The 63,406-nt window shown below is 44.2% G+C and overlaps 1 long non-coding RNA gene and 1 pseudogene across 2 annotated transcripts; one reads left to right on the top strand and one right to left on the bottom strand.

The window, feature by feature from the left end:
• Positions 1-31,885: 31,885 nt before the first annotated feature.
• On the bottom strand, positions 31,886-40,096 carry LOC116514764. Of its 2 annotated transcripts, none has more exons than XR_004256165.1 (4): positions 40,052-40,096; positions 34,018-34,188; positions 33,262-33,431; positions 31,886-32,410 (listed from the first exon to the last, which is right to left on the bottom strand). It is a non-coding gene; the product is annotated as an uncharacterized LOC116514764 (long non-coding RNA). The 2 variants fall into 2 exon arrangements; XR_004256164.1 differs by lacking the exon at positions 40,052-40,096 and adding an exon at positions 38,817-39,561.
• A 248-nt stretch (positions 40,097-40,344) lies between these two features.
• Positions 40,345-51,812, top strand: LOC116502905 (annotated as a pseudogene).
• The last annotated feature ends 11,594 nt before the right edge of the window (positions 51,813-63,406 follow it).

The raw sequence follows: 63,406 nt of genomic DNA, 5'->3' as shown, positions 1-63,406 counted from the left end.
AAGTAGAGGTAGTCCTCAACTTCCAGCCACAAATGAGCCCAACATTTCTTTTGCTAAGTGAGACAAAAAGAACGGTTGCAGGAACTAGGCATGGCTAGTTTAATGAAAAGAAGGACTAGGGGAGGACATGATCGTAGTGTTTCAATATCTCAGGGGTTGCCACAAAGAAGAGGGAGTCAAACTATTCTCCAAGGCACCTGAGGGCAGAACAAGAAGCCTCCAGAAGTTGTGAATGCCCCAACACTGGAATTCTTTAAGAAGAGGTTGGACACCATCTGTCTGAAATGGTATAGGGTTTCCTCCCTAGGCAGAGGGTTGGACTAGAAGACCTCCAAGGCCCCTTCTAACTCTTGTTATTCCATTTCTCTGCTAATTAACTAGTAGAATGGCTTTCCTTCAGAAGTTGTGTGTGCTCCATCACTGGAGGCTTTTAAGAAGACTGGGCAGCCATTTGTTTCAACTGATATAGGGTCTCCTGCTTGAGCAGGGGACTGGACTAGAAGACCTCCAAGGCCCCTTCCAACTCTATTCTTCCGTTAAACACCAAGTTTCTTCATCAGACTGAATTTATGTTCCAAAGCTCAGAATTCATATTATTAAGAAAAGCCACATTGGAATAGCATGAAATCTGGGACAAAATGATACCGATGGTTAGAAAGGAGGGAAAAAGTTTGGGACAGAAAAACACGGATAAGTTAAGAACTGGAAAATATGGGATTAATATTGTACGATAGGTAGGAATTGGATATCTATATGTACTGGTAGTAACTATATAATGAAAGGGATTAATGGGTAGGTAATTTGACTGATTACACATACCTATGTATCGGATATAACTTGTTATTGTTGTAAGATCAAAAAACTCTATGGAAATGACTATGCCAGAAATGTTGCACTATGTCCAACGTTTTTAATGTCCACCTAATAAAAACCTTTTTTTTAAAAAAAAGAGAAAAGCCACATTTTTCCTCCCTATAATTTGTTCCCTCTGGGATAGGAGTCTCAAAAACTTACCAGTTCTGTCTTGGAGAACCATTGAAAGGGATTGAAGAGGTAACTCAAGCTTCTTTGTAGCCATCCGAAAGTCACCTGCAACACTGTGAATGTTTTCAGGATCTTCCAGATAATAAAGAAGACTAAGATCAGTGGGGAATTTTTGATGAGAAGTAGAAAATACTTCTCAAGAGCCAAAAACCCAAGACATGGAGCTGACAGCTCCATCTTGGGAGAAAACCCGAATAGCTCAGGCTGGTTTCAAACATGAACAGGGCTTTAATATGATGTCTTCTGAGCGCATCATAAAGGCCTCCTGCAGCACCCTGCCAAACCCATCTCACAAAAGTCTCTCATGACCCTCTTCCTGGACATTGCCAGGCCTTTTCTACCATTTGTACATAGAACATGGCATCATCCCCTTGCTAGAATTCACGGTGCTCCATGCAGGTCTTTAGGTTTTTATCATCTGGAGTTTAGAACCATAGAATATCAGTCAATCAGAATAGAGCTGGAAGGGAGCTTGGAGGTCTTCTAGTCCAGCCCCATGCTCAAGCAGGAGACCCTATACCAGTGGTGGCAAACCACCTTCTTATGGTGTGCCAAAATTGCGCCCACGTGTGCCCAATCTCCCCGCCCAACTGCGCATTTGCACGCGACCTCCTCCCACACATGCGCAAACCCTCCCCAGGCTCTGGATGCTTTCCTGAAGCCTGGGGAGGGCGAAAAAGTGCCTCCCTGGCCCTCTGGAAATGTGAAAAATCAGCTGGCTGGCGTGTCCCTGCGTGCCGGACCTAACAGTTGGCATGCCACCCAATATGGCTCAGCGTGCCACCTATGGCGCATGTGCCATAGGTTTGCCATCACAGCCCTATACCATTTCAGACAAGTGGCTGAGCAGTCTCTTCTTGAAAGCCTCCAGTGATGGAGCCCCCACAACCTCCGGTGGCAAGGCATTCCACTGGTTAATTGTCCTCGCTGTCTGGAAATTTCTCCTTAGTTCTAGTTGCATCTCTCCTTGATTAGTTTCCATCCGTTGCTTCTTTTCCTGCCTTCAGGTGCTTTAGAGAATAATTTGAACCCTTCCTCTTTGTGGCAACCCCTCAAATACTCAAATCATGTCCCCCTGGGTCCTTCTTTTTTCTAGACTAGCCATACTCCAATCCTGCAACAATTCTTCATGTTTTTGTCTCCAGGCCTTTGATCATCTTAGTTGCTCTTCTCTGCACTGTTTACAAAGTCTCAACATATTTTCTGTAATGCGGTGATTAAAAATGGATGCAGTATTCCAGGTGTGGCCTTACTCAGGCCTTACAAAGCAATACTAATACTTCATATGATTTTGATTCTATGCCTCTGTTACAAGGGAGTGAAGTCAAGTTGAATGGAATATGGAATGGAATAAAGAATACAATGGACTGGAATAACTAGACTAGACTAATTAGAATATTGGAATTGAATAGCATAGCATAGAATAGAATAGAATAGAATAGAATAGCATAGAAAATATGAAATGGAATTGAATGGAATAGAATAGAAAGGAATAGGAATAGAAAATGGAATAGGGATAGAATAGAATAGAATAGATGAAACGGGACAGGACAGGAAATATGGAATGGAATAGAATAGAAAATTTTGTATATTATTTTCTATGATAAATTATAAACCAATTTTTTAAACTTTCTGATTCCTTCCATTGACAGAAACATATATTTTTTGCAGTTTGCGGACATGCTGGAAAACCAAAGGCTTTCCCCATTGTTCCGTGTAGCAAGAGAGCTTCTTCCTTTTACCTTTACAGAAAATACAATTGCAACAGCTTTTAGACTGCAAAAAAAATAAAAAAATATTGATGAAAGCCATCACCGCACTATAAGCAATCCCAAACAAAAGCTTTAAATCCAGCTGAACCATGGGGTAAAAATTGAGTCCAGTTAAACCACGTTTAATGGTTAAGGAGGAACCAAACCTTGTTTATTTTTTATAAGCCAGTCTTCTAAAGACACGTGATGGAGGCTGGGCGAATCCTGCCCACAGCAGCTCTGGCCAATAGGAAAAAATAGGTGGCCCTCCCTCTTTGCGCAGGTGCACATCTTCCCCCCTCCATGCGTTGTGGTGCATGCACGGAACTTCTTACGCGCTGAGGTAACCTGGAGGGTGCCATTTTGGTTGCCGCGCGGTGGCATCGGTGGCGATCGGTGAGTGGGGGAAGGTGTGGGCTGGGGTTGATGGGAGTGGGTGTCCGAAGCCTAGGGAGACCGGTTGTGGGGCGAAGAGTACCAGGGGCCGCATTCACATCTTTCTGGGCCAGCTCGGGTGGGTCCCTCAGAGGCTTTGAGGGGAATCTGTGGTTTGGCGCGCGGCGGTGAGGCATGTTTCTACTCATTTATTAATTTTTATCTCGCTCTTTATGAGATTTTTATCATGCCTTTTGTATATTTGGGATAACTCGAGGTAGCACATTCGCCTAATCTTAATTTCCCAGCAACAACAACCCTGTGAGGTGGGCAGCCCGGCCTGAGAACCCCCCCCCCCAAAAGGGGCTCCCCGATGAAGACCATTTATACAATATAGTGCAAAAATTGGGGATACAATTCAAACAAACCAAAGCATCTGCAATATTATTTCATGACAATCCTGGACTAAATAATTCGTGAGTTATTTCGCCGCAATAATTCGCCAATATATTCATGAATGCGAACGAATTCTTTCATTGCAATCCAGATAATATGCAAAGTGGCAATCTGAGTAATATTATTTCACTGCAGTAATATGAGTGAGTTGTTTGTGTACAATCCAAGTAACAAGCACAAAAGGTAACAATCTAATTAAGCATAACTCACTAATATCGACCATCCTCGCCTTAGGACCAAAACTGAGCCCAAAATTTATGTTGCTAAGTCCCAAAAGTGCCCTTTTTTTTTTTTTGCAAGAGGCAACTGGACTTTCTGGGGTTTTTACTTTGAAGGCTGTTAAGTGGGTTTTGCCCCACTTTATGACCTTTCTTGTCACAGTTGTTAAGTGAATCTCTACCATTATGTTAAGCTAGTCTTGTGACTGTTAAGTGAATCCGGCTTCCCCATTGACTTGGCTTGTCAGACGGTCGCAAAAGGGAATCGCATGACCCCTGGACACTGCAACCGTCATAAGTACATGCCAGTTGCCAAGCGTCACGGGAATTTCGGCCGCGGGGATACTGCAATGGTTGTAAAAGTGTGAAAATGGTTATAAATTTCCCCCCCTCCCATGTTATAATTCTGAATTGTCACTAAATGAATGGTTGTAAGTCAAAGACGATCCGCATTCCCAGTAAAACTGGCTTTCTAACTAAGCTGCCCTGCAGAAGATCTCAGGATGACACAAAGGCAAACACAAAAGTGACACTTGTGGCATCCACTAAAGCAGTACTTCTCAACCTTGGCGACTTTAAGTTCTTTGGACTTCAACTTCCAGAAGTCTACAAGACTTAAAAGTCACCAAGGTTGAGAAACACTGCACTAAAGGCTCTTTCGGCCCCTCCCCCATCATATGACAACCATCTGGGGTCGCTTTGGGTGGTATATAAATATATGCCAGTTGCCAAGAATCTGAATTTTGATCACGTGACCATGGGTGAGAAGGCTGCATTGTGAATTATAGTCCTTTTCCCCCCAGTGCCATTGCAACTTCAAATGGTCACTGAATGATGGTGGTTGTATAAGGTGATCAGATTTTCAGATTGGTAAAGAGGGACACCTTTGACCTGGGGGGGGGGGGGCGATTAAAAATTTTATACAGTGCAACAAAAATTTTCATATAATGCAAAAATAGTATTGTAATTTTTTTTTATTTCAACATAACTACAATTTACAAATATAAATTGTAACTGTTGCCAAACATCAAAATTTTGATCGCGTGACCATGAGGATGCTGCAACGGTCGCTAAGTGTGAAAATGGTCGCTAAGTGTGAAAAATGGTCATCAGTCACTTTTTTCAATGCCATTGTAACTTTGGTCACTATATCACCTTTCTTGCCACAGTTCTTAAGTGAATAACTGCAGCTGATAAGTTAGTAACATAAGTGAATCTGGTTTCCCCATTTGACTTTGTCAAAAGGTGATTATATGACCCCAGGACACTGAAACCATCATAAATACGAATCTGTTGCCAAACATCAAAATTTTGATCGCGTGACCATGAGGATGCTGCAATAGTCGCTAAGTGTGAAAATGGTCACTAAGTGTGAAAAATGGTCGTCAGTCACTTTTTTCAATGCCATTGTAACTTTGGTCACTAAGCCTATTATACCACCTTTCTTGCCACAGTTCTTAAGTGAATAACTGTAGCTGGTATTTTGTATTTTGGATAGAATCTTTTTTTAAATAGCCTAAGACAATTTTAAAAAAGAATCCACACAGAATAAATTGAAATAAAACATTTCAAACTATTCTTTCTATGCACAATATATTTCAAAGTATTGTGCATAGAATTTTTAAAAATGGTTTCACTTCAATTTATTTTGGATAGACTCTTTTTTAAAATAGTCTAAGACAATTTTAAAAAAGAATCCACACAGAATAAATTGAAGTAAAACATTTCAAACTATTCTTTCTATGCACAATATATTTCAAAGTATTGTGCATAGAATTTTTTAAAAATTTTAAAAAAACATCTGCATGCTTCCCTTCTTATCACTCTCTATAACCAAGCAGTAAGACCTTATAATGCCAAGCCAAAACAATCAGTGAAGAAAAAAAATGTTCCATTTCCAATACACAAACCCTCCAGCCTCTGAGTAGCAGTGTTATTGTTGCAAATTTCCTTATTTATCTTTTTGTATCTTTTTTGTATTTCAAGTTAGAAAAAAGAGTCCAGTTTTTAAATGGGTTAGAAAAACACCTACAGTGATGAAAGAGGAAAATTTTAGACCATAGGTTACAGAAAATAATAAAATAAAAAATAGAAGAAAACTTAATCCATCTGTTTCAAAAGGCTTGCATAAATTCCATCCATGAAGATAGCATTTAAAAAGTAAGATAACTACTGTCCAAAACCATTCCAAATTTAATTCCGCCGCTTGATTCTTCTGTTCTCCAATTTAAATTAATTTTAACTTTTTTATAGGTAGTCTCTTTTTAAAATAGTAAAAGTTCCTCACCAGCTGGAAACACCTTCTCTTTCTGTGTCCTTCCGTTTGTCAGCCTTGGCTGGATTTTTTATTGCCGGCTTGAAGAACTTCTCTTGCATCGATCAGGGACTTTGCGATGTCCCTGAGGTCAGCAAGATGTATTCTTCCTGTTCACTGTCTCTGCGGGACAGTTTAGATCCTATTGGACCACCCAGCCGCAAAAGTATAGGCCGCGGTCTCGCAGCATTGAGACCGCATGTCCGTATTGTCATGACATTGGCGCCTCCTCTCCAGAGTTACATTGTTAACATAAGCTCCACATCATTTCTATGCAAATTGCAACTTTGCATGCATCCTCACAAGGTCATGATGATGTGACACTGTTTGTCATTTAAAAGAACAAGATCCTGTGAACCCTGCTATTTGAATTCTATTGAACCAGCACCATAATTTACACAATTCCAGTATCTTTCATAAAGTTCCAAGTAAGTTTGTCACTTTGTAGCAAGAGCAAATTAAAAGGTACTCAAGTCCAGTAGATGATGGTCTTCTCAGTTTAAAATAGATACTTGTTGCTGAGTATGGAGATGAGACATAAAGAAATGGCAAGGTAAAAAGGTCTGACAAAAAGCAGGAATTAATATTTCTGTGCCATGGACTCTATTGAGAATCTAGTGAAAACTACATACCATTTCTCAGAAAAATGAATTTAAATGCCAAAAATAGCATAAATGCAATGTATTATAATGTTTCTTTATAAACCCATGTGATAATTTCAGGTAGTGAGGTTTGTTAAAGTTAACAAGTATTTTTGGCATCTAGTGGCCCTGCATTACTTTATTTCCTACAACTGGTATTGAATGAAAAGCTAGATCTAAGTTTCAATAGTGAAAATATAATTCTATTTTTTCCCATCCTGAAGGCCTTCCCTCACAAAAGCTGCAAGCTGGCGTAAGCTACCCTGCCGCTGCTGCCGCTACCAACCTCACTGCCACCCCCGCCGCACGCCAGCTCACCCCCTGCTGCCGCCGCTCCTGCCACACGCCAGCTTAGCGCTGCTGCTGCCGCCGCCACTAGCTCAACACCCCCTGATGCCTCAGCATGCCAGCTCGTGCCCCCGCCACCCATCTCCGTTTGGCCGCGTGCTGGCATAAGCTAGCCTCCCGCCGCCGCCCACCTCCTCCTTTCACCTCCTCTTTTCGGCCACGCAGCATATGCCAGCTTGTGGCTTTTGTGAGGCAAGGCCTGAAGACTTTCCCTTGAGAAAGCCATGAGCTGGCATAAGGGGGCAGTGTTGCTGCCATTTCTGTGTGCTAAAGCTTCTGTTCCCTTCTTCACACAGGATCCCCCATGCAGCGGGATCGGAGAGGGGGAAGGGTCATTGACGGCCATTAGCATTGATGGGAAAGTGCCACACAGAAACAGCAACACGCAGGAATTCCGCCCCCTTCTCCCTCTCCGTTCCCATTGCTGGGCGATCCCATGTGAAGAAGTGGGCTAGCAGAGAGGGGAGTTCGAGGTTGCTGCTTCTAGGACTTGGGAAGCATCTGGGTCTGGATCACCCAGCTTCTCTTCCTCTCTCAGCCAGCTTTCCTAGTCTAGCTTGACGCAGGCTTCCTTCCTAGGCCCCCATTCGTTTTCCCCACAACAGCTAATAAAGCTAGGCAAAAAGGAACCCCTCACTGGCACCCAGCTTCACCGACAGCGGGCTTGGAAAGGACAATCTGAGCTACACTGCCACATGCACCAAGCTAGACTGGGCAGGGAGAACCTGAACTAGCACAGAGGCGACCTTGGAGGAGGAAAGCCAGGCAAAGGAGTGAGCGAGCATGCCAGGCATGGCAAACTTTCTAAGCCTCCCTAAGGGAAGTTGGATCTTTCTTTCTTCCCATTCCCCATCCCACCCCACACACCAGAGACCTCTGGATTCACTCCTCAACCCTGCCTGTCTCATACAGCCACCATCCATATGAGTGATGTAGAGTTGGCCATGCCTACTCAGTCACATGATCATCCCCCAGCCATGCCCACCAGGTCATTAGGAGGAATCAGCTGTTAAATTATTTGAATCCCAACACTGGTAGTAAAATCCTATTATTCAGGTTAAATTGCCTTGTTGGCACTTTGCAATAAATAAGTGGGTTTTGGGTTGCAGTTTGGGCACTCGGTCCCTAAAAGGTTCACTATCACTGACCTATTCTATACCAGTGCATTTGTTTTTCTACTTCCACTAAGAAGAGATTCTATGCAATTGTAGTTTTTACTATTTTTATGATGTTTTGGAGTGGAGGGGAGAGCAGGGAGTGATAGTTTGCCTATCCTACAGACTTCATCTAGATCAAGGGTGTCAAACTCAAGGCCAGTGGACTGGTGGGGTGCTTAAATGTGGCCACTGGGGCCTGCCTGGAAATAATAAAGGACCGGCCTACAGTGCCTCTGCTGATCAAAATGGGGTGTGCATGCACCACCACTCCGTGCTCCATTTTCAGCCTGAGCGGCCTCCTGCAACACTCTGCCAGAAAAAATGGGGCAGGGGACTGTGCATACCCCAATGCCCCGTTTTTGGCCTGGATAGCCTGCAACACACTGCCAGACAAAATGGGGAATGGGGGATCGTGCAACCTCCGTGCACCCGGTCTTTCCCATCTCCCCAGCCGGCCAGCAGAGAACTACAATATTGATCCAGCCCTCAAAGAAATCGAGTTGTCAGGCCGGCAGCCGGTTCCTTTTGCAATCTTTGGCCTGCCACACTAATATTCTATTCTACTATGATATTTCATTAGTGGGGAATCTGGAGGGGGAATAGTAAGGAGTAGAATGTGATGTTGTCAGAATAAAATTCCTTTCTAGAATCCAAGGTCATCCTTTGTCTCTACACCTCTGCACCCAACCAGAACTGGATGGGTGGAACTGCTAGCATGGCAGTGGAAGATTGAACCATGTGATGGATTTGTGGGGGCAGAATCTTGAACTTTCATCTGGGTGGGGAAAACCCGGAAGCTTTCAGATTTGGGTTTTCCCAGGTGTGCCAACACGACTCTCTTAATAAATGGGAACTTTGAGCAATACTTTGCCTTGGATTCTGATTTAATTTTGGATGTTATTTGGAACCCTGACATCAGTTTGACACACCTGTTCTAGATTCTACCAACTACAGCCACCCATTGCCAGCCAGCGCTGCCATTGTCTTACAGCTTACTGTTTATCTACATTAAGAATAATTTGCAATATTTTCTATTTGTTTGCTTTTTTCTTTTAAAAGTTATATCAGTACATACATTTATGTAACTTAGAAATCTGCATCTTATTTTTGAACACAATTAATATACAGCCCAAGATCAATTGTGTGTGCCTTCGACGCAAAAGTATTGATTTAAACTGTTAAACCAATAATGAGCCTGCTAAATGAATCCAATGTCATGCTTTAATTTCCTATCCAAATACATAAATATAAAAATGTTTATTGTTGACAAATATGATACTCACACTGATACTTCCTCTTCCTGAGAAATCGTGTGTGCACAGCTGTTCAAACAAAGAACATTTTAAAATGCCTCATAGTGAATAAAAAGATTAAACACTTCACAGATATTTGTTTTATGATGCACTGGCTATAGGCGTACATAAATCTGCTGAAAGACAATGATACAGACAATGTTTCTTTAGTGTACAGACTCACTGTCCCTGAAAGAATCTCATCCTAGTACTAACAAGGCCTAATCCTTATTGGTTTATTTATTTAAAATATTCTGCCCATCTTCTAATCAATTCTGGGTGGCTCCCAATCAAAAGTTAAAAAAACATTAAAAATAACAGAGACATGGCACCAAGTCAACCTTGCTTAGTCTTGATCTTAAGAATATGATAATTCTGCCACAGAGCTGATCTTTGGGTTTTGACTAGTTTGGAAGTGCATTTTCAACCAGGGAATTTTCTAGGATGAGTCTTCATAAATGTGTCCTTTGAAGGAAGACACATTTAGAAATACTGATTCTATCAAACATCTGTCAGGCATTTGACTATTTTTTCCAAGGCCCCAGTGTCTTCTCTAACAAATGCTAATCTGCACCCTGTTTGACTGCTTGTTCCTCTAATGTTAATGGTTGATTCTAAAAAGCAGAACCACTTCGATACCTTCATTGCTCATTCTCAGTTTCATTGTTCTAACTGTTGTCACTAGTGCAGTCTCCTTTATATTTAATTTTAGTTCCATTTGTTCATTTTGCTCCTTCACTTTTATTACTACAGTTTGAAAATCCTTTACATTTTGGCTATTAGGATATTTTAGCTATCCATCATTAGAAAATGTAAAATTGTTCCCACAAGGTTTTTATAACATTTCAATTTAGGTTTTTTTTTTTTAATATTGTGAGACAGAGAAAAACTGTACATGAATCAGACTGAAGCAATCCTACTTGATTAGACAGATTTAAGCAATCATACATAATTTGGCCTCAATTTTATTTAGAGTAATGCTTTGCTCCATATAAATTTCAAAACGCATCCTGAGAAAGTAGCAAAGTAGGTGAAAGTGTGCTTGTCCAGAAAAGAAAAGAAACATTGGGGGAGGAGAGGCCTTGCTTGGATATGATAGAGAGTGTTGAATATTAATAAAACTCCTAAAGGGCCAACAACAGCCTATGCTGCGCCCTGATTGGCTGGGACTCAGCATAGCCTGTTGCTAGCCAGCCAACCCGTTCTGATTGGCCGAGGTACTGCGTTAGCAGTTGCTGGACAGTACCCGGCCTCCTATTGGTTCCCCGCTATACAAAGTGCATATAAATACCTTGGCACGGATTCTGCCTCTTTGAATAGCTGTCATCTGTTCTGTTCTTCAATAAACCTTTGCTGTTTTGGAAGTCCTGGCTCTCGCGTCTTCTGTCCGCCTTCAGTCTTCAAAAGAGAGCAACCTTGCTAGTGTTCTTCCAGATTACGAGTGTTTTGGTCATACAGCAGCCATTTTGTACACATAACCATAACAAACACTCTAAATTTGAAACATATCCATTAGCCTAAAAAGCCCTTTGTGGCATTTTTCAGGTTTATTTAACAACCTTGTTAAATAAACATGGTTGTTAAATATATTTATATCTGTAGTGTACAGTGATTATATATGTATTTGAGCCCAAATGCTGTAAATAAATAATAGGGTGAAATATATTGAGCTATCCAAATATTTTGCTGTTTAGCAGTATGACTCCCTGGATGATTTCATTGCAAAGACAACAAATTCAAATGCATGCATGTAGGAACATTCCCAGGGACGCAAACCGAGGATTAAACTAAAGTCAATGCAAGACAGCAAGGAGAGGGGAGGCTTAGCATTACCAAATTGTTACTGCATCTGCAGTAACAATAACAATGGTGAAGGACTGGATAGAGCTAAAGAATAAAAGAATTCTGATCTTGGAAGGCCATGATCTGCAGGCAGGCTGGCATACTTTCTTATGGGATGACAAAAATAAAACGCACAAATACTTTCAAAATCATTTAATTAGAAGAGCCTTACTGCAACAATGGTTCAAAATAAAAAAAATCCACTATGTGAAAATCCCAAATTGGCTATCACCAACAGAAAGGACCCAAATTTTACAGATTGGAACAAAATCCTAAGATACAGAGACTTAATTGACAGACAGGGAAACTTAAAAACAATTGAAGAATTGGCAGATCAGAATATGAAAGTTGATTGGCTAATTTAAATACAATAACGATACTAAAATATATGGCATTGAAACAGAACCACACGAATTGGATAAAATTATTCAAAGTCTGGATAGAAAGATGTTAGGGAAAATATACAAATTCCTCCTGAAATATCAAATGGAAGAGGAAATTGTGAAAGAACAAATGATAAAATGGGCGCAGAACTTTGGCTATAACATTGAACTAGACAAATGGGAAAAATTTTGGGGAATAAATTTAAGAATGACGCTATCAATTCCATACAAGGAAAACCAGTACAAAATGCTTTATAGATGGCATCTGGCACCATCAAAGTTGGCTAAAATTTCAACAAACACCTCCCCAAAATGCTGGAAATGTGATTCGATACATGGAACATATTATCATTTATGGTGGACCTCTGAAAAGTAAAAAAAAATTCTGGAAAAGGATCAAAAATTGGCTGGAGGCAATAACAAGGGTTAAATTAGATTGGAAATCTGAAGTTTTTCTATTAGGAATTATGTCGGTGAAATACAAAAAAGAAATACAATATCTAATACTACATATACTTACAGCAGCAAGGATCGCTTTTGCCCAGAAGTGGAAAAACAAACTAACCCCAAATGAAGATGAAATAATAAGAAAAATTATGGACTGTGCCGAAATGGATAAATTAACGAAGGAAATACAGGGAAAGGAAGAATCAGAATTCTACCAGATATGGGATAATTGGTATAGATGGATGGAGCAAAGAAATAAAAAGCAATGAAAGAATAGTTATGAGTAAAACAAGAGGGTCATGATTGGTGAAATCAAATCAGGATGATAGTTGGCATATAGACTGTAGAATGATAAAGAAAAAAGGAAATGATATGAAACAAAAATGGGCTTGTGGAAATACCATCCCCAAGAAAACATAAACTGGGATTTGAAAGAGACACCTATAACAATAGAAAAAGAAAGGAAGGGAAGAAGGAAGGAAAGGAGGGGAGGAAGGAAGTAGAGAATGGAGGGACGAAGGAATGGAAAGGAGTGGAGGGTGGAAGGGAGAGAAAGAGAAGGAGAGATAGTAGGAGAGGAAGAAGAAGTGTGGAGGAGAGGTAGGGGAAGAAGAAAGAGGTAAGGAGAGGTGGGTGGAAGGGAGAGAAAGAGAAGGAGAGGGTAGGAAGGAGAAGAAAAAGGGTAGGAGTAGGGGAGAGGTAAGGGAAGGAAGAAGGGGAAGGAGAGGAGGAAGGAAGGAAGTAGAGAAGGAAGGGAGGAAGAAAAGAAAGAGAAAATAAGGTGGTGTCATAGCAGGTGCGAAGGATCGTAAACAAAGCATTCCAAATTATACCTTATAACCTTTTAAATAGAATAATAATAATATAAGAATGGCAAAGAAAAAGAATAACTATGTGAATGTATACCTATAACTATATGTAAGAGAATAAATGACAGTAAAAATATAAAGCACAATATAGGTAAATAATATTTGGTCATAAGTATAAATAAATAAAGAATTGTACATAAAAATGGATAACGAATAAGGAGATTATGAATGCAAGATAGAAATGTATAGAAGGGAAAACACTAACTGCAAAGAAACCGATTCGGAACTGCTGTACGATGAAACTTATTGTTCCTATGTTGTTTTTAAGTCATGTGTTTGTTTCTGTTGATGTGCTTATGTGTTTAAAATAAAAATTTATAAATAAAAACAAAAACAAATGCATGCATGTAATACACTAGGCATAATATTCAACATGCTGTAGATATGTAGAACTAAAAGAAGAAATGAAGAAATTGTGAAAGGCATCAACTTCAGTGATCCAATCATTATTAGATAAATTTATGGAAGGAATTCTATCTTCCAACTACCATAGAATACATATAGTTACACTCTGAAGTAGTTATCCCAAATTTAAGTCCTCTAGATACAGTATGTTGGACTTCTATCATTCCTAGACATGTTTTTGGTTTTGTTTGATAGAAATATGAAAACTAAATCTAAATTATGTAGAGGACACTAAGCTGAGCTAAATACTAAAGCAAGTGATGGCAAATTCAGATATTCTTCATAAAAAATGATTTTCTAAATCCATCTGAAGCAGGATTTATTTCTGGTTTTAATATTGAAATACTCTGTCACTCAAGTCAGACATGGGGGAACACAATCCTATTGATTCTCCTGGATCTTTCAGTGGCTTTTAATATCAGAACATTTTTCAGGAAGGTCTCGATTAAGTAGGTGAACACATTTGCCATATGTGAATAGCTTTCTCCCTACTGAGGGACTTTCACTTTTATTTATCCCCCATCTAGTTTTAAATGCTACAGGATGCTATTGTGTGAGATCGTTCCGACTGTTAAAATAGTCATCATTATGCCAACAGCAAATAACATTATCTTGCCTCCTCATCACATTCATCAAAGTGCTTAATCAGTGCCTGACTGCAATAATAGACAGGATCAGAGCCAAGACTGAGACTTAGTCAATGTTAGAATGTTGGTAGTGAATATGCTATGGGAAACAGTTGTTTAACCTGTTCTGGAAGGTGATGCAGTGCCTGAAGACTGCGGGATGGCTTCCAGATTCATCTCTGACAATAAATAAATGAATGACTGTGTGAAATATCCTTTAATAACTAAAGTGTGCCCATACTTGGATATAGATAAGTTTAGTATGAAATCTAAAGTATAGCAACTTCTTATTTAAAGTATAGTATTGCATTGGCTTATATGTTGGGCTGCCTTTATGTGGTTTATAAACTACAGACAGTACAAAAAAAAATCAGTTCCAGACTTAAATGCAGTAATGTAAAATAGAAGTTACCAGCGCATGGACTATGCAGTCACGTTTTTTGTCTATTAACTATTTCAGTGAAGCTATCCAAAACCATTTCGAGTGACCAAAGTTACGAAATAAAGAATATCCCTAAGATGCATGCCTTCTTCTTCCGTGGAAGTGCAACATCCTCCACAGCATTCTACATATCACATTCCCAGACCAAGGAGCTTCTAGTCCATAAAACCTTCAGTTAGATTTTTATATTATATTATGTTGAAATACCTGTACTTCTGATCTTTTCTTGGCTATTAAAACAGTATTCATTCCATTTTTTTATCATTCAACCTACTTGATGATGGATGTTTAGTAACATATTTGATTCCTATGCTAAAGGTAAACATAAAGTCTCTTTTGAAATAAACTCAAATCCTGTTGATTTCATGATTTCAAGTAGTTTTCTTGGAAAGAATGAGAAAATGTCAAGGAAGTAAGAAAAGATAATTTCAAAGGCATGCTCATCATAAATACATATTTTAAATTCTCATTACTTTGCTCCATAGCATAAGTCATTTTATCCATTTTAAATCTTTCAGAAAACTGTAAATGGAAAAACCATTATTATTATTAATTGTTCTCATGATTTGATTTTAAATTTCTTGTGATAGTTTTCCAATAAATCAATAATTTTTTATCTGACAGTTCTCTTCTGTGATATGCTTCTTGAGCTGAGATCCATAAAGATATTTTCAGGCATAGACTGGACCCTTTTAATAAAATTATTTCCAAGGTTTATATGTTTCAGGAATCTAAAAAAAAATCCATTAAGGTTGCATAGTCACTTAGGGCATGTGGTAAATCTCTTAGGCTTCCGGCCACTTGACATATAATCAGCCACAAGAAATTAAATTCCTGCAGTCTTTTCATGAAGAGCAACTCTTCCAGATCACAAGATCACTTATTTCTCCTTCCTCTGGGAAAAAACGTTAGTCAGAACCATCTCCTGGCTGGCAATTTCAGCCCTGTGTTGCCTCCACTACAGAGTTGTTCTCAGAGATGTCTAACTGGTCAAAACATTTCACCCAGAAGTAGCAATAGCAATAGCAATAGCAGTAGACTTATATACCGCTTCATAGGGCTTTCAGCCCTCTCTAAGCGGTTTACAGAGAGTCAGCATATTGCCCCCAACAATCTGGGTCCTCATTTTACCCACCTCGGAAGGATGGAAGGCTGAGTCAACCCTGAGCCGGTGAGATTTGAACCGCTGAACTGCTGATCTAGCAGTAGCCTGCAGTGCTGCATTTAACCACTGCGCCACCTTGGCGTAGCTACACAGAGAACAGAGTAGACTGCAGAAATCTTTCTACAGGTAGGACCCATTTAGCAATCACATTTGGAAGTGGAACTCAGTTATTAAGTGAAGCAGTTGCTAAGTGATATCACAACTGTCTTACAATCTTATTTAAGCTTTCCTTTGCTTTACAGATCTGAAAAGGTCATAAATGCAAGAATTGGTCACAAAGCTACTTCTTCACCACAGTTGTAACTGTGAATGGTCAGTAAATGAGGAATATCTGTAGATGCTACATCTCATGACTGGCTGGAGATGAATAGAATCACTCTAGACCCTACCAATATTTGACAGATCTGAGAAGTCATTCAGTGAAACTGGATATTTTGGGGGACTAACAGCAGGGGGAAATATTCAGCCATGCCAGAGTTGTTCCATTTGTTGACAGTAACTTTCAGTATAAGCGTAATATAACTGAAGTAATATTGCCCCTAAATTAAATCATTGATAAATGGTTTCTGATATATTATTCATAGTCACACATGCTGGGATACCCTTCAAACAAGACTTCCCAGAAAATTTTGTTTTACTGCATTTTGCCAATTGAGGACCTGTGTACAGGTGACACAGGGAGAGAGAGATAAATACAGAGCATACTCTAAGCACAGCAGTCCTACTCTATTTATTGCAACATTATAATTACAAAACTGTAACGGGAACTAGGTGGGAAGTGACAAACACTCAAATTAACAGATTAGAAAAATGAATAACATATAACAAGAAATTGAAAAACTATAGATACAATTTACCCTACAATTATTCTGTAACATTAAATTGCTTTGTCCTTCTCTTTTTCATTGGCTGGACATTGTCTATGGAGATTCTCAGTTATCCAGATAATGGTTGTCCCAAAGGTCCTTTTTCAAAAGGCAACTGGACTTTATTTTTCCTTCAAGATATCTTCAAGGGAAAACAAAGTCCAGTTGCCTTTTGAAAAAAGCACCTTTGGGATTGTTGGACATTGGGGGGGGGGAACCATGGTATTATATAGGTTTGCCTTTGACAGTATATAAGGAGAGGAAATGAAACATGCACATTTCCCAATTATGGGGGACCACAATTCATTTCTTTGGTTTATTTATTTATGGGGCTTAGAGACCACAGTAATGAACTGAATAGCATACAAACCCTTGCTGGAGGATAGAAATTGAACGAAAACTTACACACAGAGAGAGACACACAGAGTTACTTTTATAAATTAAATTGTTACAATGCTTTTAAGTACTGTAAATAATTTGGGCTTATTTCTACTATACCTACCATAGTCTTATCTTAATAAAGTACTACACAGACAGGGAGCTTTTAACACTTTATAATCTGATTTGCTCCCTATCTTCTTTACATGTTACATATCACTCAGAAGTAGGTTGCTGCGTGCTTTGCAATAAGTGCAACAAGTGTATACGATACTTCAGACAGCCCAACCAAGCCGAAGAAATAGATGAACTTTTTGTTAGTCAGTTCACTAATGTATGTAGGAAATACACCACAGTAGTAATAGGGGACTTTAACTACCCTGACATCAGTAGCAAGTAGGCTGCTATGGTAGCCAAAACCTTAGTAAAGACTCGGGGCGCGGAAGAAAGGCCAAAAGGCAACCCTTTGTATTGATAATGACAAGAATTATAACAAAAAACATAGAAATTAACGGTGCTCCCTCACGATGGGTACGTGCAAGTATGCCTCCGTCAGGTCAACTGAGATAAGAAATCCCCTTCACGAACCCCTTCCAGAATTGTCTGTAACAAATGCATTTTGAAACGCCTATATCTAATATACCTATTTAACCTCTTTAAATCCAGTATGGCCCTCCACCCCACCCCACCCAGAGGATTTGGGTATGACAAACAAAATGGAAAGAACCCCTGGTGGATCTGGTCAGCCGGCACCTCCTGGATGGCTCTAATGTCCAGAAGATGCTGAATTGCCGATTGCAACAGGAGCTACCTCTGTGGATTTCCAGAAACTGGGCAATGGAGAAAGAACCTCGGGGGAGCTGAGACAAATTCCAAGGTCAGACCAAACCTGACCGTAGCCCTAACCCAGGTGTCAGATGTCACGGCCTCTCACTGGTCAGCAAAATACTGTAATCTCCCCCCAATGGGAAACTGGTCCTGAGGCAGGTTATGATCTGTGATAGTATCAGTTACCGCCTCCCCAAAAGGGACATTTAGACTGGTTCTCTCTCTGCTGCCTGTACTGTTGTTGCCTCGGGCGTTGGCCAAAAACCCCTGTGGACGAAACCCTGAGGATGAATAATAAGTGTGCCGAAAGGATTCCCCCATACTCCTGCGCCCGAAAGGGCTACCTCTTAGGATAGGGGGTGGTACAGGAGAATCCCCTCTTTGGGTTAGAGGGCAGGATCTTATGCTTATCCTTGCCCTCGATCATCAATGGGGTAAAGGAATCCCTGAAGAGGGCTCCCCCATTATATGGCTCAGATACCAGACGCCATTTATGCCTCATATCAGTTTGCCACTGCCATAGCCATAAAAGTCTATGTGAGGCTACAGATGACGCTATTGCCCTGGAGGTGAACTGGGTGGCACGCAACATGGCATCAGAAGTGAACTGCACTGCGGCAACAATTTTACTTAGGTCCTGATGTGTCCTAGAGTCACCCGCAGGGATCCCTTCCTGCAGCTGTTGTAGGCAACAAAGGCTAAATCGTGAAAAGAATGATGCTGCAGTTGAGGTCCTTACCATCCAGGCAGCCACCTGGTGACCTTGCTGAAGGACCTGGTATGCCCGTCTATCCTCTTGCTTTAGGATGTTCTTCACACTCACTACAGAAACACATAAAATCTCGCAAACCATGCACCAACCTGCACACATAAAAGCAAGATATTGTATCACAAATAAAACATTTCCTAAAAGCAATAAAATTTCTTTTAAAAAACATTTCCTAAAAACAATAAGAAGAAACATTTCCTAAAAACCATAAATTAAAAAAAATTCCTAAAACCAATAATTTTTTTAAAAAAACATTTCCTAAAAACAATAAAATTTCTGTAATAAAACATTTCCTAAAAACAATATTTTTTAAAAAATAAAACTTCCTCAAAACAATTTAAAAAATTAAAAACATTTTCTAATTTTTTTTTAGGAAATTTCCTGAAAAAAATTAACAATAAAATATCCTTTAAAAAAACATTAAAAACATAAGGAAAAAAATCCCAGCCACTTACCAGCAGGTAGAATCAGCTCCAATGTGATGGATGCTGGAATGAATGTAGGCAGCAGGCAACCAGACCATACACTCTGGCTGAAGGTAAGCTGGACTGGAGGCACACAGTGACAACCCAGTAACCTAGGCCCGCCTGGCATGGAGTCGAGACCTCTTAGCCAGCCAGATGAGGCCGGGGACTGGGGTGGTGGTGGCAAGAAAGGCCTTAGCTGAGCACTGGCAGGCTGTGGCCTACACAAGCCCGGGGACTGGCTGAGGCACATGGCACAAAGTTGCCCTCTGAGCACTGGCAGCCTTCGCGATCTACACAAGCCTGGATAATGGCAGCAAGGAAGGCCTCAGCCAGTCCCCGGACTCGCGTAGCCCTTACTTACCTTTAGCCAGCTGCAGGAGGATGCAGCAAGGCAGGCAGAGTGGGAAGTCAGCGGGGATCAGGAAGTCAGTGACAGCAAGTGAGGGCGAGGCCAGGTAGTGGGCCATGTAGTGACCGCATGGTATATATAGAGCTCTCAGAGGCAGTGCAATTGATGAGCCAGTGAGTCAGTGAGTGGCGGGCAGGTAGGTGGGTGGGACAAACATGGTGTGGACAGACAGGGTGAGAGAGCGAGAGACCGACAACCGAGGACATGGGGGGAGCAAGCGGGGACAGGCCAGGAGACCGTACCAGTACAGGGGTGTGGCCAGGCTGCTATTGCTACCGGTTTGGAAAGGTGCGGCCGATTTTCACTACCTATTCGGCCGAACCAGACCAAATCAGTAGGAACCCACCTTAGCTATAAACTCCAGATTTATGTCAGCATTCTAGGCATGCCTAAAAATGAGATAAATACATGTATTATCACCAACATTTGTATTATTGTCCACATTCATCAGTTTAAATATTTGTTATCATTCAAAATGATTATTGGAGGGTGTATTTCAGTGTTATAATACATCAGAAAGCATACATTTTAAATGTTCATTTGTACTACTGATGGGAAATATGAACTCAAGGTCAGTGAATAAAGATAAAAACAGACTCAAAAACAATGAAATGTGATAAAAACTAAATAGCAGTAAAAAGACTGTGGGAGGAGGTCGCGTGCAAATGCAGAGTTGGGCGGGGAGATTGGGCACGCATGGGCGCAATTTTGGCACACCATAAGAAGGTGGTTTGCCACCACTGGTATAGGGTCTCCTGCTTGAGCATGGGGCTGGACTAGAAGACCTCCAAGCTCCCTTCCAGCTCTATTCTGATTGACTAATATTCTAAGGTTCTAAACTCCAGATGATAAAAACCTAAAGACCTGCGTGGAGCACCGTGAATTCTAGCAAGGGGATGATGCCATGTTCTATGTGCAAATGGTAGAAAAGGCCTGGCAATGTCCCGGAAGAGGGTCATGAGAGACTTTTGTGAGATGGGTTTGGCATGGTGCTGAAGGAGGCCTTTATGATGCGCTCAGAAGACATCATATTAAAGCCCTGTTCATGTTTGAAACCAGCCTGAGCTATTCGGGTTTTCTCCCAAGATGGAGCTGTCAGCTCCATGTCTTGGGTTTTTGGCTCTTGAGGAGTATTTTCTACTTCTCAGCAAAAATTCCCCACTGATCTTAGTCTTCTTTATTATCTGGAAGATCCTGAAAACATTCACAGTGTTGCAGGTGACTTTCGGATGGCTACAAAGAAGCTTGAGTTACCTCTTCAATCCCTTTAAATGGTTCTCCAAGACAGAACCGGTAAGTTTTTGAGACTTCTATCCCAGAGGGAACAAATCATAGGGAGGAAAATGTGGGTTTTCTTTCTTTTTTTTTTTTTAAAAAAAGGTTTTTATTAGGTAGACATTAAAAACGTTGGACATAGTGCAACATTTCTGGCATAGTCATTTCCATAGAGTTTTTGGATCTTACAACAATAACAAGTTATATCCAATACATAGGTATGTGTAATCAGTCAAATTACCTACCCATTAATCCCTTTCATTATATAGTTACTACCAGTACATATAGATATCCAATTCCTACCTATCGTACAATATTAATCCCATATTTTCCAGTTCTTAACTTATCCGTGTTTTTCTGTCCCAAACTTTTTCCCTCCTTTCTAACCATCGGTATCATTTTGTCCCAGATTTCATGCTATTCCAATGTGGCTTTTCTTAATAATATGAATTCTGAGCTTTGGAACATTAATTCAGTCTGATGAAGAAACTTGGTGTTTAACGGAAGAATAGAGTTGGAAGGGGCCTTGGAGGTCTTCTAGTCCAGCCCCCTGCTCAAGCAGGAGACCGTATATCAGTTCAGACAAATGGCTGCCCAGTCTTCTTAAAAGCCTTCAGTGATGGAGCACACACAGCTTCTGAAGGAAAGCCATTCTACTAGTTAATTAGCAGAGAAATGGAATAACAGAGTTAAAAGGGGCCTTGGAGGTCTTCTAGTCCAACCCTCTGCCTAGGCAGGAAACCCTATACCATTTCAAACAGATGGTTGTCCAACCTCTTCTTAAAGACTTCCAGTGTTGGGGCATTCACAACTTCTGGAGGCTTCTTGTTCTGCCCTCAGGTGCCTTGGAGAATAGTTTGACTCCCTCTTCTTTGTGGCAACCCCTGAGATATTGGAACACTACGATCATGTCCTCCCCTAGTCCTGCTTTTCATTAGACTAGCCATGCTTAGTTCCTGCAACAGTTCTTTTTGTCTCACTTAGCAAAAGAAATGTTGGGCTCATTTGTGGCTGGAAGTTGAGGACTACCTCTACTTGACACATATGCTTAGCAAGAAAGATCTTAGAAAACGATTGTGGAGTTTGGAGGCCAGATTGCCCATGAATGACATTGGTGGACATAGGCATCTATTTAAATCATTAAAAATAAAAGATCTAATACCATCTGATCAAAACAATCCTGGACAGCTGGACTGTATTTATGTAGGGCAGAAACCTGGCCAATCTTCCTTGTGAAATAGGAAATGGTAGAAACTTGGAGCATTCCATTAGCTTTGTGGTCCAGTGTATTGTATGTATGAGCTTGGTAACGTTCTCCAGGATGAAGGCAACCACAGAGGCCTTTGGTGTGTGGCTGTTGTGAGAGACAAGTCAAAGAGTATCAAATCAACATCACCTCTTGGACAAAAAATATTCCTTTTTCTTTTTTCTGTCTCTGCCAGGCGTGCAGGCGGGTCACTCAGGAAGTCCTGCAGCTGGCTTACTGGCAGTGCGCAGACAGTAGTCACTACGCCAAGCCAGGGTCCCTGCTTTGCTCACGGTCCTGCCAGGAAACCCAAGTCTCCACCGCCACATCAATCAAAGAAGAAGAAGAGTCCTCCCTCTGGACCTCCAGTGTGACTTCGGCTAGCGTGGGATCCCTTTGCTTCATCCCAGAGGGCACCGCGTCCACCTTTACCAGCCAGTATGGGGTGAGTGTCTCTGTGGGGCAGAAGGCCTTCAAACGCACCCCCCAGGACCGAAAGACACGGGACAGTTTCTCTGGGGATCTGGATGATTATATGGAGGACGTCTCAAGTTGGTCATCCAGCACGTATGAGACCTCTTCATCAGTTCCTGGACAGATTCTTCTGGCCACTCCACCTTCGCCTTCAGCAGCTTGAAGAGCCACCGGTCCAGGAAATACCACAAAAGTGTCCACCTAAAGCAGAAGAGCAGGAGAGGCTCATCCGAGCGAGCTTCTCCTTGGGCTGCCAAGGTAGAGGAGATGCGCTTTCTGCCTGTGCCCGTCCCCTTCATGGAAGAAGCCATGATTCAGGGCTTAGAGTCTCACTGGGTAGCCAAGAGGCTCCAGCATCTTCTGGGGATGTCCAGTGTTCTTCTCAGGTCCCTCAGTAACTTCATGCATTCTCCTCCCGCTTCCTCCTCGGAGAGGCCCCAGGAGGTCACGGTTGTGGTGACGAGGCCTCGGGTCCTCGCCTTTGTGGCCGCTGAGACCAAAAAGAAGCTGGAGCTTCACCTGAAGAAGAGAATCCATCTGAAGCATTGGCAGCTGCCCAGGAAGATCCAAGAAGCTCTCAGATACATGAAGCCTCAGCCTCCTCCTCCTCCTCCTCCTCCTCCTCCTCTGCTCAAGATTGAAACTTCTCTAGTGCAGAAACCGGGAAAGGAGGCCAAAAGATCAGTGGTCACAGGTCCCCCATTGCTCCAGAGGTGGATGGATATCATCCGGATGAAGCTGAAGCTTCACCTGACAAAGAAGTGTCTCAAAATACAAGCAGGGGCGTTTCCAGAGGTGGTCCTCTGCTCATGGAGGTGCTCGGTTTGGTTGGCCAAGCAACCTCTGCCCAAGCTGGCATCTTGTGCGGACAAACCTTCCCAAACTCGCCTGGTCTTCCTCCCCTTCATGATCCCCCAGGACGCTAAGAAGATGGAGCTGGCAGTGCAGAGACGGCGCCTGAGTTCCTGTTGGGACCTGGGAAAGCGGTACGTAGAGTCCCTGGCTGGAATGGCCCTTCCTCCAGTTTCCGCCAAGGCCCTCCCGGACGGGAAGGCAGCTTCCGAATTCTCAGGGGCACAGGCCCTGTTTCTCCAGCAAGAGGGGCAAGAAACCTTGGAAGCCCACGTGAGAAGAAAGAGGATGGAGCATGAGTGGGGCCTGCCCAGTGTGGTCAGGAGATCTCTGAAGGCTTTCCTGCCAAGTGTGGCCCCACGGGGTTCCGTAATTCGGCAGACTAAGAGCCGCGTCGAAACTCTGCCGCGGAAACTTGGCTTTCTCCCTGAGGACACCTGCCTTCTCCTGGAATTCCACCTTCAGAGGATGAAGCTCCAGCAGAGGTGGGGCTTGCCCAGGAGAGTCCTTGAGACCTACCGACGGCTGTTTCCAGAACTTCCTTATAAGGGGAAGAGAGGGGCAGTGAAGGGGATAAGACCACTGCTGGGACGGCCAAAGCAGGAAGAGGAGAAGGCTAGAGAATGTTCAGCTCAACCACCCCTGGTGTTAAAAACGAAGGTCCTGAAGACGGTGCAGACCCACCTGACTAAGAAACATCTGGAGTTGTCCTTGCAAAGCTTTCCTGCTGCCCCAGAAACCTCCTGGAGATCTTCTCAGTGGTCTCAGAGGAGACCTCTCCCCAAGCTCATCCTCGCAGATCTAAAGACCCCCGAAATCCGTGTCTCCTGCTCCACGTTCGGCTTGGCAGCCATGGACCGGATCAAATTGCCATTGCAACGGGGCCACCTGTCCTCCCTCCGGGGGCTCGGTCTCAAGTACGTGGAAGCTGTTACTGGGATGGCGGCCACCATCGTCCAGCAGATGTGGAAAAGCCACGTTCACCTGATGGGACCAAAGAATTGGGCTTCCAATTTGCAGAGGGAAAGACCCTGTTTTTGCAGCCATCGGCGAGGGAGGTCCTGGAGGTTCACCTCAGGAAGAAAAGGGTGCAGGTGAAGGAACGCTTGGAGGTGAAGGAACGCTTGGAGACCCACCTGAGACATCGTACCTCAAAGCACAGATGGGGCTTTCCGGAAAGAGTCCGGTGATCTCTGAGGGCCTTCCTGCCCCCCGGATCTCCTTCTCGTCCTGGCATGATGACTGGATCCCACCCTCTTTTACCTTTGCCACCAAAATCCTTGCTGACAATGGAAGACATCTATGAAATGGTGATTTTTAAGCCAGAGCTCAAGCAGGAGACTTTAGAAAAACAGAGTGTTTGTGGTAAGAGACAGAGAGCGACAGGCAGATCTCGGCAAACTAAAGCTCAGATTTGCTCAGGGACCAAGATGGGACTCTCTTTCCTCCCAGAGGGCATCCAGAACCTTCTGGAATTCCACATCTAGTGGAAAAGGATCCAGCATGCATGGGGTTTGCCGTCAACGGTGCTACGGTCATTGCAAGCTTTTGGCCCGCATCTCTTTAAAGTTGAGAAGTGCCCTAGAGGGACGATGGCCAAGGTTTCCCCATGGGATGGAGGAGAAATGCAAATCATTAGTCAAGACCTTGATTTCCTTAGCGTTGAGGAAAAGGAACACTTGGAGGCCCACCTCAGACATATTAGGTTAGAGCACCAATGGGGACTTCCCGAAAGGGTTCAGTGATCTCTGAGGGCGTTCCTGCCACCCATACTGCTGCCTCCACACTCTGAGATGACTGGATCCCTGCCACTCTCACCCTATTCACCCACAGCCACGTACATGCAGCCTTTGTTGACTTCTGAGGAGACGGAAGAGCCTCAGATCCTGCCACCTTCCTCTCCTTCTTTATACACACCCAGGAATGACGTGTCCAATGTTGGTAAGCTTGGAAGGAGAGCCAGCTTCCATAAAGTGACCTTTGCAAATGGAGGAACCACGCCGAGGGGGAAGAAGATGCCTCTTCCAGGCGTTAAGGCAAAGATGGTCAGCTGGCAGATGGAAGACAGTTCTCCAAGGACAACCAAGCAGAGAGGTGCTCTAGAAGGACTGGATTCTCCGCCAAAACCTTCAGCGGCTACCAGGGAACTGGAAAGGTCTCCTAAGATGCCCATCAGTCTCTCCTACCCTTCATCAGCCCCAAAGAAAAGCTCCTTGGCCTCGCCAAAAAGGCCAGAGGAGAAGAAGAAAAAGATGAAGAAGGAAGTCCAATGGAAGCTAGAGGAAGATCTGGTAGATGATTCCTCTCAGCTAGCAGAAGACAACGAAGCCAAGGATTCTTCTTGGTCCTCAGGAGATGACACGGAAGGGTCAGAAGGGTCCTCAGGAGATGTCACGAGCTGTTCTTCTCTCCAAGAGCCAGAAGCTGCCAAGATGTCTTGCAGGCTTTTGGAGGGCCAACCATGTTATGCTTCCATCCCTCAACAAACCTCCTATTTCTTCCCACACCGTGTTCATGTTCCCAATTCCTCCTATGAGGATGTTGTAACCAGACATTACGGGCAAGTCAAGGGGGAGCATCATGCAACATGGAGCAGCAGGCTACAAAGGAGAGAAAGGAGGCTTATGTGGAGAGAGTTCCTTGGTCACTCTCCAGAAGAAGCAACCAGGTGCCAAGCCTTTTGTAGAACCCAATTGCTGGAACAGTGGTCTTCTGAATGTGAGAGGTTCCTCTGCCTGCCACATCCTTCATCTTCTAGACGAAGCTGGTCCCCTACGGGAGGCCACGATGTTCAATCTCCCAAGGAGAGTAGAAAGCCCCCCCTTCAAAAGCAAGAGGCCATAAGGACAGATGTTGAACTTCAGGTCCATCATGAAAGTTGTACCTTGACCCTGAAGATGGACAGTGAGGAAGAGGGGAGAAAGGAGAGCGTCACCTTTTCCATCACAAAGGGGCAGAGCCTTTTGTCCCTGGAGACCAAGTCCCAAGGCGGCCCAGAAGGCATGAGGGGAGAGGATTGGGACCAGGGGAGAAGGTCGGAGGTAAAGTGGGGAGACCAGAAAAAGGGGGCAGGAGAGTCCCTCAGAGAAGAGATGGGCAGCTGCAGATGGGCTAACTCCTCAGCAATGAGACAACCCCCAAATTTGGCTGAGGGTCCTGCCTTTTCCTTGGTGGCCCCCTTGGAAAAACCAAGTGATCCGGTCTACAGCACAGTGATGGGATCATTTGGAGGTCATGGCATCCTAAAGCGAAATGAGATTACAGACCGTAAGGACATGAAAAGACAGACTCCAGTAGACCTTATGCAAGCAGGAGATATGGGGCAGGGCGGTGGGGCTCAACGTGCTCATCCTAGAGGGAGGAGGCCTAGCGACCGTTCCCCAGAAGGAAAAAGAAGGAAGAGGGGGCAAAAGAGAGACCAAAGGGGGGGGAGGAGGAGGAGGAGGAGGAGGAGGACAGGCAGGGAGACTACCACAACCATCGTCCTCACCCATGGACAAGCAGAGCTCCACCCTCTGCACCATCCTGCAGGGGAAGCTCCATCTCTGCAGGGAGATCCTGAAAGGAAAGCTTTGTTTCTGGAAGAGGAGCCAGGAAAAGCCAGCAGGGGGGATTCCCAAAACCAGGAGAACTGGGAAATCCGGTGGGGTGAATGGAATAAAATCAGGGGCGGTTAAGTAGCAGATCTGTAATCTGCAGCACCTTTTCACCAATAAATCTTTGTTTTTGGCAGTGTTGCGTCTAGGGTCTGCCTGAAAGAACATAGAATAGCAGGATTGGGACCTTGGAGGTCTTCTAGCCCAACCCCCTGCGCAAGGAGGAGATCTTATACCATTCTGGACAAACAGCTGTCCAGTTTGTTTTTGAAAGACGAGCCATTCCACTGATTAATTAACAGAATAGCAGAATTGGAAGGGACCTTAGAGGTCCTCTAGTCCAGCCCCCTGCTCAAGCAAGGAACATGGGGTGGAGCATCCATGACTTCTGGAGGCAAGCTGTTCCCCATATCAATTAACAGAATAGCGGAATTGGAAGGGCCCCTAGAGGTCCTCTAGTCCAACCGCCTGCCTGAGCAGGAGACCTTATACTAATGAGGGCGAACCTTTTCGGTCAGTGAATGCATGCCTGTTTTTTTGGCCATTTTCGAGCCTTTTCCAGGCTGTTTTTGGGCTGTTTGGGGGGCATTTTCAGGCAGTTTTTTGGCTTGAAAACAGCCCCCCAATCGGCCTGTTTTTTTGAAAGCAGAAGAGCAGCTGGCGACAACATGCGTGCCACCAGAGAGTGCCCTGAGTGCTATAGGTTCGCCATCACAGCGTTATGCCACTCTGGAGGAAGGCCGGCCCAGCCTCCTCTTTTAAAATACATAATTTTTTTCTTTCTTGACTTAAAATGTACAATTCAATTTGAATGAAGTATATGTAAGGATTTCGAAGTACAATTTTTTTGTATGCCCCTCCCTCCCTCCACCCCCCCCAACCCCCTCTTCCTCCCCCCCCCCCCGACTTCCCAGAACCCATACACGGTATGGATTTTTAACACACAGAGTCTAAAATCTATTGAGAAAAAAGAAATAAAGAAATTAATGACATTCTACATTGGCCTTAGCTTCTTCTTGCTGAACTAACTTTAAACAATTTAAATCATTTCTGATCTTAAGCATAGGCTAACTGGAATTTCTTGGTCCCGTATTTATTTTGTATATAGTCAATCCATTTTTTCCAGTCTCGTTTATATCTCTCATTTGAGTGATCTTTAAGATATGCCGATATTTTAGCCATCTCGGCTAAGTTTGTAACTTTCAATGTCCATTCTGGAGTTGTAGGCAAGTCTTCATTCTTCCAGTATTGCGCCACCAACAGTCTTGCTGCCATTATTAGGTGCAGAATCAAGTTAGTCTCTACCACTGTAAAGTCAGTACATATACCTAGTAAAAATAACTGAGGAGTAAACTTTATCCTTCTTTTAAAGATATTTTGCATAATCCACCATATTTTTATCCAGAATGCCTTAATCTTTTGGCAGGTCCACCATATATGATAATATGTAGCATCGAGAGAACCACACCTCCAACATTTAGGCTGTACATTCGGATACATAGAAGCCAGCTTTTTAGGATCTAAATGCCATCTATAGAACATCTTATAAAAAATTTCTCTCAGATTTTGAGCTTGTGTAAATTTCACATTTCTTACCCAGATTCTTTCCCATGTATCCAACATTATTGGTTCTTCAATGTTTTGAGCCCACACCCTGCCTGAGCAGGAGACCTTATACTAATGAGGGCAAACCTTTTCGGTCAGTGAACGTATGCCTGTTTTTTGGCCATTTTTGAGCCTTTTCCAGGCCATTTTTGGGCTGTTTGGGGGGCATTTTCAGGCAGTTTTTCGGCTTGAAAACAGCCCCCCCAAAGGCCCCCAAACGGCCTGTTTTTTTTAAAGCAGAAGAGAAGCTGGCGACAGCATGCGTGCCCCCAGAGAGTGCCCTGAGTGCCATAGGTCCGCCATCACAGCGTTATGCCACTCTGGAGGAAGGCCCACCCAGCCTCCTCTTGAAAAACCCCCAGAGATGAGCAACTGGTCTGCTGCTCAAAAAAGGGAGGTCGGTTTTTTTTACTGCTGGTTGGGGCTGGTTTAGGTAGTCCTCGACTTACGACCACAACTGGGCCCAGAGTTTAGTTGCTAAGCAAGGTGGTTCTTAAGGGAATCACACCCAATGTTGTAACCTTGTTTGCTAGAGGAGTTAAGCATTGTGGTTGTTAAGGGAATCATGAGGTCAAACACAATCCTGATGCAGCCCTCAATGAAATCGAGTTTGAGACTCCTGCACTAGATAGATTCAACCGAACAGAATATCAACTCCAGGAGATCCAGAAACATCTCTTTATGGAGAGTAACTAAAATAGCTCAATGATGACCACTGGGCCAAAGTTTATTAAAACTGAGACGTCAGCCAAGAAACTTCTATCAAAATGAAAATTTGGGAAGCCGAAAGGCATTGAACCGACTCAGGCCATACTGACCCCGGGGGATGTCTCTCCCCCCAATTAAGATCGGCTTCTATAACAACATAATCGTGCAAATCTGATTGTGCTGGATCTCTTCCTCCTCCTCCTTACAATCCAGTGAAGTGTTACTCAATCTCAGCAACTTTTAAGATCTGGGGAACTCTCAGAATTCTGCAGCCAGCAAAGCTGGGAGTTGTAGTCCACACACTTTAAAGTTGCTGAGCTTAACAAGCATTGATTCGAGTAATAATGGAGGTGTTTGCATGACCGATGGAGTTCATGCCATGCCCCTTCTGGATTAAAAATAAATAAGGAAAAAACAAAAATGATTATAAAGAACTTTCCCAAAAAACAGATAGAAGAACTAGAGAAAGCAATGGAATTAAAGGTAACTAAAAAGGTCAAATACTTAGGGATTTGGCTATCTGTGAAATGCTCTTTTATAAAAGAAGATAACTATGATAAACTATTACAAAACATCCAAAAAGATTTTAAAAATTGGTTGAAGCTACAAATATCGTTGATGGGAAGAATCGCAGTAATCAAGATGAATGTCTTGCCAAAAATACTCTATTTATTTCAAATGGCACCGGTCAAATTAGGAGAAAAATTTTATAACGATTTGGATAAAATGGTACGAAATTTTGTGTGGAATGGCAGAAAACCTAGAATAAAATATAAGCATCTTCAAGATAAAAGAGCGCAAGGTGGAATGGGCCTACCGGAATGGAAAGCATATCATCAAGCAGCAACAACAATGTGGATAAAGGAGTGGGTAATGTTAACCAACAAAAGAATCCTAACGATAGAGGGCCACGACTTGCAATGGGGGTGGCACAATTACTTATGGTGTGAGGGAAATAAAGTCCACAATTATTTTAGAAGACACCATTTAAGAGGGGTACTGATTAAGGACTGGCTGGAAATTAGAAGGAAATTTTATATTCAACTACGTATAATATGAATTTCCCTGATCGTACAGATGTGGCACGCCAGAACCCGCATATAGACACACATCAAAGAAAAATATTTGCAAATTAAGCTAAGGGCATCCCTACTGGAGCTACATGTCCACCAAATTAAATATTGCAAAGGGCACGTTTACGCACATCTCGCCAAGGACCATCGTTCTTATAAATATTACCAACCTCTATACCCAAAATTGTTGCTACTCCAAGGGCTGTTTCTAGGCTCTCGAATAACAGAATAGATGAATTGGAAGGGTCCTTAGAGGTCTTCTAGTCCAACCCCTTGCTCAAACAGGGGACCCTCTACCAAGAATGGCTAACCTTTCCCAGACCAAGTGCCCAAAGTGTGCGTGTGTGCAATTACGTGGGCGCGTGCCCGAACCCCCAAAATGCAATGTGTGTGTGTCCCCATGCATACCCTCCGCCCCCTGCACATGTGTGGCAGAAACCCGAAGATCTACTGGCCGGCAGGCGGTTCGTGCGAATGCACAGGAGAACTGAACAGGGGTGATGCCTCGCATGCCAACAGAGGGCGCTCTGTGCCACTTCTGGCCTGTGTGCCATAGGTTCATCATCACGACCCTACACCATTTTATCCACAAGTAGCTGTCCAATCCCTTCTTAAAAAGCTCCAGTGTTGGAGCACACATAACTTCTGGAGGCCAGTTGTTCCACGGATTAATTGTTCTCATTGACAGGAAATATTTCCTCAGTTCCAGGTTGCTTCTCTCCTTTATTTGTTTTGATCTGTTGCTTCTTCTCCTGCTTCTTGTGGTTTGGAGACTAGGTTGCTGCAACTGTTCCTGCAACTGTTCTTCACAAGTTTTAGCCTCCAGTCCTCTAATCATGTTTGTTAGAAATGAAGAAAAACGAAATGCACAGGTCCAGTATAGGTGGTACGTAGCTCAACCGTAGTAACTGTGAGAGGGATCTTGGAGTCCTAGTGGACAACCATTTAAATAGGAGCCAGCCCTGTGCAGCAGCTGCCAAAAAAGCCAACACAGTTCTAGCCTGCATCAACAGAGGGAGAGAATCAAGATCACGTGAAGGGTTAATACCACTTTATAAAGCCTTGGTAAGGCCACACTTGGAATACGGCGTTCAGTTTTGGTCACCACAATGTAGAAAAGATGTGGAGACTCTGGAAAGAGTGCAGAGAAGAGCAACAAAGAGGATTAGGGGAGGGTAAAACATACGAAGAACGGTTGCAGGAACTCGGCATGTCTAGTCTGATGAAAAGAAGGACCAGAGGAGACATGATAGAAGTGTTCCAATATCTCAGGGGTTGCCCCAAAGAAGAGGGAGTCAAGCTATTCTCCAAGGCACCTGAAGGTAGAACAATAAGCAATGGGTGGAAACTAATTAAGGAACGAAAGCAACATAGAACTGAGGAGAAATTTCCTGACAGTTAGAACAATTAATCAGTGGAACAACCTGCCTCCAGAAGTTGTGAATGCTCCAACACTGGAACTTTCTAAGAAGAGATTAGACAGTCATTTGTCTGAAGTGGTGTAGGGCTTCCTGCCTAGGCAGGGGATTGGACTAGAAGACCTCCAAGGTCCCTTCCAACTCTGTTATTCTATTCTGTTCTATTCTAAATGTTAAATAAACTTCTTCCTCTTCAAGCAGTGACTTTAGTATCATTTTTATGCGATTCCTGGCTCAAACCTGGACCAAAATGTTCTTCTCACATGCGAGTTGGGGATTTTGAAAGATGGAGTTGAAGCTCTTGAGAGGTTCCAATTGAGAAGACCTTCCAGACGGCCAAGTTCCACTTGCTCTTAAGTCCAAAGGGCCACCAGAACCTCATAGCCAGGCTTGTGAATCAGCTGTATGGTTGTGATGCAGCAAGTAACGCAAAAGGTGAGCTGAGCTGAGCTGGCCTTTGAAGGTTTCCACACCTACCACCCATCTCACCAAGCTTCCAACCCTTCAGCGGCAGAAGGAAAGCAGGGGCGGACTCCACCTTTATCCTTCAATCCCTGGGAAGCGGGGGGAAATCTGGAGGATAATAGGAAGTCAGAATTAAACCAGGATGCCTCGCACAAGCTGCCTGCAATTTCCCCTTCATATTTCGGTTGAACGATTTCATTGTAATTCTGGAAAGAGAAGAAACAAATCAAAGCATCAGAATTGGGAGACTCTCCAGGACAAAAATTGGCTTGCAAATCTCTGCTCATCAGCAGCTCTGCAGGGTTTTGGCGGTCAGCTCTTCTCCAAATCACAGGGGCAGTTTTGTGCTGCCTCCAGAGTCTGGCATCAGTGAGGCAGAGGAACAATGGGATCATGTTCCCATTTGCGCGCATGCGCAGAGTTGTCACAAGACAAGAGCACTTAAGACAAAAAGGGGAGACTCGGGAGTAAGGCTTGGAGATGATTGGCCCCTCCCATAAGACATAAAAGAGGAGCAAAGGGATGTGAGCCTTTGCAGGAAGCAAGTTTGTTCGTTCTGGTCGGTTCAAGCTCTGAGATGCTCCGTTTGACTCTGTGCTCCGTTTGGCCTTGCAAAACTGATTGGCAGTTAGGTCTCTGGCAGCGGTTCAAGGGAGATAAAGGTGGGTGCTTATCAGCATTGTCCCAAAAGACTGTGGCAGACTTCCGTAGGACTCTTCACAGACTGTGAATCATTACGGTCTGGGAATGAACATAATTTGCAGCCGTCTAAATAAAAAGAGGGTTTTTGGGACTGAGCGTGTGATTTTTATTGTCTCAGGAAGCCTCTACACTAGGTAGAGGCAGATATTTCTCTCTCTCTGGGCACAATGAGAATATATCTGCTGAACAAAACTCCTCAGTGGCAACAGGAAGAGCATCCGGCCACTAAACACACAGTTCGATTCAGTTGCCTAGACTCCATCCCGCAGGGGATTATTCCGATATTTGAGGGGCTCCTACAAAGACAAGGAGGTCAAACTATTTTCCCGGGTCCCTGGGAGAACTGCACACTTACATTAACTTTTGAAGCTTGCAGTGTCTTTGTCTCAATCCTTGGCATAGCTGCCTGACCCCTTCATCTCCCAGTCTGTTATCCCCCAGGTTCAGCTCCAAGAGGATATCGCTGGTTTCCAAGAGGGAGGCCAGGTCTCCACAGGCACCGGCGGTCAGGCCGCAGGATGTAAGCTGCAATGGAAGGCAAGGACACCCGTGAGCCCATCATGCTTGGGAGATCAGGAAATCCCCCGTGATGTTTCCAGACAGATCTACAAGGAGGTGAATCCTTTATTCATCTGGCCAGAAAGTGGGCTGGTCCTTTGGGATATGAGCTGGTGGACAACAAGGAACACAGGGGCCCCCTCTGCTGTGCCCTGACACTTTCCATTCATGGTATCACCAGACGTGTCCAAACAACACAATGTCAGGTTTCCTAAAAATGGGGCCCTCCCTTAGCTCTGGCGAGGCTGGAGCCCTCTCCTCCCAGTCAAAACTTTGTGCCCCCATTTTGGTGGGCGTGGCTTGGTGAGGGGGTCATATGACTGAGTGTGTGTGAGTGATGTCAAGTTGGCCACACCTACCTCAGTCACATGCTCCCCCATCTAGCCACACCCACTGAACCGGTAGTAAAAAAAAATTGAAACCCACCCCTGGGATGATGGATGGAGTTCCAGCCCTCCCAGAATTCCAGATTGCCATCGGAGTCAACCCCTTGTCCAAGGAATCCGAAGGCAGGACAAGAAGCAACCGATGGAAAGTGATCCAGGACACTTACATGAGTCTCTGTAGCGGGGAAGACGGGGACTTCAGCCCTCGGCACAGCAGCTTTGCTCCCCCGTTGCCCAGGGAGTTCAGCTCCAGGTTGAGTTCCAGGAGGGAAGAGCTGGATTCCAGGACTTGGGAAAGGGGCCGACAGGTGGCAGCTGTGAGGTTGCAGGAGGGCAGCCTGTAGGAGACAAAGATTTGGAGAGGGGGGAAGGATTTGCCCGGGATTATAGAATCATAGACTCCCAGGGCTGGAAGGGACCACTGGAAGTCTTATCCTCCATCCCCTTATACAATACAATACAATACAATACAATGGCAAAGTTGGAAGGGACCTTGGAGGTCTTCTAGTCCAACATCCTGCCTAGGCAGGATACCCTATACCGTTTCAGGCAAATGGCTATCCAACATCTTAAAGATTTCCAGTGTTGGGGCATTCACAACTTCTGGAGGCAACTTCTGTTCCACCGATTAATTGTTCTCCTTGTTGGGAAATTTCTCCTTAGTTCCAGGTTGCTTCTCTCCTGGATTAGTTTCCACCCATTGTTTCTTCTCCTGCCCTCAGGTGCTTTGGAGACTAGCTTGACTCCCTCTTCTTTGTGGCAACCCCTGAGATATTGGAAGACTGCTATCATGTCTCCCCTGGTCCTTCTTTCTGTTAAACTAGACATACCCAGTTCCTGCAACCGTTCTTCATATGTTTTAGTCTCCAGCTCCCTAATCCTCTTTGCCCAAGTCCTTCTACTATCCCAGACAAATGTTGCCCAATCTTTTCCTGACAGCCTTAAGAGGATTGATTGATTGATAGAGATATATAGATACATACAGATATAGGTGTGCACACAGACAAACACACACACAAAATATAGATATTGGATGGATGGATGGATGGATGGATGGATGGATGGATAGATAGATAGATAGATAGATAGATAGATAGATAGATAGATAGATAGATGATAGATGGATAGATACACACATACATACATAGAGATGGAGGATGGATGAATAGATGGATTGATGGATAGAGAGAGAGAGATGATAGTGAAGGATAGTTGAATGGATAGGTGTACACACACACCCAGATGGAGGATGGATGAATAGATGGATCGACGGATGGACTGATGGATAGAGAGAGAGATGATAAGAGATGGATGGTTGGATGGATGGATAGATAGGTAGGCAGGTAGATACACATATATACACACACAGAGGGAGATAGAGGATGGATGAATATATAGATGGATGCAAGGATGGATGGATGAATAGATGGAGAGATAGGTAGGTAGGTAGACTTAAATTTAAGGCCTGGGGGGGACACAATGAGGTGGTGTGGGCTCTGCTCCCCTCTCTGCCTCCGACACAGAGCCCTCGTCGGAGCCTTCCCCAGACTCCAGAATGGCCCATCTTCCTCCACAAATTCCTCACTGTCCGACTCTGCTGGCAGCTCCGCTGGCGGGCCACAACCCAGTCGCCTAGTGAATGGCCCAAAGGCAACGAGGTAACTTTCTGCCTATGACGCAACTAGAATTCACCCTCTCCTGCATAAGCCACCGAAAGATGCTAGACGGCACAGGATAGGAAACCAATAAAAAAACCAAATGCTTACGTGGCTGGTCTTGGGCCACAGTTTCCTATTTTTTAATGGCCTGGGCTATTGCAAAATTGGGTGGGCAGCGCAATCAGTGGGGTTATCCTGCATCAAAAATGGTGATTAAATAAATGCGTTATTCTCAAACTCACCCCCTCCCATGCCCTGGGGGAACCACGCTGAAGTTTATTCCCAGGGGAAATGTTTTTCCAACCTTGGCCCTCAATAGATCTCAGATCTAATCTTGCAACAAGGATTGTTGGATTGATTCCTGGCTCACCACAACACACAAAACCCAGCAAAGTCAGGAGTTTCTTTCACTAAAAAGCAAGAATAAAATGCAAAGTGTTGCAGGACGCTAAATCAAGAGGAGGGTTCAGACTACCTGATTGGGAACTATACTCCCAGGCAGCTAGTCTAACGTGGATTAAGGAATGGGTAATGTTAAGAAATTGTAGGCTTTTCAATCTAGAGGGTCACGATTTGCTGTTGGGATGGCATGCTTTTTTATGGTATAAGGGAACTCAAGCGCATGGTTATTTTTGGAGGCATCATGTAAGAGAGGCTCTTTTATTAAACTGGGAGAAGGTTAAGAGGCTACACTATTTAAAAATTCCAGTCTGGATATCAACCATTGAAGCTTTTTCATATTCAATAACATACAAGAAGGAACAAACAGTTAGATATGCTGAGCTATTAAAACAGAGGGTGAATTCAAATTTATACAAGACTTGAAACAAGAAGGTATTGAAGTTAATTGGTATTCATATGTGCAAATACATTCTAGGTATAATGAAGATGAAAAAAAGGAGGGTTTTTATGATAAAATGACTGAATTAGATAAAATCTTAACAGGTACCAATGAAAAGGTAATTAAAAAACTCTATGGCTACTTACTAGAGATGAAACTCCATGAGGAACAAGTCAAAAAACTATGTTAGCTTGGGGAAAAAACTTTGGGCATGGGATTGAATTAGAGAAATTGCAAAAACTGTGGACTCAAAACTATAAAATGACAATGTCAATTGCATATAAAGAGCATTTGTATAAGATGTTTTACAGGTGGCATTTATCCCCATCGAGAATTGCAAGAATGTCCAAGAACAAATCCGAAAAATGCTGGAAATGTCATCAGACGCCGGGCACATACTACCACATGTGGTGAATTTGTACCAAAGCAAAAAAATATTGGACTAAAATCCACATGTGGTTGGAGAAAATGATAGAATTGTATTTGCCAAAAATTGGAAAAACGAGAAAGTACCATCTCAGGAGGAAACTATTCAGAAAATAATGGAATGTGCTGAAATGGGTAAACTTACATTTGAAATTAGAGAATAAGAGGATGAGCAATATTATAAAGTGTGGGACTTGTTTTACCAATGGTTAGATAAAAAAACCTGGGAATGAAACTGTTTATTTATGTTGTAATAACTTTTTATTTTTTGTCTTTTTTATATTTTCTGTTATGAAATAGAGTACTACTTATATGATATATAAAGGACAATAATATTTTTAATGTATAAAAGTGGGATGATTTGAATACTTTGATATGATTGTACCTACACGACAGGAGATATGGAATGGAATGGGATGGAATAGAATAGATGAAACAGGACAGGACAGGAGATATGGAATGGAATAGAATAAAAGATATGAAACGGAACAGAACAGGACAGGACAGGAGATACGAAATGGAATGGAATAAAAGATGAAACGGAACAGGACAGGACAGGAGATATGGAATGGAATAGATGAAACAGGACAGGACAGGAGATATGAAATGGAATGGAATAGAATAAAAGATATGAAACGGAACAGAACAGGACAGGAGATATGAAATGGAATAGAATAGAATAAAAGATATGAAACGGGACAGGACAGGAGATATGAAATGGAATAGAATAGAATAGATGAAACGGAACAGGACAGGACATATGAAATGGAATGGAATAGAATACAATAGAACAGAATATAGAATAGAATACTTTAAACTTTAATAAGATTTGTATGCCGCCCACTCCCTTGGGACTCTGGGCGGCTCACAACAAAGTAAAAACATTTAAAATATTTAAAAATACAATATTAAAAATTAATACAATATTCATTCCATCAGGTGGGGCTGGAAATTAATCAACAGCCCCAGGCCTGCCGGAACAGCCAGGTCTTGATCGCTTTACGGAAGGCCGGGAGAGTGCTGAGGGTTTGGATTTCTGCCTGTAGCTCGTTCCACAAGACCGGTGCAGCTACAGAGAAGGCCGTCCCTCGGGGAGCCGCCAGCCGGCATTGTCCGGTCGACAGCACCCGGAGGAGGCCCAACCTGTGTGATTTTTATTGGTTGTTGGGAGGTGAATGGCAGGAGGCGGTCTCTCAGTTAGCCAGGTCCAATACCATGTAGGGCTTTAAAAGTAACGACTAGCACCTTGAAGCGGGTCTGGAGACCTATGGGAAGCCAGTGCAGCTCGCGGAGGATAGGTGTAACATGCGTGTATCTAGGTACACCCATTATCGCTCGCACGGCTGCATTCTGGACCAGCTGTAGTCTTCGGACACTCTTCAGGGGCAGCCCCATGTAGAGTGCGTTACAGTAATCCAGTCTTGAGGTGACGAGGGCGTGAGGGACCATTCGCAGTGCCTCCCGGTCCAGATAGGGCCGCAACTGGTGCACCAGGCGAACCTGGGCAAAGGCCCCCCTGGTCACAGCCGACAAATGATGTTCTAACATCAGCTGTGGATCCAGGAGGACACCGAAATTGCGAGCCCTCTCCGAGGGGTAAATAACTTCGCCCCCCAGGCTAAGAGGTGGTATGTCAAGACCATCCTTGGGAGGCAACATCAATAGAATAGAATAGGAAATATGAAATGGAATGGAATAGAAAATTTTGTATTTTATTTTCTATGATAAATTAAAAAGCAATTTTTTAAACTTTCTGATTCCTTCCATTGACAGAAACATCTATATTTTTTGCAGTTTGCGGACATGCTGGAAAACCAAAGGCTTTCCCCATTGTTCCGTGTTGCAAGAGAGCTTCTTCCTTTTACCTTTACAGAAAGTACAATTGCAACAGCCTTTAGACTGCAAAAGAATAAAAAAAATATTGATGAAAGCCATCACCACACTATAAGCAATCCCAAACAAAAGCTTTAAATCCAGCTGAACCATGGGGTAAAAATTGAGTCATGTTAAACCACGTTTAATGGTTAAGGAGGAACCAAACCTTGTTTATTTTTCATAAGCCAGTCTTCTAAAGACACGTGATGGAGGCGGGGCGAATCCTGCCCACAGCAGCTCTGGCCAATAGGAAAAAATAGGTGGCCCTCCCTCTTTGCGCAGGTGCACGTCTTCTCCCCTCCATGCGTTGTGGCGCATGCACGGAATTTCTTACGCGCTGAGGTAACCTGGAGGGCGCCATTTTGGTTGCTGCGCGGTGGCATCGGTGGCGATCGGTGAGTGGGGGAAGGTGCGGGCTGGGGTTGATGGGAGTGGGTGTCCGAAGCCTAGGGAGACCGGTGGTGGGGCGAAGAGTGCCCGGGGCCGCGTTCACATCTTTCTGGGCCAGCTCGGGTGGGTCCCTCAGCGGCTTTGAGGGGAATCTGTGGGTTGGCGCACGGCCGTAAGGCGTGTTTTTACTCATTTATTCGGGAGTGGGGAGGCATACAAATGAAATAAACATTCCAAATATTCCAAACATTTTATCTTGCTCTTTATGAGATTTTTATCATGCCTTTTGTATATTTGGGATAACTCGAGGTAGCACATTCGCCTAATCTTAATTTCCCAGCAACAACAACCCTGCGAGGTGGGCTGCTTGGCCTAAGAGAACCCCCCCAAAAAGGGCTCCCTGATGAAGACCATTTATACAATATAGCGCAAAAATTGGAGATACAATTCAAACAAACCAAAGCATCTGCAATAGATGAGGGGAAGGAAGGAAAAGAGAGGGAAGGGAAGGGGAGAAAGGAAGAAAGGGTGGGATGGGCGGGAAGGAAGGAAGGAAAAGGGAGGGAAGGAAGGAAGGAAGGGGCTTGCATCCTCCTCTTCCACCTGACCGCAGCCTTGGCCCTCAACTGGCTCCAAAGCTCAAAGGCGGCCCATGTTCCCCGGCTGGCAAACGAGTCAAGAGGCTCCATCTCTCTTCCTCCTCCACGAACTTCACTCTCTTCAAGCCCTGATGATGTTGCCCAGTTGGGTCATGAAACGTCTGCCAGAAAACCACCAACCTCCAAGAGCACCAAGGACCCCACAGCCCATTCTCCTCTTCCTCCATCCTCTCCCCTCCTCCGCCTCCGTCTCCGGGGGGCCCTCCAACACTCTGCACATGCCCAAGAGCCCCCTGCCCTGCAAAGTCGGCTCTGGAAGGACCCCCGCGAGGAACCGGCTGCCTCTCCTCCAGCCCCCTCCCCTCCGCCTGGGCCCGGGCCCGGGGAGGGGCGCCTCTCCCGCCCTGCCTACATCTCCTGCGCGGGCCTGCTCCGCGGGCGCCTTCCCACGACCAGCAGCAGCTAACGTGCAGGGAGGGGGGGCTCCAGCGCGGGCGCCCAATCAGCGGTCCCGTGGCCCGGGATGGCCAATGGCAGGCAGGGGCGGGGATCAGTGGCGCAGCCCCCCCCGCCGGCCCAACCCGGCGAACCCAGGTGAGGCGAGGCGCGGCAGGGCGGCTTCCCGGACCCACCGCGGCTCCCGTAAGTAGGCGGGGAGTGACGAGCGCGCCTCTGCACCACTGCAGAGGGGGTGGGGGGGGGAGGAGGATCGGGGTCCTCTCTCGCCCGGAACCCTCCCCACCGGCGCTCTTGTCGCGGGGGAGACCCGCAGGTAGGCTGCGCCTGCTACTGGAGGCTCCCTCCGTCCTGCCCCGGGGTGGGGTGGTGGTGGATGGCTGGGGAGGCTTGGCGGCCAGGGGGTGGTCTGGCCTTGCAGTCGCGGCTCCGGCAGGGTCCCGGTTTCGCCCCCCCCCATGCCCTGGCCGGGGGGGGTGGGGTGGCGACTGCTAGATGTCGGGGTGCCCCGCGCCAGCAAAGCCGATCCGGGCCGGAAAGCGAGTCGGGGCTCAAATTTGTGCCAAGTTTCTCATCTGCAAAATAAAGAAAAGGAAGGGGGAGGGAGGGGTCCTCTTTGGGCCAAGATCCCCACTGGGATTTCGGGACTCCCCCCTCCCCCCAAACCGGGTTTTTCCCTGGGGGACCAGGGATGCTTCCATCTGAGATTTCCTCGTGGTCTCCCATCCCCTCGCCGGCCGGCCAGGAATATGCATTTCCGAGGCTGGGAGAACTCTGTGTTTGTGCGTTTGTGTGCGTGCCTGTGTGTCACCCCCTGTACCTGCTCTAGAAACTTTTCGGAAGTTCTGCCCCAAACTGCACCCCAGACTTCACGCTTGTACAAAACCTGCAGGTATTGCAAAGGTGGCAATTGGCAGAGGAGCCTTTTGAGGTTCTAAGCTTTTATTAGAACACCCCTTCAAGTTGCTAGTCCACAGGCAACTCTTCCAGATCTTCCCCCTTCCTCCCTTTTTCTTTCTTGAAAGTTATAGATTTGCACCCGGGGTGAGGCGGGTGAGCAAACCAGCAGCCCCCTTATTTCCTCCCCTGCTGGCACCCATGGACCCCAGACGGGTGTCATGTGATGGGGAGGGGCTGAAACATCCTTGGGTGGATACCACCCGTGTCACCCTTCCCTCTGCCTTTGTGTGTGTGTGTGTGTGTGAGTGAGTGATTGAGTGAGTGAGTGATTGTGTTTGTGTGTATGTGAGATCTCTTGCAGGAGCACCTTAATAGAAAGTCTTCCATTTTCCCTGGAAATACCGATCGTCCATTCATTTAGCGTCCAATCACAGTTATAACAAGACTGGAAAAAGCGACATGTTCATCCTTATGACTGTCCCAGCTTCCCCCTGGTCACATGATCAAAATTCAGAGGCTGGGCAACTGGCATGTACTTATGACGGTTGCAATGTCCCGCTTTTGCGTCCTTCTGACCAGCAAAGTCCATGGGAAAACCTAATTTGCTTAACAACCATGTGACTAACTTAACAACAGTGGTGATTCGCTTAACGGCCATGGCAAGAAAAGTTGTAAAATGGGAAAAACTCACTTAACAACAAATTTTGGGCTGAATTGTGGCCGTAAGTTGAAGACTACCTGCAGGCTAGAAGGTACCTGCCATTCAATGTCTCGCCCACAGTGAAAGAAACTCTTTTTTTTAAAATATGTTTTTATTCTTTTTAAACAAAACAACACATACAAAAACAAAGCAAGAAAGGAAAAAAAGAACAACTTTCCTCCATTTCATCAAGCAAGGTTAGATTACCATTAATATTATTTCATTTGTAACAATCCTTATTTCCTTAAATTCATAATTATCTATCAAATAACAATAAGTCTTTGAACTATTATAGTATCACCTATCTCTAAAGAGAAAAAGCGAAGATTGGGACAAAGAATTCCCATTGGTTTATAATAAAACATTCATATTTTCAATTCACCATAATGTCTCCCATCGTCCAGACTTCCAAGAATGGTTTCCCATTATTAATTAATCGTCCATATAGTAGTTAAGTATTTCAATTCATGTATATATCAATTCTTCCTTACATCATCATTAATCTGTTTAATATACAAAGATCTTTCTAATGTGAAATGGTCACTACATGCAATCATAACGAAGTATTCAAATCATCCCACTCTTATACATTAAAAAATATTATTATCATATAAGTAGTACTTTATTTCATAACAGAAAAAATTAAAAAGAGAAAAAATAAAAAGTTATTACAAAATAAGTAAACAGTTTCATTCCCAGGTTTTTTTATCTAACCATTGGTAAAACAAGTCCCATACTTTATAATATTGCTCATCCTCTTGTTCTCTAATTTCAAATGTAAGCTTACTCATTTCGGCACATTCCATTATTTTCCGAATAGTTTCCTCCTGAGATGGTATTTTCTCATTTTTCCAATTTTTGGCAAATACAATTCTAGCAGCTGTTAAAACATTCACGATCAGGTATTTCAAGTCCTTGTTGTATGTTTCTGGTATTATTCCCAATAGAAAGAGTTCCGGTTTTAAATCTATATGTTTATGTATCATTTTCTCCAACCACATGTGGATTTTAGTCCAATATTTTTTTTCCTTCGGTCCAAGTCCACCACATGTGGTAGTATGTGCCCGGCGTCTGATGACATTTCCAGCATTTTTTGGATTTGTTCTTGGACATTCTTGCAATTCTCGATGGGGATAAATGCCACCTGTAAAACATCTTATACAAATTCTCTTTATATGCAATTGACATTGTCATTTTATAGTTTTGAGTCCACAGTTTTTGCCATTTCTCTAATTCAGTCCCATGCCCAAAGTTTTCCCTCCAAGCTAACATAGTTTCTTTGACTTGTTCCTCATGGAATTTCACCTCTAGTAAGTAGCCATAGAGTTTTTTAATTACCTTTTCATCGGTACCTGTTAAAATTTTATCTAATTCAGTCATTTTATCATAAAAACCCTCCTTTTTTATTTCATTTTCATTTTCATTTTATACAATCACTTATATACTGTGCATAAAAAAAAAGAGGAAAAAAAAAAAAACCAACATCATTCCCCCATACACCCTCTCTTCTCCCCCTCCAACTTTCATTTCACCCCTCCAGCATTCCCCTCTTCTACTTCCCTTCCCCCTCAGACATCTCCCCCTCCCTCCATCTCACCCTCCTTACATTCCCTCTCACTCCCTCTTTACTTCTCCCTCCTCTTTCCCTCTTCTCCTCGCTTTGGTGTATCCATACAATTCAGTTTGTTAAAAGAGAAAAAGAAAAAAAGAAAAAAGAAAAACAAGCCGCAGTATACAAGTGAATTCTTATTGTTCTAAGAATTGAAACTGTAATTCCACCCTCCCCCCTCCCCCCTATAATCCCCCCTCCCTAACCCCCTTACGGCTTCGCAGGTCCCATACCCGGCATAATTCTTTAACAAGCATTTGAGTATAATAAGGCCAGCTAACTTTAAAATTAAAAACATAAAATAAAAGTAAAGCCAAAAAAAAAAAGAGAATAGTAAAAACTAAAAAATAAAAAAAACCACACACACACACACAAAAAGAAAGGAGAAACAAGAAGGGTCAATAAACCCACTACGTTAACACAGCTTCCCATTATCTGTAAATCTTAAACAATGTAGCTCATTCCAAATTTCGGTTATTTTACTACTTGCAGGGTTTCAAACTGTATTAGAGCCAGGTAAGTTGATCAATTAGGATTCCCCAACTAAAAGTCTCATTGCTTTGTCTATCTATTCAGACCTTTAATTTATCTCTTTTTTATCCGAATATCCAAACCTTTCTATAAAACCATTAAACTCAAGTACTTCTTTCATTTTTCATTTCCAACACCTCCCTTTCTATCCTTACCCACCTCCACATGTAAATTTTTTACCTTCCACCCTGCCTTTATCCATATCGACATATATATTTTATCCGCATCCATTGCTCCTCCCATATTTACTCCACTTTCCTGAAGACTCTCCGACCAATCTTTCTTGACCTTATATTGAAATAGCAACTCAAACAAACATCAGCTTGCATTCTAGCCCCAGGTAGTCTAATTAAGCTTTCGCTACCCTTCCCTCTCCCACGCGCCTCCCAACTCCGTTCGTCCCAGACCACAACTCAAAAAGATCGCAATCTCCGCTCTCCTCGCCTAGGAAAATAATTCATGCGCAATTTGAGTTAGAGTTCAGACAAATCTTATATACAATATGTGTCCACAATCAGCAACGCTTCTTTCAATCTCCATGTCTCATCATCGATATACAACTTTTCCATTTTATCCCAGACGGAAATCATAAAGCTTTAAGAACATCGCTAAGTCTTTATTCTTTAGTCTTCTGCCCTTCCGGAAGAGGAAAGCAACACCCGCCGCCTTGTAGCCACGTGTCTCGCTGTTTGTCTTCTCCTTCTCCTTGTCTCTCTCCAGGTCCGGATGAATCAGGAAGTCCCGCCTTCAGGGTCTCGTAGTAAAATTCTCGGGCTTCACAGACAGAATTAATGCGGTGTTTTTGGTTGCCAAATGTAACTGTAATACCAGCTGGGACTTCCCATTTGTATGGAATCTGAGAATTTCTGAGTTCTTCGGTTAAGAAAGCGTACTCTCTCCTTGTTCTTAATATTTGAGATGGTATCTCTTTAAAAACAATCAAGTCCTGTCCATCAATTCTCAACCTCTTGCTGTAAAGCCTCTGTATTATCTCATTTCTGGATTCCCTTGTGGTAAAGTATATAATTATGTCCCTCGGAAGCTGTCGCTGTTTTGCTACCCACGAATTCTGGCGGTAAATTCTTTGAATCTGCCAATCAAAGTTAAATCCCGGACTTCCCACCAAGCGGCTGAAAGCCTCAAAGAAGATCTGTTTCAAATTCTCCTGTTGGTTTTCACACAGTCCTCTAACTCTTATTGCAAAGGCAGTCTTATTATAATTTATCATGACAAGTTGTTTTTGAGCATTTTCAATTTCCTGTTGTAACGTTTGAATTTTGGATATCAAATTAAGGTTAGTTTCTTCCAAAAGTTCCAATTTGTCCTCCGTTTCAGCAATATAATCTGTCATGACTGTCATTACTCCGATCATATCCTTCTTTGCCTGAGCAATTTTAGCATAAAATTGATCATATAAATCCGATATCAGTTGATTAATTTCCTGTCTGAAATCATTAAGCGTTTTGAGAAGAAATTCTTGTGTTAACAAATCTCCCGTGGAGGGTGTAGGAGGCAAGGGTAGCGGCTTCATAGCAGTTTTTGGAGATATGTTATTAAGGAAGCGCTTCTGTTTAGATTTGGGAGCCATTCCAGAGTAAAAATAAAAGACAAGCAATCAAGCGAGCCAAAAATCAAAGTCTCTGCTCCCCTCAGTTAATCTTTTAGCAATTAGTACGGAGAAGCCTTCAGGAGGGTAGGGCTGACTAAGTACGTCACATCAAACACAAAAGCTACGAGATCGCCATCTTGTGACGCAGCTAAAAAAGAAAGGGAGCCTTTTGCGAAATTGAAGCTGGTATTTTAGATAGTAATAGAAGAAATTCCTCAGGAATGGTCCCCGCCCGGATTGACTTTTAAATAGCTTAGCTTTGTCCTGGGGGGGGGGGGGGGCAATCTGCCTAGGGCTGCAAAAAAGGCAGCGCGGAAAACTGGCCGGAGTAAAGGCTCAGCTAATGTTGAACCTCTTCTCCATTCACAGCAAAAAAAAGCTATGAATTACAAAGAGATCCTAACGACTGACCTTCTCCCTGCCCCTTTCTGCCAGAAAGGGGAGATATCTATAGATCTTATAAGATATACGAACCAGAATCCTGACAGGAGCTTCGTTGAGCTCCCGACAGCGGCAGGCTCCTCCCCCCGAAGCCAAAAACCCTCCTTTTTTGATCTTCATTATACCCAGAATGTATTTGCACATATGAATACCAATTAACTTCAATACCTTCTTGTTTCAAGTCTTGTATAAATTTGAGTTCACCCTCTGTATTTAATAGCTCAGCATTTCTAACTGTTTGTTCCTTCTTGTATGTTATTGAATATGAAAAAGCTTCAATGGTTGATATCCAGACTGGAATTTTTAAATAGTGTAGCCTCTTAACCTTCTCCCAGTTTAATAAAAGAGCCTCTCTTATATGGTGCCTCCTAAAATAACCATGCGCTTTAGTTCCCTTATACCATAAAAAAGCATGCCATCCCAACAGCAAATCGTGACCCTCTAGATTCAAAAGCCCACCATTTCTTAACATTACCCATTCCTTAATCCACGTTAGACTAGCTGCCTGGGAGTATAGTTCCCAATCAGGTAGTCCGAACCCTCCTCTTGATTTAGCGTCCTGCAACACTTTGCGTTTTATTCTTGCTTTTTAGTGAAAGAAACTCCTGACTTTGCTGGGTTTTGTGTGTTGTGGTGAGCCAGGAATCAAACCAACACAATCCTTGTTGCAAGATTCGATCTGAGATCTATTGAGGGCCAAGGTTGGAAAAACATTTCCCCTGGGAATAAACTTCAGCGTGGTTCCCCCAGGGCGTGGGAGGGGGTGAGTTTGAGAATAACGCATTTATTTAATCACCATTTTTGATGCAGGATAACCCCACTGATTGCGCTGCCCACCCAATTTTGCAATAGCCCAGGCCATTAAAAAATAGGAAACTGTGGCCCAAGACCAGCCACGTAAGCATTTGGGGTTTTTTATTGCTTTCCCATCCTGTGCCGTCTAGCATCTTTCGGTGGCTTATGCAGGAGAGGGTGAATTCTAGTTGCGTTATAGGCAGAAAGTTACCTGGTTGCCTTTGGGCCATTCACTAGGCGACTGGGTTGTGGCCCGCCAGCAGAGCTGCCAGCAGAGTCGGACAGTGAGGAGTTTGTGGAGGAAGATGGGCCAGTCCTGGAGTCTGGGGAAGGCTCCGACGAGGGCTCTGTGTCGGAGGCAGAGAGGGGAGCAGAGCCGTATGCCAGCTATCAGCTGCCTTCAGAGTCAGACATCAATGAGGCAGAAGAACAGCTGGAGCCTGTTCCCAGTGTTCAGAGTTGCCAGACAAAGGGAACAGCTAAGGAATAAGGGCCAACTTGGGAGTAAAGGCACAGGTGGACGATGAATGGCCCCTCCCAGAGGAAATAAAAGAGGAGCAAAAGGGGAGTGGAGCTTGCAGGAGATAATTAGTTTGCTTAGTTGGTTCATGACTCTCTAAGACTCCTTGCCAAGTTCGACCTGGCAACTCTCCAAGCCAGAGAAGGTCTGTGACTGTAAATCCTCCCACAAAAGACTTTGCTGGATGTGAAGGAGCGGAATTCATAGCAAATTAATAAAAGGGTTTTTTGTCGGGACAAAGAATTTGCTTCAGGCTCTCGGGAATCCTCGGTCGGAACAGACTGTAAATTCTAGTCCTACTTTAGGCATAAAAGCCATCGGGGTCAAGTTGGGCCAATCACCAGGAGACGGCGAGTTCTAGTCCTGCCTTGGGCGTGAAAGCCAGCTAGGTGACTTTGAAGCAGCCCCTCTGTGTCTGTCGGGAGAATTCCGGGAGTTGAAGTCTACACAACATCCAGTGGCCAAGATTGAGAACCCCTGGTCCTCAAAGGGGCTGATGGGTTAAAGGAGGAATGTGTGGGTGTGTTAGACCACACGGCCTTGTGTTGTGCATCTCTCTTGGTTACTGGCACAAAGGCTGCCTTGTGGAACAGGCTTTTGAATGGCCCCATTGATGTTCCCAGGTGGATGATTTGTGTTGACAAGTATTTGGAGGGCCTGGCACGGTTGAGATGGGCCCCTGGCAGGGGCCCCTGGCAGGAACAGCTCCCTAAGGAAACACCGCCCGCCCGAGGTTAGTGCCATCAGTGCCACAGAGCCCTGGGTTCGTTTCTTACACAATTCTGGGCTGCACTAACAGAGCGATAGAATCAACAGCATGAGAAGTGTTAATACCGCTTTATAATAGCAATAATTTAGTGCCCCATAGGGCTTTACCATGCTCTCTGGTTTTACAATGTCAGCCTAGTGCCCTCCACAGTCTGGAGCCTCGTGGTAAAACCATATTACATCCAGGTTTCATTGCCACTAAATAAAAAAAGTTGAGACTCTAGAAAGAGGGGAGAGAAGAGCAACAAAGATGATGAGGGGACTGGAGGCTAAAGCATACGAAGAACGGTTGCAGGAACTGGGCATGGCTGGTCTAGTGAAGAGAAGGACTAGGGGGGACATGATAGCATCTTCCAATATTTGAGAGGCTGCCCCAGAGAGGAAGGGTGTGTGTGTGTCAACCTGTTTTCCAAAGCACCTGAGGGCAGGACAAGAAGCAACGGATGGAAACTAATCAAGGAAAGAAGCAAACTGGAATTTAGTAGAAATTTCCTGACATATAGAACAATTAACCAGTGGAACAGAAGTTGCCTCCAGAAGTTGTGAATACTCCAACACTGGAGATATTTTAGAAGAGATTGGACAAATATTTGTCTGGAATGTATAGGGTTTTTTCTGCCTAAGCAGGGGGTTGGGCTAGAAGACCTCCAAGGTGCCTTCCAAGGTTGTCATTCTTCTTATTCTTTGCATGCTCAACCCATGTACCCAGGTGTCTCTTCCTGAGCTAGAGAGTGCCTGAGATTCAGCACAGAGGTGGAGGATGCAAAATGAGTTTGATTTCAGGGCCCTGTGCTGTGCACTTGACCCCTGAATACAACTGTCATAAATATGAATCAGTTGCCAAGCATCTGAATTTTGATCGTGTGTGTGTGTCAACTTCTAATGTTGCCAGAGAGAGAAGGGGGGGAGAGCGCTTTCCACGCTACTTTCAGCTAAAGTCCGATCTCAGATTACCGCAGCAGGCTTGGGAGGGGTGCACCTCATTGGGGAATGTGATTTATGACACAGACTGAGGGGAGGGAAGGAACAGGGGTAAGGTTCAGCTATAACTCAAACAAAGGTCAGATCTGACTGCCAAAAGATCTATGATGCTCCTAATAAATGACTAGTTTTGTATTGAAACTTGGCTCGAAACTCATGAATCAATTAGGGCATTTTTAGGAAACCTGACAGAGTGATCACAGAGATGCTGCAATGGTTGTAAGTGTGAGAAACGGGCATCGGTCACTTTTTTCATTGCCTTTATAACTTTGAATGGTCAGAAAATGAACTGTGGTAAGTCAATGACCACCTGTATGATGTCTGCCGCTCAATGAGGAATCTTTTCTTTTGGTGTGTTTCTATAGATCGCAGGAGGAAATATAACAGGCACATCCAAGAGGTTTTTCAAAATCTTCCTCAACTTGGCCCTCACCCCAATCGGAGGATGTCCCTCCAAGAGGACTTTGTAGAACTTCTTCTGAAGAGGAGAGCAGATCTGCCCACGAAAAGTCATGAGGTGATGGCTGTGGAAAGAAAGCACCAGGAGATTAAGAACCATCGAGAAGATGGGCCAAAAGTTGATCTGGAGAACTTATTTCATCCCCATCCTGAAGGAGAAATCTCAAAAACTGTCCTGTTGCTTGGACCTTCTGGAGTAGGTAAAACCACAGCCACGTGGAAATTCATGTTGGACTGGGCATCCTATAAACTATGGCCAAACAAGTTTAAGTATGCCTTTTATATCTCTTGCAACGCCCTCTGATGTGGCACCAAGCTTATGAATGCAGCCTCAACAGCCGTCCTCCAGAAATGGTTTCCATGGAGGACGTTTTGGCCAACCAAGACAACCTCCTCATCATCATTGATGGTCTTGAGGACTTGAAGCTCTCTGATGTCCCAACTGATATGCTGGACAAGGATCCCCATCGAAAGCAAGAGGTGGTGAATCTGTTGATGGGTCCACTCAAGAAAAAGATCCTCCCAAGTGTCATCTCCTGGTGACCACAAGGCCCATGGGTGGGAGCCTGCTGTTGAAGTGTCTGAGATCACCACTCCTGGTAGACGTGTTGGGCTTTGACCCTCTTCAGAGGAAGGAATATTTCTGCCACGTCTTTCAAAATACGGAACAAGCCAACCAGATCTTTGAACTGGTTCAAAGAAATGAAACTCTTTTCAGGATGTGCTTCCTCCCCGCAACCTGTTGGGTCATTGGTTCCATTTTCCAACAAAACCCACAGGCAGAACTCCTTCAAGATATCCCTGAAATTGCAACACTCACCAAAATTCACCTGCGTCTCCTCGAGTTTTTTGGGTACCAATTCCAGGCCAAGTCACCTGGAAGAGCTGTGCTCTTTAGCAAAAGATGGAATACTCCACAGAACGTTGGTCTTCCATGAAGAAGAGCTAAAGGAACGTGGCTTGGATTATTACTTGACTTCTGACTCTCCTTCTGCAAATAGGAAAGTCTTCCACCAAGATGTTCAGGTGGAAACCTTGAACAGGTTCACTCATCTGAGTTTCCAGGAATTCTTTGCAGCCTTGTTCTACCTGCTGGACACTGAGGAGACCACTGGGGCACCTTACCGAGACCTGAGTGAGGTATTTGGAGATCGGAAGGAGCGCACCAGCAGGTACCTCGTGTTGATCCGTTTTCTCTACGGCTTGTGCAACATGGAAAGGATGAGTGTCCTTCAAGAATCGTGGTCCTTCAAACTATCCAGGACTAAAGTTTGGCCAGAATTGCTAAGGTGGGTGGATCAGGAAGCCAAAACTCACCCCTTTAAAGGGGAAGAGGTTCTGCTGGAATTGTGTCATTGTATTTATGACATGAAGGACGCTGTCTTTGCCCAGAGAGCAATGAAGGACGTCCACGATTTGGATCTCAGAACACAACTTTTGACCAGGCTGGACTTTGAAGCTTTCTCGTTTTGCCTGTCAGCTGCTGAAACTTTGAATTTGGTCCATCTCCAAAGCCTGCTGTAGTAATCTGAGATCCGACTCTAGCTGAAGGTATGAGTGGAATGCGCTCCCCCCTTTCCTCACCATGCAACGTTATGAGTTGACAGTGGGATTGAAAAATTTTAGCAACCGGTTGTCTGCCAGTTTGCTGGTTGGGTGTGGCCATGGGTGGCGTGGCCTACTCAGTCCCTGCACCATGAGGGGGTTTTCCTTGAGCCTCCGGGAGGGTAAAAACATCCTTCCCTGGGTCCGGAGGATTTCCGGAGGCCGGAAATAGGCCCATTTCCAAACTTCCAGAACTTCCAGGAGGCCTGTATTTTGCCCTTCCTGAGCCTCCGCATGGGCCCTGCACTTACCTGGCATGATAAACGGGCCATGTGGAGACTCTTAGGAGGGGGAGGGGAGGGAGGGGCCAGCCACTCCTTCCAACTACCGGTTCATCCAACCAGATGAAATTAGCATCCAGCTCACCCAAACAGGCTGAATCCCATCCCTCTTTCTGACTTACAACAGTTCATTTAGTGACTGTTCAAAGTTACAAGGGCACTGAAAAAAGTGACTTAGGACTGTTTTCACCCTTACGACCATTGCAGCATCCCCAGGGTCACGTGATCAAACTTTACACGCTTGGCAACTGTCTCATGTTTATGACTATTGCAGTGTCCGGGGAGGAGGGGTCACACGATTTCTTTTTGCGACTTCCTGACAGGCAATGGGGAAGCTGCATTCGCTTAACAACCGTGGGAGTTGAAACCACCCGTCTTCGAAGTGGACAAGGCTGAAAAACCTTGACCCGATGGCTGATCATCAGAGTATGAAAACGAGGCAATAACAGAATCAAAGAGTTGGAAGGGACCTTGGAGGTCTTTTAGTCCAACTCCTTGCTCAGGGAGGAAACCTTACACCCGTGATGGTGAACCTATGGCATGGGTGCTACAGGTGGCACACACAGCCATTTGTCAGGGCACACAGGCACACTGGCCAGCTGACTTCGGCCTTCTTTTGAGGCCATTTTTCGCCTGCCCTGAAGCCCCTAAAGCACGAAAAACCGGCCCGACAGGCAAACTGGACATTCAAGAACTATACTCCTATTTAAATAGGAGCCAGCCATGTGCAGCAGCTGCCAAAAAAGCCAACACAGTTCTAGGCTGCATCAACAGAGGGATAGAATCAAGATCACGTGAAGTATTAATACCACTTTATAAGGCCTTGGTAAGGCCACCGTTTGGAATATGCATTCAGTTTTGCTCACCACGATGTAGAAAAGATGTGGAGACTCTGGAAAGAGTGCAGAGAAGAGCAACAAAGAGGATTAGGGGATTGGAGATAAAACATATGAAGAACAGTTGCAGTATCTGGGTATGTCTAGTTTAATAGAAAGGAGGACGGGGGGGAGAAATGATAGCAGCCTTCCAATATCTCCCACAAAGAAGAGGGAGTCAAGCTATTCTCCAAAGCACTTGAGGGCAGAACAAGATGTTAATGATATGTTAAATTTGATTAACTTTCAGAGGCAGAAGGATATTGTTTATATATTAAGAAAAAAAATTAAAATTAAGCGGGAGAATATGGAATAAAAATAAGATGACTGAAAGGTAAAATGGAAATATGATGTAAAATGTAATATGCATAATAGATGATGTAAGGGGGGGCGGGGACCAGGACAAGACTTTGTTCACAAAAGAAATTAAAATATGTAACAAAAAATAAAAATAAAAGTTTGGGAAAAAAAGATCTCTGTGGGGTGTTTCTTTTGTGAGCTTCTCTTTCCCTGCAAATGATGAAACAGAAGCTCATGAAAGAAAAAGATCTCACCTCTTGCCCCACTGCCGGTGTTGGGATACCCCCAAGTCCAGCCGGTCTTTGGGTCTCTGCTGCATATGTGTGCATGCGTGCATGCATGTCTGCGCATCTGCGCACAACTTTCAGTTTGGACATGCACACACGCAGTTTGGGTACTTGGTGCCTAAAAGGTTCACAGTCCCTGTTCTCCCTGGAAGTTGTGTTTGTGTCAGCCGATTTCCTCCACCATATTTTTTGTGTGCGTGTATCTCACAATTCCCACAGGCTGAACCGCTGTGGCCTCTCCCCCTCTGCCTGCAAAGCCCTGGCAACCGTTGCGATGACCAATGCAAGGCTGAGCAGTCTGGACTTGGGTGAAAACCCCCTGGAGGATTCCGGGGTCTCCTCCTTGTGTGAATGGCTGCTTCAGCCCACCTGCCCACTCCAGAGCCTCAGGTGAGCAGCCTTACTCCCCCCGGCCCCCCAAGGTCTCATTCCCTCATCCCACACCACCTCATTATGTGTCCCCCAGCCCTTTAATTTTACATCTACCTACCTACCTATCTCTCCATCCATCCATCCATCCATCTATTCATCCATCCTCCATCTCCCCCTATCTGTATGTGTGTGTGTGTGTGTGTGTGTATCTACCCACCTACCTATCTATCTATCCATCCAACCATCCATCTCTTATCATCTCTCTCTCTATCCATCAGTCCATCCGTCGATCCATCTATTCATCCATCCTCCATCTGTGTGTGTGTGTGTGTGTGTGTACCTATCCATCCAACTATCCTTCACTATCATCTCTCTCTCTCTATCCATCAATCCATCTATTCATCCATCCTCCATCTCTATGTATGTATGTGTGTATCTATCCATCTATCATCTATCTATCTATCTATCTATCTATCTATCTATCTATCTATCTATCTATCCATCTCCATCCATCCATCCATCCAATATCTATATTGTGTGTGTGTGTTTGTGTGTCTGCACACCTGTATCTGTATGTATCTATACATCTCTATCAACCAATCAATCCTCTTAAGGCTGTCAGGAAAAGATTGGGCAACATTTGTCTGGGATAGTAGAAGGACTTTGGCAAAGAGGATTAGGGAGCTGGAGACTAAAACATATGAAGAACCGTTGCAGGAACTGGGTATGTCTAGTTTAATAGAAAGAAGGACCAGGGGAGAAATGATAGAAGTCTTCCAATATCTCAGGGGTTGCCACAAAGAAGAGGGAGTCAAGCTAGTCTCCAAAGCACCTGAGGGCAGGAGAAGAAACAATGGGTGGAAACTAATCCAGGAGAGAAGCAACCTGGAACTAAGGAGAAATTTCCTAACAATGAGAACAATTAATCAGTGGAACAGAAGTTGCCTCCAGAAGTTGTGAATGCCCCAACACTGGAAATCTTTAAGATGTTGGATAGCCATTTGCCTGAAACGGTATAGGGTTTCCTGCCTAGGCAGGGGGTTGGACTAGAAGACCTCCAAGGTCCCTTCCAACTCTGCCATTGTATTGTATTATATAAGGGGATGGAGGATAAGACTTCCAGGGGTCCCTTCCAGCCCTGGGAGTCTATGATTCTATAATCCCGGTGCAAATCCTTCACCCCACCCCCCTCTCCAAGTCCTGGAATCCAGCTCTTCCCTCCTGGAACTCAACCTGGGGCTGAACTCCCTGGCGGACGGGGGAGCAAAGCTGCTGTGCCGAGGGCTGAAGTCCCTGTCTTCCCCGCTACAGGGACTCATGTAAGTGTCCTGGATCACTTTCCATCGGTTGCTTCTTGTCCTGCCTTCGGATTCCTTGGACAAGGGGTTGACTCCGATGGCAATCTGGAATTCTGGGAGGGCTGGAACTCCATCCATCATCCCAGGGGTGGGTTTCAATTTTTTTTTACTACCGGTTCAGTGGGTGTGGCTAGATGGGGGAGCACGTGACTGAGGTAGGTGTGGCCAACTTGACGTCACTCACACACACTCAGTCATATGACCCCCTCACCAAGCCACGCCCACCAAAATGGAGGCACAAATTTTTGACTGGGAGGAGAGGGCTCCAGCCTCGCCAAAGCTGAGGGAGGGCCCCATTTTTAGGAAACCTGACATTGTGTTGTTTGGACACATCTGGTGATACCATGAATGGAAAGTGTCAGGGCACAGCAGAGGGGGCCCCTGTGTTCCTTGTTGTCCACCAGCTCATATCCCAAACGACCAGCCCACTTTCTGGCCAGATGAATAAAGGATTCACCTCCTAGCTAGATCTGTCTGGAAACATCACGGGGGATTTCCCAATCTCCCAAGCATGATGGGCCCACGGGTGTCCTTGCCTTCCATTGCAGCTTACACTCCTGCGGTCTGACCGCCGGTGCCTGTGGAGACCTGGCCTCTGTCTTGGAAATCAGCGATATCCTCTTGGAGCTGAAACTGGGGGATAACAGCCTGGGAGATGAAGGGGTCAGGCAGCTATGCCAAGGATTAAGACAAAGACACTGCAAGCTTCAAAAGTTAATGTAAGTGTGCAGTTCTCCCGGGGACCCGGGAAAATAGTTCGACCTCGTTGTCTTTGTAGGAGCCCCTCAAATATCGGAATACTACTATTAATATGAATCATCATCATCACCTTCTTTTTAACGACACCATAATCCCCTGTGGGGTGGAGTCTAGGCAACTGAATGGAACTGTGTGTTTAGTGGCTGGATGCTCTGCCTGTTGCCAATGTGGAGTTTTGTTCAGCAAATATATTCTCATTGTGGCCAGAGAGAGAGAAATATCTGCCTCTACCTAGTGTAGAGGCTTCCTGAGACAATAAAAATCACACGCTCAGTCCCAAAAACCCTCTTTTTATTTAGACGGCTGCAAATTATGTTCATTCCCAGACCGTAATGATTCACAGTCTGTGAAGAGTCCTACGGAAGTCTGCCACAGTCTTTTGGGACAATGCTGATAAGCACCCACCTTTATCTCCCTTGAACCGCTGCCAGAAACCTAACTGCCAATCAGTTTTGCAAGGCCAAACAGAGCACAGAGTCAAACGGAGCATCTCAGAGCTTGAACCGACCAGAACGAACAAACTTGCTTCCTGCAAAGGCTCACATCCCTTTGCTCCTCTTTTATGCCTTATCGGAGGGGCCAATCATCTCCAAGCCTTACTCTCGAGTCTCCCCTTTTTGTCTTAAGTACTCTTGCCTTCTGACAGCTCTGCGCATGCGCACAAGTGGGAACAGGCTCCCATTGTTCCTCTGCCTCACTGATGCCAGACTCTGGAGGCAGCACAAAACTGCCCCTGTGATTTGGAGAATAGCCGACCGCCAAAACCCTGCAGCTGCTGATGAGCAGAGATTTGCAAGCCAATTTTTGTCCTGGAGAGTCTCCCAATTCTGACGCTTGGATTTGTTTCTTCTCTTTCCAGAATTACAATGAAATCGTTCAACCGAAATATGAAGGGGAAATTGCAGGCAGCTTGTGCGAGGCATCCTGGTTTAATTCTGACTTCCTACTATCCTCCAGATTTCCCCCCCACTTCCCAGGGACTGAAGGATAAAGGTGGAGTCAGCCCCTGCTTTCCTTCTGCCGCTGAAGGCTTGGAAGCTTGGTGAGATGGGTGGTAGGTGTGGAAACCTTCAAAGTCCAGTTCAGCTCAGCTCACCTTTTGCGTTACTTGCTGCATCACAACCATACAGCTGATTCACAAGCCTGGCTATGAGGTTCTGGTGGCCCTTTGGACTTAAGAGCAAGTGGAACTTGGCCATCTGGAAGGTCTTCTCAATTGGAACCCCTCAAGAGCTTCAACTCCATCTTTCAAAATCCCCAACTCGCATGTGAGAAGAACATTTTGGTCCAGGTTTGAGCCAGGAATCGCATAAAAATGATACTAAAGTCACTGCTTGAAGAGGAAGAAGTTTATTCAACATTTAGAATAGAATAGAATAGAATAACAGAGTTGGAAGGGACCTCGGAGGTCTTCTAGTCCAATCCCCTGCCTAGGCAGGAAGCCCTACACCACTTCAGACAAATGACTGTCTAATCTCTTCTTAGAAGGTTCCAGTGTTGGAGCATTCACAACTTCTGGAGGCAGGTTGTTCCACTGATTAATTGTTCTAACTGTCAGGAAATTTCTCCTCAGTTCTAAGTTGCTTTCGCTCCTTAATTAGTTTCCACCCATTGCTTATTGTTCTACCTTCAGGTGCCTTGGAGAATAGCTTGACTCCCTCTTCTTTGGGGCAACCCCTGAGATATTGGAACACTTCTATCATGTCTCCTCTGGTCCTTCTTTTCATCAGACTAGACATGCCGAGTTCCTGCAACCGTTCTTCGTATGTTTTACCCTCCACTCCCCTAATCCTCTTTGTTGCTCTTCTCTGCACTCTTTCCAGAGTCTCCACATCTTTTCTACATTGTGGTGACCAAAGCTGAACGTCGTATTCCAAGTGTGGCCTTACCAAGGCTTTATAAAGTGGTATTAACCCTTCACGTGATCTTGATTCTCTCCCTCTGTTGATGCAGGCTAGAACTGTGTTGGCTTTTTTGGCAGCTGCTGCACAGGGCTGGCTCCTATTTAAATGGTTGTCCACTAGGACTCCAAGATCCCTCTCACAGTTACTACGGTTGAGCTACGTACCACCTATACTGGACCTGTGCATTTCGTTTTTCTTCATTTCTAACAAACATGATTAGAGGACTGGAGGCTAAAACTTGTGAAGAACAGTTGCAGGAACAGTTGCAGCAACCTAGTCTCCAAACCACAAGAAGCAGGAGAAGAAGCAACGGATCGAAACAAATCAAGGAGAGAAGCAACCTGGAACTAAGGAAAGATTTCCTGTCAATGAGAACAATTAATCCGTGGAACAACTGGCCTCCAGAAGTTAATGTGTGCTCCAACGCTGGAGCTTTTTAAGAAGGGATTGGACAGCTAGTTGTGTCTAAAATGGTGTAGGGTCGTGATGATGAACCTATGGCACACAGGCCAGAAGTGGCACAGAGCACCCTCTGTTGGCACGCGAGGCATCACCCTTGTTCAGTTCTCCTGTGCATTCGCACGAACCTCCTGCCGGCCAGTAGATCTTCGGGTTTCTTTCACACATGTGCAGGGGGCGGAGGGTATGCGTGGGGACACACACACATTGCATTTTGGGGTTTCGGGCACGCGCCCATGCAATTGCACACACGCACACTTTGGGCACTTGGTCTGGGAAAGGTTAGCCATTCTTGGTAGAGGGTCCCCTGTTTGAGCAAGGGGTTGGACTAGAAGACCTCTAAGGACCCTTCCAATTCATCTATTTTGTTATTCGAGAGCATAGAAACAGCCCTTGGAGTAGCAACAATTTTGGGTATAGAGGTTGGTAATATTTATAAGAACGACAGTCCTTGGCGAGATGTGCGTAAACGTGCCCTTTGCAATATTTAATTTGGTGGACATGTAGCTCCAGTAGGGATGCCCTTAGCTTAATTTGCAAATATTTTTCTTTGGTGTGTGTCTATATGCGGATTCTGGCGTGCCACATCTGTACGATCATGGAAATTCATATTATAAAGGATTTCCTCTTTTTGCTATAATTTGCATGATTTAATCAATTCCAGCCTGGCTGTCAATTATCAACTAAAATGAGCATTTTCAACCTTATATTGCCTTTGCAATATACCATATTTTTGGACTATAAGACGCACCTTTTTGTCTCCTCAAAGGGGGTGAAAATGCCTGTGCGTCTTATAGATGGAATATTGCTGAAGCCCTGCCCGCCCACCGGACATTTTTTGGGCTCTGCACACCCTGTTTTTAGGTCTGTTTTTGAGGCTTTTTTCTGCACATTATTGAGGCTTTTTTTAATTCTTTTTTTGGAAAAAATGGCCCAAAAAGCCTTTAAAATGCCCCCCCCCAAAAGTCTTGAAAATGGGTAGGAAAAAAGATGGCAAAGGGCCAAAAAGGCTCCCCCGAAAGGGATGAAACTGCAGCTCACAGAGGCCAAAAATCTTTTTTTGTTGTTTTCCTCTTCTAAATTTAGGTGCGTGTCATAATCAGAAAAATATGGTAGTTCCTGAAGAGTTGCTGGGTCACCGCCAAAGACTGTCCTGTGAGCCACAGTGGCACAGTGGTTAGAGTGCAGTATTGCAAGCTACTTCTGCTTACTGCTGGCTGCCTGAAATTAGGCAGTTTGAATCTCACCAGGCTCAAAGTTGACTCAGCTTTTCATCCTTCCAAGGTCATTAAAATGGAAATCCAAATTGTTGGGGTATTTTTTTTTTTGGTATTTTATTTGGATTTATAGGCCGCCCTTTTCCCTGAGGGGACTCAGGGCGGCTTACAATCATTAGGGAGGGGGTGCAATTCAAAACAAACAATATGTGAACAAAATAAATAAAGTAATAAAAACACAACTTGCATTCAACATTCAACATTCGGGTGGGGCAAATTAGAGACTTATCCCCAGGCCTGTTGGGATAGCCAGGTCTTAAGGGCTGCGCGGAAGGCCTGGACGGTGGTGAGGGTGCGTATCTCGACGGGGAGATCGTTCCACAGGGTCGGAGCTGCAACAGAAAAGGCTCTCCTCCGTGTAGTCGCCAGTCGACATTGACTGGCGGATGGAATTCGGAGGAGGCCCAGTCTGTGCAATCTTATTGGTCGGAGGGAGGTAATCGGCAGAAGGCGGTCTCTCAAGTACTCAATATGACCACTCTGTAAACTGCTTAGAGAGGTAAGGTGACCAGACGTCCCGCTTTTGGCAGGACACACCCGCTTTCCAATGCATTTTCCCGCGTACCGCACGCTTTTTTAAAAAGCACGCTTTTTTTGGCGCTCGCAGCTCCCGCCCATCAGCTGCTAGCTTGCTGGGCTGGCTCATCGTTCTGTTCTCTATCCTACCAGATGCTTTTAGCCTTTTACCTCCTACAAATTTAAGCCAGCCCAGCCTGCCGCTCTCTGATTGGATTGGCCTGGACTCCAGCCAATCAGTGAGCTGGCTGGGATGGGAAATTTTCAGCACGCCTGCGCGAGTCTCCATTTCCTTTCGCCAAAAGACGAAAGAGGTTGCAGCTGCGCTGACTGGTGAGTAATCTAATTCTAATCGAATTTTCCGCTCGCCGAGGCAGGAGGAGAGGGTGGGGGCAGCTGCAGCCGCCCGCAGAGAAGTTCCTCTCGCTTCCGGGGCTCCCGCCGCCCGGCAGAAGCCCCTGAAGCACGTGGAAGTTCTCTGCGGGCGGCTGCAGCTGCCCCCACGCTCTCGGAAGCAGCGATCCCATTCACAAAGAGGCAGGAGGAGAGGTGGGGAACGCGGAGTCCGTTCGTGAATCAAAATGGATCGCCGCGGCAGGAGGAGAGGTTGAGGCGCTGCCAGCCGCCCGCAGACAATTTCCTCCACTTCCGGGGCTCCCGCTGCCCGGCAGAAGCCCCTGAACCACTTGGAAGTTGTCTGCGGGCAGCTGGCAGCGCCCCAACCTCTCCTCCTGCCGCGGAGTCTGTTCGTGAATCAAAATGGATCCGCGCGGCAGGAGGAGAGGTTGGGGCGCTGCCAGCCACCCGCAGACAATTTCCTCCACTTCCGGGGCTCCCGCCGCCCGGCAGAAGCCCCTGAACCGCGTGGAAGTTATCTGCGGGCGGCGTCCGTTCGTGATTGGGATCGATCCCCGGGGCTTCTGCCGGGCGGCAGGATCGCAGCCTCTCGCTTCCGGGGCTTCCTCCCACTTCCGGGGGTCCCGCCGCCCGGCAGAAGCCCCTGAACCGCGTGGAAGTTATCTGTGGGCGGCGTCCGTTCGTGATTGGGATCGATCGCCGCCTCTGAGAGAGAACACTATTTACCTAAATGTGCATATACAGTTTAGTATTTTAGCATTTATTTTTGAAAAAAATCAAACTCCTAAATCATGGTGTATAGCTTATTGCTCCTATCTTGGACATATTTTTTCTGATCAAACATTTGTGTTTACTGGGGTGGTGCATAAAGCTGAAAAGAGTTATTGTTTGTAATTTTTCTACATTATTTTGCTCTGAAAGAAGAGTTTTATTCTTGGGGATAGATATTGATGGAGATTACTTGTGCCATTAGGAATTGTTGCAAAGAAAAGATAAAGAATCTTATGGTGTGATATTGGTGAATTTTTTAAAAAAATAGTCTGTGTTGTCTTTCTGTCCCAAATAGTTAAATATAATTTCATTATGAACATCTGCAGGGTTTATGGGATTCCCATAATATGGGAGAGTCATGCCTTTCTAGATCATATTTGCCCATTTGTAGTTTTCTGTCTCATCTGTGAAATTCACAACCTTTTATTTGTTATGTTCTGAATTTTTCTCTTTTTAGAAAGTGATAAGAAATCTACCTGCAATTTAATCTTGACCAGACATCCTGACTTTTAAGAAGTCACTGACATGCCAGTTTTAAAATTGTTTTTTTTCTTGATAGTTAAGGTCAAAAATTTAAACTTGCTGTCACAACTTTGAGCAGGGTGTGAGATTGTTGATGTCCATTTTACTGTCTTTCAATAACTTCTGTATAATGTTCCAATCAAGCCTCAAATTAAGATGTTACCAACTAGTATGTGAACTACTGGAAAGATTGTGTGTCTATAGTCTGAGTTAAGAGTAAGAGTTTCATTTCATGCATCAGAAGGCTGTATAGTGTAGAGAGAAAAATATGTTCAAAACATTACAGTTGTATGTGTTAGCCGCCTGAATCTTGGTTGAGTTTTTAAATTAATAATAAATATTATAGCAATAAAATTGCAAGTTCATGTAGAATGCCTACTTAGCACTCTATTGAACTATTGTTCAAGATAATTCGATAGAAAAAAATGTCCGTAGCTCAGGGTTGAACTGGGTGGTCTTGCTGCCCTCTGAAAACAGCCAATCACAGAGAATATCAAGGACCCACAAATTCCGTATCTCTGGATTAAAGAACCAAGCCAAAAAGAGGAACTTCTGAAACAAATACAATCTATTGTATTCTATATTACTGTCTTTGTTTTAAAAAATTTCTCTCAGGATCCCAAAATGGTGTTTGTTTGTATGGGTTATATTTATCAATATGTATTGCATTAAATATTGAAATCTAAGTATTCACTGCTACTGTGGATTCTCACAATTGTTTGATGGGATTTCAACATAGGCTGGCAAATTTGAATTTTGAGTACCCTTGATTGGGTCTGACCCTCTGGACTCCAAGGAGAGATTTTAAGAAACACTGATTTCTTTTCCCAGGTAATATGTAATAGGTTGCCACTGCAAGTGTATTTGAAAAAGATAGCTTACTCTATGGTGTTGTTTTTTTATTTTTATACTGGAATTCTTCATGAAAAAATCCAAAAGGATTTACAAAAGAATAATAAAATATCTCTTCAAGAAAACAATAAAACTAACAGTGTCAGTGAAGATAATATAGAAAAAGCAAGGCATAATTCATTTTTAAAAAGCAGTCTAAGAGGGAGGTTGTCCTGAAGCACATGTTACTCTAGAATTGCCTTGGGTGAACAGGCTTGATTTCAGCTGTTCAAACAAACCAATGTGTAGAAAACAGCTACACATTTCCTAATTTATTATTAAATAATTTGTATTCTATCAGGGGCTTTCAGCAGTTTACAGCAACAAAAATGCCAAATAAAATTATATTATTATAAAATCATTGTAACAATTCCACAAAAACAATAAAAAGAAAATCGGAGACTTCCTGTGGGAGGAGCCTGTCGCCGAGGAGCTCAACGGAGCCCCTCTTAAAGTTCTGGTTTGTATATCTAATTAAGATCAATAGATATCATCCCTTTCTGGCAGAAAGGGACAGGCAGAAGCTCAGGTGTTAGGATTTATTCGTAGTTCACAGCCCTTTTCCTTTTTTTTTGGGCTGCGAACAGAGAATAGTTCCAGCGTAACTGAGCTCTTATCTCCAGCCAGTTCTTCGCAGCTGCCTTTTTGCAGCCCTAGACAGCCGACTCCCACACTCAGGACAATGATAAATTGTTTTTAAGATAATACGAGCGGGTCTCACTTCTGTGATGTGTTTTTTTTTTTTTAACTATCTAAACACCAGCCTTGTTCTTCCTTTGAACTTCTCTGCGCAATTGGGATACAAAATGGCGTTTTTACTGTGTTGGTGATTGATGACGTAATTAACTGGCTTTATTTCCCCGGAGACCGCTACTCATTAATGAGCAAAATCTACAAATAATTTATGGAGAATTGACCAGCTGAAGACACTGTTTATCTGTCTATTCTCAGATTTTATCTATAATGTCTCCCAGGTCTAAACAGGCAAAAAAATCCTCCCCCCTCGTGCTTAAAGAACTTGTTACCAAATCGCTGCCTTTGTCTCCTACGCCATCTACTGGAGATTCTTTGACACAGGAGCTTCTCTTTCAAATAATTAATGACTTTAGAAAAGAAATTAAAGAATTTGTGTTGGATTTATGCGATAAAATACAGACCAAAATTGCCCAGATAAATGCGAATATGTTTGAAGTCACGTCTACTTTAACAGATTATATTGAAGAAATGGAGACGAAATTGGAAACTTTGGAGGGGGCTAATTTTAATTTGACTTCTAATATCCAAGCATTACAACAAGAGATTACAGATACTCAAACACAACTTACAATGATAAATTATAACAGAAAGGCGTCTGCAATAAGAGTTAGAGGACTGCCCGAAAAGAAAGGAGAGAACTTGAAACAGACGTTTGTAGAAGCTTTCAGCCAAGCGGTGGGAGGTCCGGGACTCAATTTTGATTGGAAT

The sequence above is a fragment of the Thamnophis elegans genome, chromosome 1 (genome assembly GCF_009769535.1).
Source record: "Thamnophis elegans isolate rThaEle1 chromosome 1, rThaEle1.pri, whole genome shotgun sequence".
NCBI lineage: Eukaryota > Metazoa > Chordata > Lepidosauria > Squamata > Colubridae > Thamnophis > Thamnophis elegans.
The sequence above is the reverse complement of the archived record's forward strand: the minus strand, read 5'-3'. Positions and strand labels throughout refer to the sequence as shown.